Source organism: Papaver somniferum, chromosome 3 (assembly GCF_003573695.1).
Source record: "Papaver somniferum cultivar HN1 chromosome 3, ASM357369v1, whole genome shotgun sequence".
Taxonomy (NCBI): domain Eukaryota; kingdom Viridiplantae; phylum Streptophyta; class Magnoliopsida; order Ranunculales; family Papaveraceae; genus Papaver; species Papaver somniferum.
The window spans coordinates 83,913,929-83,986,017 of NC_039360.1; the positions used below are offsets into that span (position 1 = coordinate 83,913,929).

General features: G+C 37.0%; 2 protein-coding genes and 1 pseudogene across 3 annotated transcripts; 2 read left to right on the plus strand and 1 right to left on the minus strand.

Moving 5' to 3' along the window:
- The first annotated feature begins 6,964 nt into the window (after positions 1-6,964).
- Positions 6,965-8,464, plus strand: LOC113356696 (cysteine-rich and transmembrane domain-containing protein WIH2-like). Its single transcript, XM_026599906.1, has 3 exons — positions 6,965-7,126; positions 7,247-7,442; positions 8,093-8,464. Exons 1-3 carry the CDS (start codon positions 7,075-7,077, stop codon positions 8,136-8,138), a joined length of 294 nt encoding a protein of 97 aa, XP_026455691.1. The 5' UTR covers positions 6,965-7,074; the 3' UTR covers positions 8,139-8,464.
- Positions 8,465-8,590: 126 nt separating this feature from the next.
- LOC113356695 lies at positions 8,591-15,358 on the plus strand (annotated as a pseudogene).
- Positions 15,359-16,481: 1,123 nt separating this feature from the next.
- On the minus strand, positions 16,482-19,860 carry LOC113356697. 2 transcript variants are annotated; one of them, XM_026599908.1, is made up of 4 exons: positions 19,510-19,860; positions 18,723-19,093; positions 18,479-18,618; positions 16,482-16,888 (listed from the first exon to the last, which is right to left on the minus strand). In XM_026599908.1, exons 2-4 carry the CDS (start codon positions 18,997-18,999, stop codon positions 16,751-16,753), a joined length of 555 nt encoding a protein of 184 aa, XP_026455693.1. In that variant the 5' UTR covers positions 19,000-19,093; positions 19,510-19,860; the 3' UTR covers positions 16,482-16,750. The 2 variants fall into 2 exon arrangements, with proteins under 2 accessions (XP_026455693.1, XP_026455692.1); XM_026599907.1 differs by having other exon boundaries at positions 18,723-19,108; positions 19,510-19,859.
- Between the last annotated feature and the right edge of the window lie 52,229 nt (positions 19,861-72,089).

The window sequence follows — 72,089 nt, forward strand, 5'->3', positions numbered from 1 at the left end:
GACATGTTCAACCATAGTTTGTCATATAATATTATTTCGACTAAGTTACTAGTTTTTCTTCTTTTTGTAATAAAAATAAATAATTATTCTATATTGAGCAAAGCTCTGGAATATTACATATTCCATGAAAAGGTACAATAATAGTCACAACTCGTTAAAACCAATCAACCTTGTGCATGTTGGAGAATCGGGTGAACCGATCGAGTGAGTTTTTCGGAATTTTACCAGTTTGACCTCCCTGGTCGAGTTAGGTTAGAATATACTATCCCATAAAAGCCTCCTTATATAATTGTTCAACTCTCTGCAAGATGGGATTTTAGAGAAGACTATGCAAGATGGGATTCCAGAGAAGAGGATCAATTTTCATTGTTTAAGATAACAAATTGCTTTAACTATCTCCAATTTATGATCACTTACTACTGTTATTGTTTTTCATGTTGTTATAACTGTCTTAAATAGAAGGAAAGAAGAATCAACATACCAACGGTGAGTTCAAAATTAAACTTTCTTCTTTATTTAACTCAATCAGTTCTTGATATCACTTAGCATCTCTTCAAAAAAGATTTGATATTTTTTTATATGTTTTCCGTTATGAAGGGTTTATATTGTTCTATTGGTTTATTTCAAAATTAATAACATAGGGTTCCAATTTAATGTGGAGTTAAAATTATAGGGTTTCAGTGAAATGTGGAATCAATTGTTTCTATTAAGTTGTCTGAATAGTTTTAATTTCAGGAAGGTGTTTATTAAACATTTGCACTGTTCTTCATCAGGCCAGTGGTTTTTGTTTCTTTGGTTGCACATATTAATCTATTGTGGTGAAGGTAAAGCGTATTGTAACTTCAACAAAGTTCTTAAAATCTTAGGACTATGGTTGCACATATTAATCTATTGTCTTTTGCTATTCACTCTTCAGAAATGACGAGCACACTCTGCCTGAATCATTGGTCTATATATAATCCCAGGTAATAAAATCATCATGAATAATCCTTAATCAATTACCCTATCACCGAGCTCTAACATCGTTTTACAAATCCTTGTTTTTTTGAAGTACATGGAGTGGTGATGTTGATACCTCGAAAGTGGTTAAAGCCGATGAAGATGTGTTTTATTGTGGGAGCTTCAAGTTTAGCTTGAACGCCAGTAGCGTGCCTGCTGTGAAGCTCACTTTTTTTTTTTTGTTTCTTTTTGATCAGATGCGAAGATCGCTTCTCTATAAGCAAAAGTAGTACATATTGTCTTTTAGTCGGTGTATAAAATGTGTTGGGTACCTTACTAATACGGTCGTATAAATTAAAACGGGTACCTTACTTTTCATGATACCATAAATTATAATGGGTAACTGACTTTGATGGTCGTATAAAATAAAAAAAAAACTTGAAGCAGACAGTAAGGTTAAAAAAATGGGTAAACTATTGTTTTACATCCCTTGGATGAATTACATCCCTTGTATTTCAGGTACCCAATGTCGTAATTGCAATTTACCTTAGATATGTTTAGCTTCCTCGTGGTTGTATACTTGCATTGGTTCTTAATAAAAAACATTATTGATTAAGGACTATCAAATTGGTGGTTAGCTACACCATAACCAAAACAACTTCCCTTATATTGAGGTGCCATTGATTAATTGCATCTTCAAACCATTCGAAGTGGAAACATATAACATTAGATAAAGTGAAGAACTTCTTCCCAAATTTTTCACAACCTTTAACATGGTTTAATTCTGTCGTTCGATATGTGTCTTTTAAATTAAAATACGAGAAAATTCATCCAAAGTACAAGAAAATGGGACAAAGAATAAATATATAACGGTCTAAACCAGGTCATGTAACTTTTAAATATAATTGATAATCACCACTACATTTATGCGTTTGCTTACCTATAATATGTATTCAAAAACCGTAACCTAAAACTTATCTTTGCTTAGTCCATGAAATTTATTTTGTATCGAGGCTTCCATATTTATCTAAATTCAGACTCTGGTTATATGTACTTTGCATTAGTTAAATTGATATTTACTTATTTCCTAGATCTTATTTTGAGAGAGGCATATCTTAGAGACCATGTACTAGTCTCCATTAAAAAGGGATAAAAACTGATACTTTCACCTTATGCTTCTTAGATTTTTGCAACTAAAGAAAGTTATTGTCCTTTTTGTAAATAAAATATTCATAAGGGATCGGAAGTTTCAATTAGGCGAAATTAAATTCTTGAAATCTTGAAGATTTATATTTAGACGAAAACAGAACGCTTGGAGGGCTATGTAGTTTGAGGTCTTCGCGAATGACCAGGGAACAACGTCTAGGCACAAACAAACTAGCTATTTAAGGGCATGGACTGGAAATATGTTATAGACGGGTGGATATCACTGGTCGTGGTAATTGGATTAGGATCCAAAATTCCATAAAATTTACCGTTGGTTGGAAAGATTTCCTTATCAAAAAAATATTGTATTTTTGCTTTTGGTTTTCACATAACATTTTATTTTCTTTATCATCATATAAAAGTAAAGTTGATTCCTGGTATATTAACTAACATTTACCCGTTAGAATTCCAAAAAGTTGGGTACTTATGTCACGATAACCATTCTTTGCAATTAAAACTATGTATTTTTGCAGTACGTTCTTGATTAGCCATTTTTTGGCTTGGTTTTTGACGGGCTATTTGACGGAAAATTACTGTCGAACGACATCAATTGTGCCTTTAACAGACCTTACACTGCTGGATAACTTCAGTAACTAAGTGTGGAGCACTATATCTCTCGAAGATAGGTAATCATAAAGTCTTGTAGCATAATACTTGCATTTTCTATGCTCAATGCTTCTCATGAGTAAATCATCCAAGAGCCTTGTGATATCTAAGTGTACAAATGGGTTCCAAAATGTAAAATCTATTGATATTGAAAATTTGAAGAAATGGCGCACAATCTTTAGCTCACAAAACTTTAGGCCGATAGAGCTTTACAAAACTTTCTTATTTCTTATCCCTAAAACTAAAAATCCGAAAAACCCGGCAGAATTTAGGGTGATAGGGCTTTGCAACACCCCATATAAGGTCACTGCTAAATTGATGGCAAATAGATTTAAAAAACTGTTGGAAAAGATCATATCCCCTCTTCAATCTGCATTCCTCTCTTCTAGACAGATCTCTGACAATATCATAGTTGCCCATGAAGTAGTACATTCAATGGAAAAAATAAAAACAAAACTGGGAACATAGGCGTAAAAATTGACATGTCGAAAGCCTTTTCAGTTGGAATTTTTTAATCAAAACCTTAACAACTTTTGGTTTTTCTATGGAATGGTGTGAGTTAATCTTTCAATGTGTTTCCTCTTCTTCTATAGTCGTTCTTCTTAATGGTCACCTTGTAAGGAATTAAATCCTTCAAGAGGGATTAGGTAGGGAGATCCTCTATCCCCTTACCTTTTCATTCTTTGTGTGGAAGTCTTTTCACGTTTACTTTGTCACCTGGAAACTGTTAAAAAAGTTCAGGGCATTAAATTGACGCCTAAATCACCACCAATCTCACATCTGTTCTTCGCATATGATCTTCTTCTATTTACTGAGGCAGACCTAGGAAGCTGTAAGAACTTGATAGAAGCTATTAACCTCTTTAGAAAAGAATCAGGGCAAGTTATTAACTTCGCCAAATCAGGTTTATTTTTTAGTAAAAAGGTAGCATCAGGGTATTATCTCTAGGCTCGTGAAAATAAAAAAAAATAAACATAAAAGATATACATTTGAGGGCTCCTCTCTTCATAGATAATTCTAAATTAAAAGCTTTTGATAACATAATCGAAAAAATGGAACAGAGAATAAAAAACTGGCTAGGAAAAATCTTATCTCAACCAAGTAAAATGGTATTAAACAAATCAGTGCTTTCTAGCATGCCCATCTTTTGATCAAAAATAACTAAGCGTATCAACGATATCCAAAGAGATTTTTGGTGGGGAAAACACACAAACTCTAAGGGTATCTACATCAAAGCGTTTGATTTTCTTTGCAAATCTGTGGACCAGGGAGGATTGGGGTTCAAGGAAGCTAATAAAATGAACCAAGCAATGACTAGCAGAATCGCTTGGCGGTTAATTAGTCACCCTGACGATCTATGGGCACAAATTCTAAAAGGAAAATACTTAAAACAGGTGCCTTACATTCCAAGAAGAGATCGCTTTTGGGTATGGAAATGCATCTTGCAAGGTATCGAACACAACAAAAAATATACCATTTGGGAGGTGGATTATGGAACTTCAATAGATATCTGGCAAGATAAATTGCTACTGAATAGGAGAGAGATTTTAGCTCACTCTCTCCCAAATAATAACTCCAACATAACATTTGTATCACAGTTGATTGACTGTGAAACAAATAAATGGAATATTAACCTGTTAACTTCTATGTCTGATTCTTCTTTGGTCAGGGAAATCTTGAACACAAGGTTTTTCTTAACTAAAGAGGGATCACTGAAAAAAAGACAATATCATATGGCTTCTTACTACTAATGGAGAGTTCTGTGTGAAGTCTCTATATGCCAAACTTCAAAACATGAATGATTTAACCACAATTCAGATAAAAAAATTTTGGAAGAAATTATGGACCATAAACACTTCTCAGAGAATCAAGCTTTTCATCTGGAAATGTTTACAAGATTCTTTACCAACTAAAAAGAAACTTAGTTCAAGTTGAGATGGGGATAGGAATTATGTGTTTTGTCAACATACAGAAGAATCCACCTTTCATCTATTTATTGAATGTGCCCATGCAAAAGAAATTTGGACACTTCAGCCAATGCCTGCACAGGGAGTATCTTCTAACACTGTTTCTACACATAGTTCTTTCTTAGATATGTATAATGAATGGATAAGGGGAGATATGAACTCAATATCCATGACATTAGCTGCAACTAAGTGTTGGTTCATCTGGAAAGAACGACGCCTCAGAGTCTTTGAGGACAAAAGTAGAACACCAGCTCAATTGGCTAAATACATACAGAGACATTATGAATATTGGCACCCAATAACACAATTACCAGTTATAACACAAAACAACATCAGAACTCAAAATCTGATTTATTGGACTCTGCCAATAAGAAACTTTTATAAATTAAACTGTGATGCTTCTTGGATTTCTGCTACAACTAATCTTGGTTTTGGATTCATTTTGCTCAACTGGACAGGGACCTTGGAGAAGGGATGTGCAGTTGCAGAGCAGAATCACCAGAAAAAGATGAAGTTGTAGCCCTGTTGCAGACTACAACTTGGGCCATCACCAACAACTTGCAAAATCTGGCAATAGAAGGAGATAATCAAAACACTATCAAGTACCTACAAGGCAAACAAACCTCAATCAAATGGCAATGTGTAGCCATATTAGATGAAGTAAAGAAGATGGCAGCTGAACTAGTTTCTTTTGGGGGATTTCACTGTGTGGATAAAAGAGCAAACAAAGTGGCATATTTGTTGGCAAAAGAAGGAAGAACTTCAGCACAAATGATTACTAGCTTCTCTGTTACACCTTCCTTTTTAATTCCATCTATTACTTTTGATTCTGTTAAAGCCTATGAGCAATGTAATATGAACTCAAACTTTGTATCTATTTCGGAAGCAACTAATCACAAAGATTCAGTCATCGGACAGACAACTCTGCCAGAGTTGATTCCAAATAAGTGTGAATCTACAGATTAGTTTTCTTCCATGTTCTATACATCCGGTTGTTTATAAAAAAAATATCTTTAGCTCACAAAAACAACGGTCACGAAGGGACAATTACAACACAAAATTGGTTGAAAAGACCAAAATCAACAATTCCTGGGTGAAAAAGAGATGTAAAATTTGATACTGTTTAAATGAACAAAAATGTAAAAATAACCAGGATGTAAACAGTTTCATCCTACCCATTTTGAAATAATTTTTCTTATTTATAATTTACACCAGGATGCATCCAGTTTCATCCTCGCTCTTTTTTTTAACTTTAAACCAGGATGAATCCAGTTTCATTCTTGCTATTTTTTTGTGCATTTCACCCATACTAAATTTTACTCGTCCATTTGAACCATGTTTTAAAAATATTTGGACAAATGACCCATTTTTCGCGATTACAAATTATCTTCCACACCAGTGTTTCCAATTTGGAGTCCCTTAGAAATGGTCATCCCCTTTCGGAATGACTTAGACTTTGCCGTATAACATTCTCCAATAGATTTTTATTCTTTTTCTTTACATTGTCCATCTCCTAAACAATAGATTTGCATCGTGTATAAGATTTTGTAGACTAGTCACAATCTAGCGAAGACAAACGGATAGACAGGCTATATAGGTAAATCCACTCCACATGACCACTTGGCCTGTCATTTTCAAATCCAACGAATGAAAGGAAGAAAGTTGAAGCATGACCGTCGTTCTTGGAAAAACTAAGCATATTCTGTAATCTTTATGCTCGCAATATCAGCATTTCACCACAGTGTTTTAGTCATGCAAGAAATGGTGTGTCAATTTTTAAACCAGATAATCTTGTTCTTTTCTTTTGATTTGTTTTCATAAATCAAATTATCTCCATCGTTATACTCTTCAATGCACAATGATGCTTAATTAAGAAATTCCACTGATAGCCCTATTTGAACAACATTTTCTATCCAATTAAATAAGTTCAACAAAGTACCTGACTAGATAATAGATATATACACCTTCTTCACTAGATATTTTCATTAATTTTGGTCCCCTCGCATGTAGCCGGTTTCGGTCATTCCAAGAATTTAGCGAGTAAAAGACGGGATAAGCTTCCAAATTTTCAGTTGCAACTATACAATCAATATACCAAATCTTTGTGCATGTATCCATCCATCCATCCGTCCGTATCTGTAGAATGAACGCGTATACGACGCGGTTAAGGAATTAATAACCGCACCGAGATTCAGTGTAAACGCGGAGTAGCATATCAAAAACCAATTTCCTTCCAAAGTCATCCTTTTTCCACTCACTAAACTTCCCTCTCTCTATAAAAATCTCCCCACCATTGTTTTAGTCTCATTCGCTCTGATCACTTTCTTTCTCTATCGTTTTCAGCTGCAAAACAAACATGACTTATTACGGTAACCAAAACCCTCCCGTCGGCGTTCCTCCTCCTCAAGGTAAATTATCTTTCCGGTTTAGTGGTTTTATTTAATTTGGATCTGATTGAATTTTCGATTCTGTGAATTTTTGATTCTCTGATTTTGGTTCTGATTTTTGGGGATTTTGTTTTGTTTTAGGTTATCCACCAGAAGGTTATGCTAAAGACGGTGCTTATCCTCCTCCAGGATATCCACCACAAGGTTACCCTCCTCAACAAGGTTATCCTCCACAAGGTTATCCACCACAAGGTTATCCTCCACAGCAAGGTTACCCTCAACAAGGATATCCTCCTCAACAACCTCAAAAACAATCCGGTGGTTTCATGGAAGGATGGTGAGTTTTTTTTTTTAAATTCTTTTTCCTCTCTGTGTTTCACTGTCTTTCTCTAGAAATTGATCATTAACAAGATCGTTTAATTTGAATCTGTCTTGTTAATTTGTTTTTCGGTAAGATCTGTAAATGTGAATGATGTTATGAGATCGGAATGAGTTTCCGGCAAACTCGTCGTGAAAAGCTTGTCTTAGCTAACGTGCGCTTTATGTTTATGTTAGTTTTCTGGTCCGTCAGTAAATTTTTGTCGAGAAACGCGGTTATCGAAAAGATTAGGTCAAACTGTTTTGATTTTTGTAATTTTCAATTGATTTCCGCAGAATCTGCCGGCCAGTAAAGTCTATCTAGGCTATTTCTGGTTTTAACCCTGTTTTTTTGTGTACCGTTGATCTTTGATGTTGTGGTAGTCCTACTGAATTCATCCAATTTGTTCGGCCAACACTTCAAATCTATTAACTGTTGATTATTAGCCAATTTCAGAGTTCACCGACTGATTTTAGTGATGAAATTGTTCTCTAGATTTCAATGAAACAATCCTTCTGTAAATTATGGTCGTCCCCCTTCAATTGTGAGATTTGAAGTATCTTTGAAGCATTAATGGTTGTCTTGTAATTGGAATTAGATGCTAACAAATTGTTTTCTAATTTTCACAGTTTGGCTGCTCTCTGCTGTTGTTGTCTGTTGGATGCTTGCTTTTAAGTCACGATGATGATGATGAAGACAGAAGGAAGAGGATTACTTAACAGTATTGAAATTTGATTTGGATGGGAAATACATATACAATGAACCTAATAATTCTTCATTCAGTTTACTCTTTTTCATTATCCCTTGTGACAGAATTGAGTCTTTCATTTTACTGAAAGCTGCTAGAGAATTACTATTTCTTTGTCCCTTTATTATTATTAGATAGAAATTTTAAGATGAACATGCTTCCTCCCTTTGTGTTGTGGAGGATGGGATTCGGCATTGTGAAAAGTAGGTTTGTGTGAAGTTTTATATATGGTCTTCCATCTTCAGTTTGTTTACATGCTTTAATTCTGAAATCTTTTGCTCATGTCAAGAAATATCATTAGAGAAACACTTGTATGCTTGCCTCAAATAGACTGGCTGTGTGTGATTCTAACACGGTAGTGGTTAGAATAGTGGTTGGGGTAGGGTTTTCCACTTTTTGGTTAAATCGAAAATGGATTTATGAGCTAAACTTTAGCAGCTATAGTGGTTGGAGTGGGGTTTGGCACTTGCTGGTTTAAGAAAATTAGTTCTTTAGAAATGGTGGAGGCTGTATTGTCTTTCAGTGGACAAAAAGCTCACTGTGGGTCTGTCTTAGCTCCTTGAGACAAGGCATTTGTTGCATCTCGCTATTAGGATTTTCACCCACATGGGGAGAGGCAGTTTCTTAGTTCCTTGAAACATGGTATTTGTTATTGTATCTTGCAAGTAGGATTTTCATGCACATGGAGAGTTGGGATGTTTCAATGTCAACCTACTCAAACATTTTCTCATAGTTGAGAGAATGTACGTTAATGTGGATACAAAAGTCGAGTTCCGTACGATTGAATCGAGGTCTAACCATGCATCTCCTCGTCTTAGATACCTGGTCTAATTAGCAATAACATCAGCAGATTATCTGGTTTACTGGTTAGAACTCTTTCCATAGATGATTATTAACTGGCGATGCTACTGATTTGAACTGAAGTTGCTTTCCCTCCTTGCTCACTTCACAACCTTAACAACACTTATGTACATGGATTTGCTTCCCGTTATTGCCTCAATATACATGTCATTGTTAGTTGCATCATAAGAAGAAAACATGATGAAAACACACAATTGTATCTTGGATGTGGGCAGTTCCCCCTTGCTCTAAGCGAGCTTTCTAAGTTCCCTACTATGAACGTAAGATGACATTCAGCTATCCATATTTCCCGCAACAATACAATACTGTACTATTATAATTGATTAACTAGTTTGAGAGAAAGGGCGAGTCCAAGGATATGCATACATAATATCTCCAGATTACCCGACTATAGGAGTGCAACTGTTGTTAGAAGCCAAAAAAAATAAATAAAAAAATAAAAAAAAAATAGAGGAAATCTCGTCTTCGGACTGTTTCCTCCTACTCTACCTCTATCCTCAAAGCCCAAGGTTGAATTGAAGTCCGTCTCGCAAAAGCGAGATTCTATATATCTGAATCATTTCAAATTAGTATCGAAGCATAATCGCTATAATAACCCCCAATAGATCTTACTCCACCGCGACACTTTTACAGTTTATTTCATCATCACACCATCTTTCTTCGCAATCAAGAAACTGTTTCATTGTCTCTTTTGAAACCGAGATCCAAACTCAACCGGTACTGTATTCCAAACAATTTGTGATGGCAGGTAATAATCTTATGAGCTTATGAGCAATTGTCTCAATTACATCCCAAACAATTGAAATTGTGATTATTGGTTGGTGCTGATTTTGATTTATAAAATCAGGTCAAAAAATAGAGGAGAAGATAGGAAAAAGAGGTAGGGCAGCTGTTGTTGTTCTTGGTGATATTGGTCGTAGTCCTCGAATGCAATATCATGCACTTTCACTTGCTCGTCAGGTATTTTAATTTCATCTTTTGCCCCTCAAATTTCTGTTAACCGGATAGGATAATCGTTTAGTTTTACGGTGGTTCATTTACAATTTACATGGATGTCCGTTCAGTAAAATAGAATACGAGGTTCTGAAAATTTGCAGAATACCAGTGTAGTCATGCAATGATGGACCACTAGTTATACCCTGGGTCGGTATTGGTTTATCTTGTGCAATGCATCTATGCTTCGGGGAACAGTCCTAATTAGGGATTTCTTCCCCTGCTTGCACTATTGGGGAAACAGGGGAGGACAGGCATGCAGGTTTTGAAGCATGTGATAAATTACAACCTTTGCAGTCGTTGTATCTTGTTGTACTGTAGGAAAATCTCTCTTTAAGCATGAAAACGTCCAAGAATCAGCGTATATCTAAGTGTTTGTCTTCTATGTTCTAGTAAAGGCGCAGCTAAGTTATGTGCATATCAGCATATCTATAACCAGTTGTATTTTCCTTACCTGTGGTCTTGGTTATTATTCCCTTTTTCTTTTCTTTTTTTTTTCTTGTGTTGCGTGTGGATTCGAAGTAATGATGATTAAGTAACAAGTATTGATCTTGCAGGCTTCTTTAGAAGTGGACATTGTTGCATATGGAGGTATACATTTCTTTCTTTCTTTTTTTTTTTGGTAATGGATATGTATTAAAGAGAAATTAGAGCCTTACAAACCTGGGGAAGGCTCTCCCCGCAACATCATCTAGCAAAATAGGATACAAAAAAACAGGAGGGTTCTGTAACCATTTATCAGTATACATATCGTCAGCAGCTTCTTAGCCAAAAAATCTGCTGCGCAGTTACTTTCCCTATAGAAATTGCATATGGAGTGTACCAGTTACTTATTTCTTAAATTTCATTCTATTTTCATGGTAATAATTATATAAACATTTGTTGATCAAAAAATAAATAAATTATATAAACTCTGTGTTTCATCTACTTTTTGCGGTTATGCTTCTTGATATAAACTCTTCTTTGGTTTTCTTGATTAAAAATTTAAAATGTTAATGTCATTTTATTTACTGGAGTGACTCATTGAACTGGCCTCTGATAATCTTGTTAACTGCTTCTAAGAATATGTCATGGTCATGTTTGGCTACGCTAAGTATATCGACGTTAAACCCAACATTCACATTCAAGTACAGGTTGTTTCTGCGGATTCATCTTTCAAGTTTGATTGATTTAAGTATTTAACTGCTTATATGCAGACATGCATAGATCTATTTTGTGTTAACGTTAGCTGGGAAGGATCTCTCTTAAGCATTACAGCTTTACTACTCTAAGGACTAAAGAAAAGAGTTTTGCTTCAAATGTTAATAGAACTGTGCACATATTTATCATCTTGTATGCGTCTTTGATTTCCAGTTGTCAATGATTTTTGTAGTTGTACATGATTACACCTTAGTCAACTAAGTGAAGCATGTGTTTTGGTACCATTCCCTCGTTCCTATTGCATCAATTTTTTTTCTTCTCCCTGGTTGGTAATGCAAAGCTATTGAGATCAGAATGTAAAATCATACTTCAATTATTGCCTTTTACTGGTTATCGGGTGCTTGTTTAATATGGAAACACAAATGGGCAGGCTCTGATCCGCATGCTGCTATTCTGAGAATCGATCTATTCGTATTCATAAAATGGTACTGATCTAAGCTGCTCACTTTTCTTCCTGTATAGACCTTTTTCTTTTTCATGCATTCATGTGTTTCCCTCGCAGACACAACTTCAAGTCCCCCGTGGTTTGCCAAAGATGCTTTATCCAGTGATTCTTTTGTGCAAGGCATTGACTCAGTTTTTCTTGCTTCTATGGTTTCTTTGCTGTAAGATTCCTGCACCAGATGTATTCATAGTGCAGGTAGTACTCATCTTACGACGATCAAATGTCAGATAACTCAAGTTGCATGTTTAATAAAAAAATTGTCATTAATCTCATGCTTGTTGGGGTTTTGTAGAACCCACCTTCTGTTCCGACTTTGGTTGCCGTAAAATGGGCCAGTTGGCTGAGGCATTCTGCAATAATTGTGGATTGGCATAATTTTGGATATACTCTGCTGGGTTTGTCTATGGGAAGAAGTAGCCCATTTGTGAAAGTTTATCGTTGGTAATTACAGACTTCATGCTACTCATTCATACTTAATAGTAATTTCCTTTCTTGGTCTTGCATTCACTGTATATGTTTTCTGAAACTTTTCAGGATTGAGAAGCACTATGGTAAGATGGCAGATGGCTCTTTATGCGTTACGCAGGCAATGCAACATGAACTGGCTCAGAACTGGGATATCAAGTATGTTATTAAGCTTAAATGTTCTCTATTTTCTGTCAACGGATGCTAAAAAGTTTCTGCAAGGTTTTTGACAGTGAATATTTTGTTTCTTTGTGATTTTGAAATAACTAGAGCAACTGTGCTATATGATCAGCCACCAGATTTTTTTCATCCTGCTTCACTTGAGGAGAGGCACGAGGTGAACATGTTTTGTTGTCTTTAAATATTGATGATGTGCTTTCTCTAGAGAATTAACATATATCATCTGTATTATGTAGTTATTTTGTAGGTTAAGAAAAGATATAAGTCAGCATCATGGTTTTCGTGATTTTGTTAGTGCTGGTAATGCTGATAATCACCTATCTTCAAAAATTTATTAATATTCAAGAGACAAATAGCTAATACATTGCTGGAAAATCACACAACTCTTGCAGGGTACAAGGAAATGGGTGGCAATGTCGTAAATGAAAATATCTTCACCTACCAGGTTGACAGCGACATTCGCTTGAAGTCTGGAAGGCCAGTCATTGTTGTTAGCAGTACGAGCTGGTGAGTTATGTATGATAGGGTGTTAGCTTTTATTAACATGTTGGTGCTAAGCTCTGGTCTCAAAATCATGTAGTCGTATAATTATTACAAAAGGCATTCTCTTTGGTAGTCTTGGTACTGATGCTTCTTTTCAGGACTGCAGATGAAGATTTTGGAATGCTTCTGGAAGCGGCTGTAATGTATGATAGACGGATTTCTGCAATCTTGGATAAGGATGATTCAAAAGACGACGGGATGGTTTCTGAGGTCTCTCACAGGGAAAAAGATTGCATATACCCAAGGCTGTTATTCATCATTACTGGTAATGATTAATTCTTTTCTTTTTCTGCCTTGATCTCGTATAAAATCTGTTTGGATGGTTTGATCTTTCAGCTGATCTGTAATTGTTGTGGTTCTTGTGGCATTAAAGGTAAGGGACCTGAAAGAGAAAAATATGAAGAACAAATAAAGAGGTTGCATCTGAAACGTGTTGCTTTTCGCACGATGTGGCTAGCTGCTGAAGATTACCCATTGTTGCTCGGTAGGTCTTCTACTTAGCATATTCCTGTTTCTAATTACATTACTCTCAGGAAATATTGTTAATAGTTATCTTTTTTTATATTTATAGGATCAGCTGACTTAGGTGTTTGCTTGCATACTTCCTCATCTGGGTTGGATCTTCCAATGAAGGTAATTCTTTGAGTTAGTGCAAGAACCTGAGACATAAACCAAGTTAGAAATCCCAAGTAAATAAATAAGTGGATTTCGAAATGGAAATCATTTTCTATGATATGTCTTTTAACTCTCTGGATTCAGGTCGTGGATATGTTCGGCTGTGGGTTTCCAGTATGTGCGGTTTCGTTCACATGGTAAGCTTGTGTTGTTAATTAGTAATCCTACAACTACATGAGATCCGGTGATAAATGATCTTCTTGCTAGTTTCAGTGTTTAACTGGGTATTCACTTTCTTTATTGATGGTATTTCTGCTGGTTTAATTATTTGATAGCATCGAAGAGCTTGTAAAGGATGGGAAAAATGGTCTTCTATTTTCTTCATCTTCTGAGCTTGCTGACAAACTCCTGGTAAGTTTAATAGCTTGTAATCTTTAGTCTTTAATACACAGCAATTTTTGCAATTTTTTGGTTTATATTCTGACTCCACTGTTTTGATATTCATGATAGACCCATTCCAGAGGGGCCAATTAAAGTGGTTACAGTATGCTTTCTGGTGGTAGGCTTTTGTTTTGGTGTTTCCAACCCAAAGTCCCAATTCAAGTGCTACAAACTGTTTCTGGACACAATGTAATCTGGACTTGAATTCTTTGTGCTCAATTTTAATACACTCCCTAGAATCCCAGGTGCCTTACTAATAGTGCCTATAACGTGTTCTCATTCGTGACTATTGACAAGTCCCAAGTTACGACTTCAAACCAGTTTTCATTTTATCTGCTAGCCTGACTTGGATCAGTTAAAAGTTTTGGAATATATACCTAATTTGTCTGACTAGTGTACTTGGGTAGAAGGAATCTGCTGTGTCATTGCGTTTTCAGACAGTGGAACTAAAATTTTGCTTCCCCCCATATATTTTGGAGGAACAGTGATTATCAACTTGCGGTTAATTTTGTTTTCTCTTTTTCTTTTCTTTTTTGTATTGTAGTTGCGTCGAATTTACTATGCAATGTATGTGGCTTTAAAGAACTTGAGCTTCTTGAGCGCTTTTAGAAAACTAAATTTATGCTCATATTTCTGTCGGTTGCTAAATTTCATTCAGATGCTTCTCAAGGGATTCCCTGAACAATGTGATGCTCTTAAGTCACTGAAGAATGGTGTCTTGGAAAGAGGGTCTTCTGCCAGGTGGGCTAACGAATGGGAAGAGCACGCCAAGCCGCTTATATCTGAGGCAAGTTACTTACTGCCATTTCTCTCCCTCCCTCCTCCCCCCCCTCAATACACAGACACACACACAAATGTCCCACAGATCAAAAATGAACAGCTATTGGTCCTTCTGAATGCTCGATGATTGCTGAATCAGAAGAGCCAACCATATCACTGATAAAGGATATAGATTTGAACCCTTCAGGTCCCTTGCCTTTTAAACACTGGCCGCTGTTTGCTTTAGTTTGAACCCTACTGCCTACTGTATGGAGCCCCTTATGATGCATTTGAATTGTTTTCCAGGTTGTTACGAAGAGTTGCAAGTGAATATACCGTAACGAAAGGCCCCTTCTTGACCTAAAATTTGAGAACTCAACTTTTGGACTGTGGAAATGTAGTTGGAAACTCTCAGGAAGAATCCTTGGCGTCGGAATCAGTAATACGTTGCCTGGTGAGATGCACACAACAAACAGTATTTTGAATTGTAAACCATGTGATGTCTAGCTATATAATCATGATCCAAGGTTAGAAAAATAGTTAATCTTCTGGTTTATCTGTCAAAATTTTGGATAGTTAAATTATACTCCACATAAAGCACTATTACCTAATTCATTTCAGTGAAAAGATTTTGTCTTGAGCCAATCCCCAATTCATCCAAATTGTTTTACTTAGCTGTTGTCATGCTTTGCAATGGTTGTAAATTGGATAAAAAAGCCGTTGCTTTTGGACATCGATTCTGGGGAAGGGGTAAAATAATTTCTTCTTCACCTGGGTAAAGGTAGAGATCAATAATATGGTGTACACACAGAAGAAACATGTCCCCCTTGCACTTTAGTATGTGACCCGTCGTCTTAAACGCTTTCATAGATAGACACTTCTTCGAGATCTTTTCAAGGGGAACAGATCCTTTCATGTAGTTATAACCCGAGGACATACACCGTTTCATCAAGTTGAGCTCAGTTTTTGAAGGGCATTGAGAGATTTCACTACAGTAAGCTCCACTACCAACAATCTCTTGCAGGTTTCTTGCTTTTGTTTCTATGAACACCTTTTGTTTCATAATTTTTTGTTTTGATTGTGAACTTTATCAAAAGGTCACGAATATTAGAAATTCGGAGTTTCGCCTTTTGTTTCTTTGGCAGTGAATGATGGCAGCATAAATGTGGAAATCTTGAAAAGGCGCAATTTCTTGGTCATATAATTGTGATAAAAGCCTTGCATCCCAAATAATACATTAACTGCAAAGAGTTCATACTCCATTTTTCTTAGTATTGATGGCAGGTAATAATAGGACTAATGATAAATTTTTTTTTGAAGCATAAGAGCACTGATAATGACATAGTGATCAATATAGGTTGTGTTCTTTTTCTCCTTTCTTTAACTTCACCTTTTCGGCAAAAATACGAGAAGCAATTTTCATGCAGCTGCGAGACTCATTTTTTCTTTTCATGTATCATGCTTCTTGACTGGACTGCCTTGGGACACTACAACTTCTTTAGTATGCTACTAGACCATTAAATAAGAGAAAACCAGGTCTTAATCAACGAAGTTTCCTTGAATATATTACCTACTCTTAATCCATGATAGCACTATGTGCGATGAGAAAAGCTCACGCAATCCTTGTCTCCAAAATGCAGAACTTGGAGAGATTCAAAGGGTATTAGTTGTTCATTATGGCTTGAGCATCGATAAATCAAACTTCTTGGGATTTATACTTGCCTTTAGAAATGTATTGGGTCTACTAATTACCATTGGACATAGGAAGTGTACAAGTAATGATTCATAACATGTGAATGTCAAAGGTAGTACAAGTAGAGGTACAAAACCCATCATCCCACTAGAAATTACATCATTCCTAGCTATTTTAACTAAAAAGAAAAAAGAAATCAGTGGAATTTTTGGGGGTTGATAACTACTGAGTTGAAGAGACGAGAGAGTACTGATGACGATGATGATGATGGTGAAAGCAAGGGGAGTCGTGGTGGGTAATGGGGGTGGAGTCCTGTGGTGGGCATAATGCATGGTTTGTGGGGTTCAAGTTCCAATCTCTGAAATGCTCTCTAACGCGGGCCTCCACTGATGATGCAGTGGTCTGATTCCCCCCACTCCAACTCTGCTACTACTGCCATTGTTATTGCTGCTGTTACTTCCTCCATGCACAACCTCTTGTTCCTGCAACAAACCCAGAAAGAAAGGAACCCTCTCATCATTATCTATGTAGTGCAAATCCAGCTCAACTCCATACATCTCTATGCAATTTTAATCACAAAATTTAGACGTGGGTCAATAAGACAGTACCATGCTACTGGTGCCGTTATATCATCAATGCAAATCAGAAGTAGGTTAACAATTCAAAGTGCACTAACGTTTACACAATTATTGGAAGCAACCGTGCTACAAGTCTAGTACTTGTACAGTGTCTAAAACGTAAAAGCTGCAGCAGTTTTTCTTTTTCTTTCCCCATGGGCCTAGTTAGTAAGTTCGCGAATCATTCGCGAATTTTTCCGTATCACGAATTTTACCGTCTTATTCGCGTACGTTTGCAACTCCGAACCCAAATCGCGTATTATGTGGCATTCCCGGATTATTCGCGAATCGTTCACGAATTTTACGTATCCCGAATGATACGTCCGCTTAATTCGTCATAAATTCTTTAGCGTTTACTTTTCAAAGACTCCATTTTTTGGGCTTTACTGCCTCCCGAACATACACGACCGAATATTAGACGTGTTGTAATTTTTATGAAACAAAAACGACCGAAGAGATTTGAAGGTGAAGGTGAAGGTGAGAGAGATCTCAAACTCACTAACCAAGCATCTAAACCACCATACGACGTCCTCTTGGATAACTAATGTTGTATATATTATTAATATCATCATATTGAGTTTATTTTTTCCTTAAATACCTCACACATATGCATAAAAATTGGTCTATGACCTTATAAATACAAATTATTTGTTATATATAGATACCGAATTTTCAGAGCCGAACTCACATTTATAAATCGAATTATACACGTACGTATGCCGTTCCGAATTAATGACGAATCACGTCCCGTTGACCGAATTTTGGACCGAATCTGGATTTTACAAAACCTTATAATACTCGTACGTTTGTCGTTCCGTACGTTTGCCGAATCCCGAATTGCTAACTAGGCCCATGGGTCTTCTTATTTTCGTCCTATGCTAATTGACTAAAAAACATCGACTACAAATTACCCATTTTTCTAACTTTTATTCTTCTCCCTCCCATATCTATGAAAATTCTATGGATCATTTAAATAAGGATTTATTCTAATAATTTTCGTACCAACAACCAACAAGATATCTGATTATCTTTAACTAAATGGATTCTTATTCTTCCTAGCAGTGAATGAAATAAGAATATAATCTAATGTATTATTGACAAGTATCAATTTCATGATACTACATTAATCATTATTTATTACTTCTCTCCATGTTTATCTCATCAAAAAATCTTTTCATAACTTTTTAACAATTTGATTTATCTAGTCTAGTTACTTTCATCTCATCCTTTCAGGTGCCCTATCCCTATCCATTGGATATAATTTCCTTTTCACAAAGAATTAAACAACTTTCTTAGTGCTCCTCAAGATAAACTCATGGATATTTTGATTGCAAAGAGGAACATTAACAAAAGATAGAATTTGAATATACTACAACACAAAGAATAAATATCCAATTTCCATGGCACGATGACATAGATATTTAACAAAACAAATTAAAGGATAAAATTCCTTACCTGAACCGACTTAGAATTCACTTGTGATTTAGAAATCTTTTTCCTCTTCTCTCCATCAATAATATTCCCTGATACCTTCTCTTTCATTATCAATCTTCCCAGCTTCACACATTTCTTTGCCGCAAATTCCTTCAACACCTCTGAATTTTTACACAAGAAAATGTCTTAATTATCAGAAAAATGTAATTAAGGGTAAAATAGGAAAAAAAAACGTTAAGAAAAAACTGTATGCAAAATTGTGTACCTTCGAAACTGACAAGACGATAAACGTGACCTAAATGCAAAACATCATCAGGACGAAGAAGCTTTAATTGCTTTATCGGAGCTGAAGATTTCGTCTCGCCGGAATTTGCAGAAGGAACTAATATTATTAGAGCTATATAATGACCTGGATTTGAATTCATCACTTCTTTAGCACTCATTGATTGATAATATCTCTCTATTTTCCTCCCTTTCCCATTAACTCCTAAAGGATGCTGTATTACTACTGTAGCTGCTTCTGCTGCTTGACAGTTCCCCATCACTTTCTTCAACCTCTACAACCTCTCTGTACTAAACTCTGATTCCTTAAAGATCTAGCTAGATTTCGCTTGCTTTGGTTTATATTTCTCCTCTCTGGAAAATCAGTTTCTTGCAAGAAACAACAAAATAGTGTCAGATTAATTTCAGACAAGTACCATTAAAACTATGATAAGAATGAACGAACGTTTTAAGAAGAAATAAATCCGAAACTAAAACTCTGAAGAGTAAAGCTAATACTTAAAAACAGTTTCGTAGCAGGTTTCAATTAATTTAACGGATCTCAGTTACTTAGAATGGAAAGTTTCGTTTCTTAATTTAACAGAAACGAAAAAAAAAATCCAACAATAGAAACATCGTAGTACTATCTGTAGAAATCTTCAGAGATACTTCATAGTATTTTCTGAAGAGATTATGATGTAATAAAATCTTCCAAGGATTAATAAAATCTTGCTAAGATCAGGAAAAACAAAATTTCCTTACAAAAAAAAAGAAAAGGAAAATGAACTAACCAGATTAATGTTGAGATATACGATGACCGATGAGATTTGAGTCTGTAAGTTAGATGATGATGAGCTTGAAGATCCTGAAAGCCAATCTATCATAACAATGGAGAAACCAAGTTTTAAGGTTTTTCAGAACGGAGAACGACTTATATGAAAACCTTACTTTATCACCGGAGAGATCACCACCAAATGAATTTGCAAAGAGGAATTGAGAGAATAAAAGGGGGAAACTGTATTTAAAGAGGCAAAACAATAAAGAAAAGGTTTAAAAGATGAATTGTTTTATGGACCCGATGGGAGATGGACGATGAATGATTTGAGATCCTGATTTTTTGTCTTTCTGTTGTTTAATGCATGACTTGAACCTAAATGAGGTAATATATGATTCTTCACTTTAAGCTAAGGTTTGGTTAGAGATTTAACTTGAGTTACTTTTACGATTTAACTGTAGTTGGGGAATAGATTACTGGTCTGTGCTGTGCTGACATTGAAGCCAATATAGGAAGCGATGGCTACATTGAAGTGACTTGATGAGATGAATGAGATTGGTAAGCGTATGCTTGACCGATGATCCCTCTTTCTTTTAAATTATGTCGAGTTTATTAATACATCATTTCTGGCAATAATGGTCAACACTGTCTTTCAAGTTTCAATCCATAACATTTGACCGATACGTATTATATCCATGTTCTTAATTGAGTGCAAAGCTTGAATAACGGATTTGATCATGGCAGAGCAGTAGTGACCATTCTCCACATGGTTGGATAAAACTAATTAACGGCTATAATGATTGTGATAACATATAATCAAATGACGAAATAAACGATTAATTAGGCTTCCAATTGACGATAGAATGAATGCCCTGCAAAAATAAATTTTCCCCGAGTAAACCCTGCTTGACAGATTTTAGCTTTAGTTTTTTTATAGGTAAAACAATAGTCCCTCGATTCCATCCAAACTCTTTCAAAGCGGATTTTGGATTTTGAACCCCCTACCTTTAGGGTGGGAGGGAGCATGAGAATCATCTGAGAATGCATGAAGGTGTTTAAAATGTACGGATTTCCATTTTATTTTATTTTTGATGAAAAGCTATTATCACCGAGAAGAAAAAGAACTCTTACATAGGTAAGAGAAAGAAACAATTATATCAATTATAGTTTGTTTTGATATTTTATCAACTACACATACGGACTTTCCATTTAAAAATTTAATTATACAAAAACCAGAAACTTAAGACAAACATCCGAAAATGAACTTGCTTCCCAGCCTTTCCATCCATTATCAATTGTTTTTCAGTTTAACATGTTCACCCCCTCAAAACTTTCAGCAAAATCATGGCGATTATACAAACCTCCTCTTTTACGGCGATTTTGCTAAACCTAAGAACTCAGCCTCCTACTCGTTTTGATCTCTTAATTAAATCAGTGTAGAAGTGTGCTACTTGAACTTCTTCGTTGTCCAAGGATGGATCTTTGATCCTTCCCCTTGGGGCTGAGATTTATCGGTTAAGAGAGTTTCTTACAGTCACTTTTTTCGTTTTTCTTTTGTCATGAAGTCTTCAACAACAATTCTGTTACATTCGAAATCCTTTGAGATCTTATGGATTCAAAAAGGAAATCCAGAGAACTTGAGGCATTGAAGAGATTTAAAGGAGTGAGTTGGATTCTTTTACCAGAAGATTTTGTTCAATGGGTGTATCAGTCGACTATGAAGGCAATCAAATCTTTTAAAAAAGTTTCACCAAGATCAAGTGGTGATTCTCATTAAACTACTATGTAACTCCTATGGATTATTCTTAAGAATTTCGAGAACAAATCCTTCTAAACATTTGAAAGCAAGTTTGTTTGTATACCTAGCGGTAACAGTGGATCCATATGGAGTTCTTTTTGGTCATATGTTATCCATTCTTCAACATCCATGTTGATCAGGAAGTCCCCAATAAAAATTCTTTTTCTCCTCTCAAATCAAAACTGAAGGTTTCTGCCAAGTACCACGATAAACAACTGAGAGAGGTTATGGATATGTATCATGCGTAATCATTGGTCATTGCATATTGAGGTGGAGGTTCATACTTCTCATATTGGTTGGAATTCCATTGCAAATAGGATCTCAAAAGCTTTCAAATTATCTAATAATTTGGGTCTTAGGCGTATCAATGGGAGACAAGCTCTTTAAGGATGGGGTGAACATCAAGATGGGTATATCAAAAGTTACAATTCATCATTGGAAACCAGAGGATTCTTATATTTGTAAGGATCATTCTCTGGAGTTTTCATTCTGGTAAGTAACTAGGGGATTACCTTTTCATTTTTGGGATGCCAAGTCACTCAAGGAAATTTGATCACCATGGGGTACAATGGAAGAAATCCACCGTTCAACTATTAACTTTTCTAAGTTGAATTGTTGCAAAATTAGGGTTCTTGGATATTTTTACTCGGTTCCAATGACAACTGGCTAATCCTTGAATCTATTAAACATCAAGTGATTGAAGGCCCATGCACCAGGAATTTTTCCAAGACAGTTCAGGCACAAGATCAGGACCAGTCTTCTATCTTTTATTTTTCGACGAACCATAAAAATAATTCAATTAAAATTTGCCTGGTTTTCAACACTGAATGAATTAAAAAAGGTATTCTAAAAGGTGTTATACAACATGTTAATGAATAATCTTATTGAAAAAGCGGGGTCTAACAACCACACCCAATATTTCGCTTAGCAATCTGTATGGACTAACTCCAATATACTTTTAAGAGAATCAACTAGACAACTCAATCTTAATAAAAAGTTGTTTATGGGTAAAAACTGTTTCTGCTGGTTGATAGTATCCGGAGATACCTATTTATATAAACCGCAATCGCACGGTGTCTAACTAGTAGACAGAGGAAAGTACGGGTCGTTCCCATGAGGAGCGAAGGAAATATTATAACCAATATCTCTAATAAATTAACCGACAATGATGTTTTTGTATTTTTAGAATTAAGGATTTAAAAAGAACGAAACAAAAGAAACTAAGATTAAAACACAATGAGAAGGAGTCTGTAACTAGGGTCTATGAATTCCACTACTATTTATAATTATGCACCGAAAAGAACTCTAATTCCAAAAATGTGTTTATAGCTTTGTTCTATTGCAACACATATTATTGATATAATTTCCGATCATAAACTCGCATCTCCTAAGTATAGCCCATCAAATTTCTAAGCATGACCTATCAAATTATAATGACGAGAGAATTATCGAAAACATAATTTATAGATTCACAATTATTATTTGCTTCGTCTAAGCATAACCCATCAAAAGAATCAACCTAAGCATGGATTACCAAATACTAACACATAAAATTGTAACCTACATGAATTAATGAACTTAGGCTATTGTGTCGTACAAAGCCGGTGAGGCAACAACATGTATTCTTTGTAAAATCAATAAACCATAATTATTAGATTTTGAAATTCAATTTATATAGCCTAATACAAAATTATTCAAAATCGATTCAAATGATCTTAATGCTAGAAATAGTGTTCTCCATAAAACCCTAACTACAAAAGGATTAGAACATATCAAAGGGTTTCTTAAAACCCATCAAAAATGATAACAAAAGAGGAAGGATAAAACTCATATCGCCTTCATCGTCTCTTGTTCTTGTGTTCTAAGAACTCCTCCGCAGCCGCCCACCTTCTCTCTTTCTCCAAGTTGCGGCTCCTCTAGCCTTTGTCACCGGCCTCCCCTCCTGTTCTTCTATCTGTTAAGCTATATAGGTGTTGTTGTAGTCTGATATATATAAGACCTAGCCATAACTGCCAAGGCCCAGTCCAAATACTAACAGTACCCAACGTACCCAAAACACCGGTCATCAAGTTCTAACCGTGTATGCACCTTCCTGCGACTGCCTACCACCAATTCCGGTTATATTCCCTAACTATCCAAGCACCAGCGACTACCAGCCCTCCATCTCAGCTAACTAATATTCCATGACCATCTAAGCCTCTTCCATTCCTTCAGAACTTTCCTCCACCGATTGAATACACAGCCCCACATAGAAATCACCACTGCACCTCCATTTTTCATTGTTGTTGCAGTGAACATCATCATCATTCACTGCCTTTTTTCTTCCTGTTTCGACCAAGTCTTGGCATCCACCGGCCTTGAAGAAATGTTTACTGCCATCTCTATTCGCTCGATCTAAACTCTGCCCATACGACTATCATAACCAACACCAGTTAACTCGTTGCTGCAATTAGGCAAAACCCATTCAGCTAATAACCACGCCGAGCATCTCTGACCAGTTAACCTTTATCCTCTCGCACACGATCAACCCTGGCAGCAGCACTCAACTTCAGCCAACTACTGTTTCATGAACGTCTGAATCTCTGGTCATCTGAATTTCTTCATCACCGAACAAACCCATCGAGCAAACACTCATCTGTGCTTCCACTACGGCAGCCAACATCAGTTTCACGGAAATCCCACTGTGGCAATCGAGACGTCTCCACTGACTCTGTATGTTCTTAGCTTCCGACCCTTCAAATTCTTCTCAAACCCGTCGTTTACAGCCATCTAGTTCGTCTCGCACTAGGTTATAGCACCTAGTCCCCATCTCGCACCATCTCAGATATAACCGATTCGAGGTATAGAAAAGCATCACCATTACTGCAATCACCCATGTGACTGAATCATCAATTGTAGAAAGATGTGAACTCAAATTGGCTAGGAGAAGGAATTTCGGCAGCCATGAACATCATCCTTCATCCAGTCCATCTTTGTCTTCACTGGTCTCACGACCTTGATATACAACCCATATCCATCTCAAACTCGCACTACTAGCTCCGTGTTTGGCCTGTACTTGCAAGTCGAAACTCTGGCAGCAAACTTCTTTCTACCTCCGCGGACGTAGCACTGAGTACCCCCAAAACATATCCAAACAACACACAACTCCTTTTCTCTTGAGTAGAAATGAATATTCTTGCCTTTTGTTCTTATTAGGATATGGTGTAGATGGGCACGCGTCTGATGCTGCTTTCTTTATAAAATCTCTTGCCAACACAACAGTATATATATGTCCACTACTCACTAGTGGAGTTCAAGTGCAGGTGAACATTCATAAAACAAATCAATTTGTTTTGCATCTCGACCGGATCGAGGCAGCGGCCAACTCCAGCAAAACAGCAAAGCAGCCCACGTTGGTGCTATGAACTGCAACATTAGTAACATTTGTCGCAAAAGCTATTATTCTTCCAAGTTAATCATTTATTTTCCGGATAATTGAATTTGTTTATACTTTCTACAAAAGCACGAAAAGAGTGTCATTAGCCAAAATGTCGGGTCCTAACTAATATAAATATGGGTATAAAATATAGCACTTACGTGCTTATCACTGGTTTTGGTAAACTTGGGTGTGTGGATGAGAAACGAGTCTACACCTAAAACAAATACACTGCACGAGAGTACTTTTATATTCGAGAGATCAATCTGTACAATCTTGGCCTAAACCAAGAAATGGTCATTCCAATCTTGATTCGGTCACAAAGTGAAGGAGAAGGGTTGGTCTTAGGGAGGGAAGCGAAAAAGGTGTTGAGACCAGAATGGTTAATTCTGAAGGTGTGGCTATTTTATGACTTGTATAAGAATTTGGAACTGGCTTGCGGAATGAAAGCTATCAGTTCTTTGGTATTTTTCTGGATACTGTGTTGTTGTTCACACCAAAACTTGTTGTTTGATGGAAATAGGTAAAACCTATTTATACAAGTCATAATTGAATGCACCCTGGTCTCGTAGGAAGTGGGAGTGATTGAGTGATGAAAGAGTGGAGTAACGTGTAACTGCCAGAAATCACACCTCCACTATGAAGGAAGCGGGTTTGTTTACACCCACTACTTCTTGCCTCCACTAACTGCCCTGTTTTCCTGACACTTTCTTATGATGGACGTGTTGCACGCCGCACGCTGTAAACCGCCAGACCAATACCCTGATGAGCATCCCCCAGTTTGTGACATGTTTGATGTCTCGAATGTTTTCGTGAAAAACATGTAGCAGATTGCTACGTGTGGCAAGTCAAAGTCAAGAGACTTGCCATAGGAAAATAGCATGTGATGCTATTAGGCTTGCCTTGGCTGGCCGCCTAAAACTTGCCACGGGCCTGTCAATTCCATGGCGAATTTGGACGGCTAAGATTGTAGCTTATGAGAAAGGATGACCATTGATTATGGCCACATCTTGTTGTATAGCAAAGTGGCGTCATTGGCATAGTGGCGCCTGGCGTAGCCATGGCATAGCGGCATGCCAGTGGCGTAGCCGTGGCAGCTGTTTTGGCATATCGGTGTTAGACCCAAATATGGCTCCGGCAACATTGTCCATGTTGCCACATCAATCCCAATGCTCTGAGAAACGTTACTTGGCTTGGTTGGCGTAGCAACTTTGCCTAAATTAGGGTTTGGCGTATCGAAACACTAATTAGCACGTGCGCTGTGGCACGGTGGCGTGGCTGACATACTTAGCGCATGCCAGTGGCACGATGGTGCAAGTAGCGCCTGGCGTAGCCATGGCCGCTAGATTTTGGCACATTGGTGTTAGACCCAAATGTGGCTCCGACAACATTGACCCTGTTTCCACATCAATCCCAATGCTTTGGGAAACGTTACTTGGCTTGGTTGGCATAGCAATTTTTCCAAGCCAAAACCCTAATTAGTGCATGCGACATGTGGCATGTGGCCGTGGCACATCGACGTTTTGTGCAAATGTTTCCATAGCCACGCCAAAAGAACCATAGCCAGGCCATCATATAGAAACGGCCACAGGAGCAAGGATTGCCACGGGTGGCTATGATATGGTATCTTTATTAGGGCTTCCTGGGTACCGCACGGCTCGTGGCATGTTGTGGGGCCCGAAGTGGCATAACTTGTTCCATGACTGGAAATTAGGGTGTCGACCATGCAAGGTCGTTTTTATGGTTAGGATAACCACATTGAAGTCTATTATGGCGTTGGCCACGAACAGAAGACGGATTGACACGTAAGTGCATTATTTATGGTATGTTGCCACGTCCGGCATGCTTCTGTATCAAAGTGGCACGTCCGACACGTTGGGCATGCACGTATGGAATGCCAGTTAGCGCATTGGCGCAACTTTGGAAAGCCAATTTGGTATTGGCGCAATTTTGCCTCTCTTTTTTAATACTGCGGCAGGTTTAGAGTAACCTGATTGGTCGAAAAAAAAAGAGGGCCGGCCAAACGCGGGCGTGGCCACACTTCTGGTGTGAGTGTGGCAAGTTTAAAGCGACCTGATTGGTCGATGGAAAATATGACCGGCAAGTATGGGCCCAGCCACAACTTATGTGCGTGTGGCGGGTTTAAGGCGAACTGATTATCGAGGGAAATATGGCCGGTTTAGGCAACATGGGGCGTGGCCAATGGAAAATGGCACCGACTGGCCTAAGGCATGGCCACGCCTCCCTTTGCTGTTGTTCCTATTCTGCGGCTCCTTTATTTCTTGTTTTCTGATTCTGGGCAAGAATTTGCACCTGCTAATCCATGGCAGATTAATTACCTAGTTTGCATAGGCTTAATTTCGACAGGCAAGGTCGCGCAAAACCCTAATTTTTGTAAATTAGTCAGGGTAATATTTGAATCTTGTGAATTATTACAAAATTGATTGAGTTCTATGTGTTGACACAAAGTTCTTTAAGTTCATTGTCAGAGAGCAGTATGCTTTCTGATTGAATACTTTATGCAAAGACCTTATCTTTGATACTTGGAAATTCATGCTACTCTGCTGCGAGTGAACACAAATTGTCATGCCATATCAACATTAAGGGTTCAGCCGGGGAACATAGCATAGAAGGCATTCAAAGAAACTTATATTAACTGAATAATACAGACAAGGTGCCAAAATTTACAGAATATCAGGGATTGTTGCTACATGCACCATTCTGGACAAATTTCATGAGAAAATAGAGTTTCTCAATAAATGTGCCAGTGAAGAGGTTGAACACTCATCACTTTTACATGGCTCCATTTCCTTGCAGAGTGACGGCACATTAAATGTAGGGTTTTACAAATTTAGCCCTGAACTAAAAACCACCATCAACATTAAGTCCCCTGCTTAGATCGTAACAGTGGCATTGTTGCGGGGTAAGCATGAGATGGTGATAGAAACGGATGAAACCAAAAGGCACAACATGTGAAAACTGCCATGGAAAGTTCAACTGACCTTGGTAAGAGGCACGAGTGGTCCATGGTCCTTGCGTTGGCGGATTGGAACGTTAGCACGCTCCCGGCTTGGCTATGGTGCTGATGGTATGGAGCACAGTGTTGGATTGGTCGTGAGGTTTGGCGCAGAGCGTTTGGTGTGGAGACTTTGGTCACAGAACGATGCAGGTTGAGTGCCTGATGTGATGGCGCGCTGCTGGTTCGTCTACAAGACGTTGGTGCTGATTTGGGCGTGGTTGAATCCAAAGCGGATTACTTTTTTCACCCATACTCTTAAGGCGCCGTGCATATAAAAGGCATCGCACATCCTCTTATTCTTGCTTCATTAGCTTTTTTCTTGTGGTGACAAACTTCTTTTCCATCAGCAGCCAAGGTGAGTCAACTATCCCAGATAGATAAGTGTCTAATCAGCTGATATCCCGTATCTAAAGCCTTCATTTACGGCAGGCAAAGAGTTTTCCTTTCCCGGGTTTTATCTGTTTGCGTAATATAAGAGAGCACCTCGAGCTTCTCGTTTCACATCGATCACCACAGGATTGCGTTATCTCCTTTTAGGTATTGCTTCATATCCTTTTTGCAGTTTTCTTTTTGTCCTCGTTACTACGTAGGTTGTTGATGTAGACATAATGATTCTCTGGAGTTCATGATGGGAACTCCTGGTGATGATCATTCTTCCAATTCCTCGGGGAAAATCTTTGAAGTTAACAAACCCAGGGTCTCTGCGTCTGAGGAGATATTAAACAAAATTGATCCTTTGTTTTGTAAGGCTGGTCGGGCCATACAGGGTATGTCTCTCACTCATCTACCCATTGTTCGAGGGTGTGTTCAAGCTTTCATGGCTTCGATTGACATGGAGGAGAAGTGGAGACATGGCGAAGCGTCTCAACGCGTTGATTCTCGGTGTGGTGAAGCATTTCAGCATCCCAGTGCTAGGGCTGAAAGGTTCGCTGCTCGAATGAAGCGGCGAAGGATCGAGCCTAACGAACCTTCAGGGGAGAGTAAGTTTAATTATCATGTTCATAACGGTATCGTAATCCTCGACTCTGATGTTGACGAACCGGAGTATCCTCAAGAGGCTGTTGGAGCAGTTGCTAAGAAGGATGCCGGCGCGTCTTGAAGCAGCCACTGGAGAGGGCGCTGAGGCAAGCTTCGGGGATGGCGCTGGAACAAGCTTTGGCTTTGGAGATGGCGCTGGAACAGGCTTTGGAGATGGTGTCAAGGCTGCTGCTGAAACTGCTTCTAGAGAGGATGCTAAAGCTTCTGTTGAAACGTCTTCTGGAGGGGATGCCTGCTGTTGGAGAGGGTGTTGGAGCAGGTGCTTGGGAGAACTCTAGTGGAGGCGCCGCTAAACTTGGCGTTGTTAGTGACAACTAGCTTTCCATTTCATTATTCCCTTATGTAGAAGAACAATCTTTTCGTAGCTTGTAGATGTTTTGATACTTCAGTTTTTTTTTTTGTTCATGTGATTGAAGCCATGCTTCACCGAGTAATATTCTTTCATTTATGCTGCTTTGATAACTTCATATCTTTGATCGAATGAATAAAATCTCCCAAAGGAATCCTAAAACTCCTTTCTGCGAAAAAAAAGTTCTTCCATTCTCCCAGAGCGATTCAACGGATGGAAAGTCAAAGCGCATAAATAGCGCATCAATGATGCTAGCTGGCGCATCACGACTACTTCCACAATAAATCCTCCGTATGCCGTTGGCAACCGTAACTCAAAACAGGAGAAACAACAGCAATAGTTAAGGGTTTGACCAACCTTTTATCGGATTTTCCTTTGCAAATTACACATGATGTCTGTAACATGCCGCCTGAGTATGTAGAAGTGTGATCCGCCACAAGCCGGGAAACACATCGCAAGAAGTAGAGAAACCTCGTCAGGCGAAAGTTGAAGTCGGATGTTCTTATGCCGCCACTTGCTGATCTTCTTCCTTGCATATTCTCCTCTTTAGTACTTTTGAATGAGATATTTCTTGTATGGTTTGATTTTTTCTGGTTTCGAATTGATGGGTAATGGCTTTGTGAGGGTTTGAACTGACTTGGCGCTTTTCCCTTTGAGATTCAGGAAAACTTAGTTTTTGAAAGAAATATACTTTTAATTAAAATCGAAACCCTAATTATGAATGCAAGCTGTGGAATCATTTTGGAGGAATTACAAATATTGCATAAAAGGAAAAATTGTTGAAGGAAATACTAAGAAAAATTTTGAGGCAAGAGGTGGCGTGACTTTTTAGACTTTGAAGGGTTTGAGCCACCGGGCATGTATTACTACGCCTTATAACTTGTCCGTGTTGATGAGCTTGCAGTAGCCTCCCAAAATAAGTTATGATACTAGGTATGATTCATCTGTGGAGTCGGACGAAGGAGGCTGAGCGGAAACTTTCACTACCATGTCTCCAACTTGGAATGGGTTTTGATGTTGCGCCGCTATTTGATTCTTGGGTCCATTATTGTTGACTAAGACAACTTCCAAACTTTTGATGAAACACTTAAAGGGGTCGGCATCTCATTCACATCTTCCAATGACGCCCGAGTTGATAATTGGATCTAGTTCCCAGGCCTGGTCAGGAGGAGAAGTGACTGGTTGCAGAAAGGGTTGTTCGATGAGACTTACTTGTGTCCGAAATCTGCGTATGTACGTCGATGGGATCTCTCCAAGCAGCTGGATTACATTGGCAAGTTTTAGATAGGCAACATGTAGTCCTAAGGGTCGGACGGCTTGTTGGAAATTCTTTCAGGTACAGTCACCGGCAGAGGACATACTCCTAATTTTGCTTTGTTGTTATGCACCCACGAGCGCCTCAGAATCATGTCATAATTTGGGCATTCTTTGACAATGTCGAATTTGCCATGTGTTAAAGCATCTCCCACCTTGATTTCGAGATTGATGTAGCCGTAAGCATTCATTACTTCTCCTTCTGGGTTTTTGACCACAATTGGGGAGTGAGTAGCCTATTGCTTTGAAACCCCCGCAGATCTCAAAATCTTGACAGTAACAATGTTGAAGTCAGAGGCCGCATCGATTAGTGCACTATCAAACTCGACATCATTCAGGTGAGCAGTGGTCAGCAGTCCCCAGTTGTACTTTCCAATGGTGTTTCGCGAGAGAGGTTGGGATTCGGGAGCAGTTTCTTCGATACAAAAGAGTCCTCTGCCCGACACGATGCGGTTGAGGGCTGTAAATATATCTTGACGCTGCACTTTGGAGAAATAGAGGATTTCACACACACGCTGCATTATGGACTGCAGTGTCTTGTGGACAGAGTCCCTAGAAAGCATACAACTCCTGACTTGAAGGGGATATCTGTGAACTCCCTCATTACCTAGCCGAAGTTCTCCCGCCTCCACCTTCTCCTTGAAATTACGTTTCAATCTATTGCATTCATTGGTCGGGTGATGGACGAACCTGTGGTAGCGGCAATACTTGGGATTTGCCATTTCTTATTCAGTTGGCGGACGCCTGATAGGTGGTAGCTTGATGTTATCATCTTGAATCCATGCTTCCAGAAGTTCAATTACCTCCTCTATTGGGAAAGGGAAATCCAGGGCAGCTTCTCCGGCTTCCTGGTGTTGCATATGAGCTTTAGTCGCGGCTTTTCGAGGTGGAGCCGCCTGATGTGTTGGTGTTGCACGCTTGGGTGGCTGTTCTGCTGCTGGAGCTTTCCTTTTTCCTCCTTCACCCACCACGCTTACAGAAGGGCCAGTGTTATATTGCTTGTTGACGAGGCGTCTGTTTCCTCGAGTTTCACGTGCGTCTTCACTCTTGGCCGGCCTGGTTCTTTCTAATAATGCTGGTGTTGTTGTGGCCGACCGCTTAGCGGATTCATAAAGTTCAGAGAATGTCTGGAAGCGTAGATTCTCCAATAGGGAGCGGTAAATGGGAACCATGCCATTGATGAAGGACTCCACCAATTGTTGCTCAGTCACGTTTTGGTCGTGACAATCCAGTGTCTGAATTCTGAATCTTTTGACGTAATCATTTGGATGTTCATTGTTTCGTTAGAACATCCTTCCTAAGTCTGAAAAGGTGATTTGCTCAGACACAAAGAAATACTTCTTATAGAAAGCTGCAACCATCTCACACCAGTTGGATATGTTATTTGGTGCAATGTTGTTGTACCAGGTGTACGCTCTTCCAGTAAGTGACTTTGAAAATTATTTCAGACGGAGGACATGATTGTATTCGTGCTCGCCCAAGGATTCTAAAAATCGAGAGATATGTTCACGTGCATTACCAGTGCCGTCGTAAAGGGAGAATTGAGGAGAAGAATATCCCCTCGGAAGAGGAACTCTTTGCACATCAGGAGGATACGGAGGTTGATGCTGGTGCATGTCCACCGGGTTTTCTCTGTCTCGATTTCAGAGAAGTCGTTCCAAATCTTCACGTGTGACAAAATTGGATGGTTGATTCCTCTCCAATAGGCGGGCCTCTTCATCTACAAGGGTATGCCCTGCTGAGGTACTGGTGCCAGGGGTATTAAAAATGTTCCTCATTGGCTCTGGTCGGCGTGGTTCCTGCGGTAACCGCTCCGTTAGTGTCTTGAGGAAAGTAAGTGCCTCCTTCTGAGTTGAAGCCATGTCCGTCTGAGCCTTAGCAAGAACTTCCTGTCTTTCCATCAAATCAGCAATGGTGATAGGGGGTTGGCCTCCTCTGGTTCCTACAGTCTCTCGTCCCGATGGTGGAGTGGCGGCGGCTCTGGTAACAACTGGGGGCGTCACGCTTGAAGAAATATTGGGGGTAGCAGCAGCGGCAGCGGCTCTGGCCCTGGTGATCGGAGGTGTAACGCCTGAGGGAATGCTTCCCGTGCCGCTGGTGCTGATCATGCTGACAGGTGGTACATTGATGTCACTGGAAGGGACGTTGATACCAAGGATGTTCTCAGCGCTGGTGGCATCAGGGCTTGTTGCTGATCCGAATCTGAGCTCTACCATCTTGAAATTGGGATTGAAAAAATGAAATTGAAAATTGGAAACTTTGCAACCGAGAGATTAATCTCCCACTGTGGTCGCCAGTTGTTTATGGGTAAAAACTATTTCTGCTGGTTTTGGTAAATTTGGGTGTGTGGATAAGAAACGAGTTTAAACCTAAAACAAATGCACTACACTGAAGTACTTTTAGATTCGAGAGATCAATCTTGTACGATCCTGGCCTAAACCAAGAAGTGGTCGTTCCAGTCTTAATTCGGTCACAAAGTGAAGGAGAAGGGTTGGTCTTAGGGAGGGAAGCGAAGAAGGTGTTGAGACCAGAATGGTTAATTCCGAAGGTGTGGCTATTTTATGACTAGTATCAGAATTTGGAACTGGCTTGCGGAATGAAAGCTATCAGTTCTTTGGTATTTTTCTGGATACTGTGTTGTTGTTCTCACCAAAACTTGTTGTTTGATGGAAATAGGTAAAACCTATTTATACAAGTCATAATTGAATGCACCCTGGTCTCGTAGGAAGTGGGAGTGATTGAGTGATGAAAGAGTGGAGTAACGTGTAACTGCCAGAAACCACACCTCCACTATGAAGGAAGCGGGTTTGTTTACACCCACTACTTCTTTCCTCCACTAACTGCCCTGTTTTCCTGACACTTTCTTATGATGGACGTGTTGCACGCCGCACGCTGTAAACCGCCAGACCAATACCCTGATGAGCATCCCCCAGTTTGTGACATGTTTGATGTCTCGAATGTTTTCGTGAAAAACATGTAGCAGATTGCTACGTGTGGCAAGTCAAAGTCAAGAGACTTGCCATAGGAAAATAGCATGTGATGCTATTAGGCTTGCCTTGGCTGGCCGCCTAAAACTTGCCACGGGCCTGTCAATTCCATGGCCAATTTGGACGGCTGAGATTGTAGCTTATGAGAAAGGATGACCATTGATTATGACCACATCTTGTTGTATAGCAAAGTGGCGTGATTGGCATAGTGGCGCCTGGCGTAGACATGGCATAGCGGCATGCCAGTGGCGTAGCCGTGGCAGCTGTTTTGGCATATCGGTGTTAGACCCAAATATGGCTCCGGCAACATTGTCCATGTTGCCACATCAATCCCAATGCTCTGAGAAACGTTACTTGGCTTGGTTGGCGTAGCAACTTTGCCTAAATTAGGGTTTGGCGTATCGAAACCCTAATTAGCACGTGCGCTACGGCACGGTGGCGTGGCTGACATTGTTAGCGCATGCTAGTGGCACGATGGTGCAAGTAGCGCCTGGCGTAGGCATGGCCGCTAGATTTTGGCACATTGGTGTTGGACCCAAATGTGGCTCCGGAAACATTGGGCTTGTTTCCACATCAATCCCAATGCTTTGGGAAACGTTACTTGGCTTGGTTGGCATAACAATTTTGCCTAAATTAGGGTTTGGCGTGCCAAAACCCTAATTAGTGCATGCGACATGTGGCATGTGGCGGTGGCACATCGACGTTTTGTGAAAATGGTGCCATAGCCACGCCAAAGGAACCATAGCCAGGCCATCATATGGAAACGTCCACAGGAGCAAGTATTGCCACGGGTGGCTATTATATGGCGTTAGGGCTGGCAATGGATAAATATCCGCCGGATATTGGCTATACCGATAAGGTTAAGGTTAAGTGTTATCGGATATCCGATATCCGATAACATCCGACGGATATCAAAAATCCAATTCGATAAGGTTAAGGTTAACCTATCGGATATCGGATTTTTATCCGTTAATATCCGGTACTGTTGGACAGAAGCAAAAGCTGAAATTTAACTGACTTTTCAAGTGTTTAGTGTAACTGAAAGACAGAAAAACCCACACAAACAATACTCCAGTGTCTCAGTCACATCACACATGAAAAAAAACTACAAAGACCCAACCAAACAGTCTGCAAACTAAAGTACACAACAACAAAAAAGAAAAAACCATGTCTTCTTGTACACAGACTTAACAATAATGTCAAACAACTTGCAAGTGATGATCTTCCTTGGCTGCCTGGTCACATGTTGCATCATTGCATCAACTTCAATCGATGACATCCATATCTGCATTCACAAACAATCAATTAGAAAAAAAAAAACAAATAGTAACAATTAATGAGGAGTAACTTCACCTTAGTTTCACATCCATTTTACAAAGGAAAAAAAGACACATTCTTAATTCTTTGCTAATTCAATCTCAGCAGGTAATTGCATTCTCAATTTTCAGTCTTTTAACTTTCAGTTCAATTTCTCTATATCTGATGTTGTCTGGTGTTTATTTATCATAGTTGCCATCGTTTGATTCATAAGATTGTTGTACAAATTGCAGAAATCTGAATTGAAAACCCAATGGGTTACTGAAACTATTGTGCAAGAGACTAATAACAATGTAAAGGAGATCATAGGGTTATCAACAGGAGCTGCTGCAGGAGAAAGCTTGAAACCTCATGGTACAAGGACTAGGTCTGCAAGAAGGTCAAGAGATTTCGATCTCAACTCAGTTTGTGAGCCTGAGTCCCTGACACTTTTCTTAATCCTACATCTTATGCTTCATTTATCTTAGAAGACATCCAGAATTTTCATCAGAAAAACACTACCACCACTACAGCTGCCGCCCCAGGAACAACTTTTACTCTTCCTATTTGTGTCACTATGGATTGTTCTATTGTAGATGTTGCTGCTGATCTCAATTCATGTGCTAGTTCTAATATTTCCCATGATGATACAAACTGTTTTGAAGTATCTGACAATGGATCTAACAACAACAAGAACTTTCTCAAGAAGTACTACTAATAGAAGGTTAAGACTTGAGAGAAATTTAATAACATGACATAACCCTGTTCTTTTGTATTCTTAGCTTAAACAATAAAAGTTAATTTTCCTTTGGTCTCAGTAAGTGTTCGGATTTTCCTTTTGGGTCCCTATCATGGTTTGCAATGTCATTGTTTGACTGATACCAATACACTATTGCGGATCCATGCTGATTTTCCAACAGAAAAGTAGCATAATCTATGTTAGTTGTACCTGGGCCTCTTACATCCATGCGAGAGACAGGGTTTCCTCTTACTTAGCACACCACACTATAAACAAGGAAGAACATGGGAAGAAGGTTAGCAAATAACTGAAATTTGGTACTACAAGTGCATTATTATATATAAAAGTCTGAATGATAAAGTTATGTACTAAGTTCACAATTTACAAACGAAATTGCAAGATAATAAGCGACAAAAACCAACAACATAACCAAAATAAGTACTGTAGTTCAGATTTCAGATAGAGGATGTATACTTATTTGATAATTGATTATGAAAAAGTACTTGGATAAACTCAGTAGCCTGGCACAACTGTGAACCAAATAGATTATATTCTACAACTGTGAAACAAATAGATTATATGCACAGCTGTGGATGCTAACATTCAATAAATAGTGACCTGCAGTGCACTAGATAAGATATTCAAACTAAACATTAAAAACACCAGGAGGTAATAATATTACACAACCCACCAAACCCTCATTCATACACTCAAAACTGTAAACAACACAGTCAGGGGAAGGGATAATACTACTAGCACACAAGAAAAACATAGAAACAATTGCTGAGTATATATGAAAAAGATACTCAACCAAAATCAAATTGAAGAAAACCCTTACTATTCAACTCAAAAGAATAGAAAAGCCCCAAAAATCGAAACCCTAGTTTTCTCTCGAAAAAAATTGATTCTCAAAATTAAACATAGAATTATAGAAAGTACAAACATTCATGACTTACTTAGGATTTCGATTAGATTAGAATCATTTGAAGAACATCAAAATCATACATCAAAATATGCAATCAATTTGGGGAAAAAAAGAAACCTAACTTTGAAACATTAGAATCATTAGATAGATTCATGACTTACTTGGTTACTTCTCTGAGAGTCTCTGATAATTACTCAGTTTCTCTGTGACTCTCCCAATCTTCTCAAACTTCTTGATCTCTTCTGTGTAGACTACGGTTGATTAGGGCTAGACGGGAAGAACATTAGTCAGTAGTGAAATAGGTTCTTCTGGTTCTCATGACATTCGATACTCGATACTCGATAAATAATACCTTAGGGGTAGGAAATTACAAGTACACCCCTAGGCTATCGGATGTCGGATATTAACCTAATGGAAGGACCCCAATCCGATTCCGATAAGAGGTATTATCCGATAGGTTATCGGATTCCGATATCCGATATCCGATATGTCGGATTAAATCCTATAGTTCGGATTAAATCCTATAGGATGTCGGATTTTCGGAAACGGATCTCGGATTTCGGCTATCCATTGTCATCCCTATATGGCGTCTTTATTAGGGCTTCGAGGGTCCCGCACGGCTCGTGGCATGTTGTGGGGCCCGAAGTGACATAATTTGTACCACGACTGGAAATTAGGGTTTCGACCATGCAAGGTCATGTTTCTGGTTAGGATAATCACATTGAAGTCTGTTATGGCGTTGGCCACGAACAGAAGGTTGGCACGTAAGTGCATTATTTATGGTATATTGCCACGTTCGGCATGCTTCTGTGGCAAAGTGGCACGTCCGGCACGTTGGGCATGCACGTTTGGCATGCCAGTTAGCGCATTGGCGCAACTTTGGAAAGCCAATTTGGTATTGGCACAATTTTTCCTCTCATTTTAATACTGCGGCAGGTTTAGAGCAACCTGATTGGTCGAAAAATAGAGGGTCGGCCAAACGCGGGCGTGGCCACACTTCTGGTGTGGGTGTGGCAAGTTTAAAGCGACCTGATTGGTCGATGGGAAATAGGGTCGGCAAGTATGAGCCCAGCCACAACTTATGTGCGTGTGGCGGGTTTAAGGCGACCTGATTGGTCGAGGGACATAGGGCCGGTTTAGGCAACATGGGGCGTGGCCAATGGCAAATGGCGCCGGCTGGCCTAAGGATGGCCACACATCCCTTTGTTGTTGCTCCTATTCTACGACTCCTTTATTTCTTGTTTTCTGATTTTGGGCAAGATTTTGCACATGCTAATCCATGACGGATTAATTACCTAGTTTTCCTAGGCTTAATTTCAACAGGCGAGGTCTTATATACTGCGCAAGGGGCAAAAACCTAATTTTTTCAAATTAGTCAGGGTAATATCTGAATCTTGTGAATTATCACAAAATTGATTGAATTCTGTGTCATTGATTGAATTCTATATGTTGACACAGAGTTCTTTAAGTTCATTGCCAGAGAGTAGTATGCTTTCTGATTAAATACTTTATGCAAAGACCTTATCCTTGATACTTGGAATTTCGTGCTACTCTGCTGCGAGTGAACACAAATTGTCATGTCATATCAACATTAAGGGTTCAGCCGGGGAACATAGCACAGAAGGCATTCAAAGAAACTTATATTAATAATACAGACAAGGTGCCAAAATTTACAGAATATCAGGGATTGTTGCTACATGCACCATTATGGACAAATTTCATGAGAAAATATTGAGTTACTCAATAAATAAGCCAGTGAAGAGGTTGAACACTCATCACTTTTACATGGCTCTGTTTCCTTGCAGAGTGACGACACATTAAATGCAGGGTTTTACAAATTTAGACCTGAACTAAAAACCACCATCAAAAAAAGTATATCAAAGAGTTATATCTCAATTTCTCGATTCAATACTTTACTCAAGCAAATAGAAATCTTCGAGTCTAATTGAATATAAGAGAAATTAACTTGAACGGTACCAAAGACCAATGTTCAAGGATCAATCAATTTCAATCAACAACCAAAGGTCGGATTTCCCAATTGATTGATTCAACACACAACCTGTGATATTTCAATTATATAACAAAATATAATGCGGAAAAGAAATAACACAAACACCAGAAGTTTTGTTAACGAGGAAACCGCAAATGCAGAAAAACCCCGGGACCTAGTCCAGATTGAACACACACTGTATTAAGCCGCCACTGACACTAGCATACTAAAAACTAACCTCGGTCTGGACTGTAGTTGAACCCCAATCAATATCACACTAATACAAGGTATAGTTGCGCTCCTTACGTCTCTGATCCCAGCAGGATACTACGCACTTGATTCCCTTAGCTGATCTCACCCACAACTAAGAGTTGCTACGACCCAAAGTCGAAGACTTTAATAAAAAAATCTGTATCACACAGAAAAGTATGTATGAATAGATAAATCTGTCTCCCACAGAAATACCTACGAGTTTTGTTCCGTCTTTTGATAAATCAAGGTGAACAGGAACCAATCGATAACCCGAACTTACATCCCCGAAGAATAGCCTAGAATTATCAATCACCTCACAATAATACAAATCGTATGATGGTGAAACTAGATATTGTGGAATCACAAACGATGAGACGAAGATGTTTGTGACTACTTTTCTATCTTTCCTATCAGAGAAATCAATATCGAGCCAATCTTACAATTGTACTCAATACGATAGATACAGCAAGATCAATCACGCAACTACAGAGAAGATAGTTGGTTCTGGCTTCACAATCCAAATGAAGTCTTCAAGTCGTTAACCTACAGGGTCTCGATAGAAACCTAAGGTTAAAAGAGAATCGTATCTAGCTTATACAACTAGTATCACACAGGAGGTGTGGGGATTAGGTTTCCCAGTTGCTAGAGTTCTCCCTTATATAGTCCTCAAATCAGGGTTTGCAATGCTACCTTGGTAACAAAGTTTTCAATATTCACCGTCAGATGAACACTTGATTATATTCAAGCTAATATATTTCAACCGTTAGATCGAACTTAGCTTGTTATACACAAATTAAGTGCACGTTCATTTAGGTTTATGTAACCGTACCTAAACGTGTACACCTAGTTGGTTCAACAGTAGTTGACCAAATGGTTAGCCATATGAGCACTTTCATATCAACCATATTCATCTTCACCATAACTAGTTCAAATGACTCAAAGAACTAGTTAGAGAGTTTTTCAATTGCTTATATCTCATAGAAGTATACAAGACACAACCAAAGCAAAAACGATTTTGATTCACTCGAATCGATTCATGAACTTTATAGCCACGTTTGCAAATATGCATTCCTTAGTTAATATAAGTTTAAGTTCACGAATAAACCGTTTTTAGAAAATAACCCACTCAAGTATGCATACCGGTACACATACTTAAGTACCCGGATTAAGTTTGTTTTCAGTTCACAAACTCCAGCAGAATTTCACGGGACGTGAACTTCCGATAGTACGCGTACGGGTACGCGGACTTTAGTTCCGGTTATCCTGAGCAGCAAAGTACGCATACTTTAGTTCCGGTTATATCTATTCAAGGTTATACATTCTAAACTCTTATTTCATTCATTGAAACATTCTTAGAGGATGTTATATATAACGGTTATTCATACACTATTTTTCATCAAAGCGATTTTCAAGATATTGAAATGATCAACATGACTTTCGTCACTTGTAAAGATGAACTTGACCAAAGCGAAAGCTTACCAACACATATTTCGAGAAATAGATAAGTGAGATAAACTCGGCTCGAAATAGCAAATATGTATAATCAAAGTCTATATGGCAATACGACTTTTGTCTCAAGATAGGAGATAGAGTAGATAGACTTTTGAGTGATAGATAAGTTCAAGTCTCCACAGACCTTTTAGTCGATGAAGTTATACCAGTTCCTTTAGTAGTTCTTCGTCTTTGTATGATGAACGCCATGAAGTCTAGAGCTCAACTACACTTTCTATCCTAGTACGAGAGTCAGCTATAAGTAGACTAGAAATCAAGATTTTGGCAACTAAACTTGACAAACAAGCTTGAGATAGCAACTCTTGCGAGTTCGACCGAGCAGTGCTCTAACACTTATGGATAAGGAAGATACTTCTTCTCACTCTTCTGAGTTCACACCTATTGATTGCAATGATAATCTCAACCCATGGATCACGATGCGAAAAAATAATGTGGAAAAGAGCCTTGGTGAAAGCTAGGTAATGAGATCTGCACAGTCAAAATCGAACCCATGCTTGGTAAATAGACCAGGGCCTGACCAAGACTCATTCCTCGTGGACTTTGAGGAGTCAAGATATGGGCTAAGTGGGGGAAGATGTTAGATTCAGATGCGGTTTTTGATAATCTTCTGGTCTTGTTCCCATTCATGACTCTTCAACCAATTTGGAGAGGTTAAATTATTCCTAGAATTCTGGATTGATAGATAAGTCTATTAATTCTAAACCGTTAGATATTTCTTCTTCTCTACAGGTTCTAAATCGAAAGAGACCGTTTTTTTCTTCATCCCCTTTCCCTCTCTTTTATTACCCATTCAACATCGAATATGGAGGTGAAAAACGAAGAAATAGAATCAAAAATTGATTCTCATATTGAGTTTAATACAGCTATTGGAGTCTCGAATAATCTACCCTACATGAGAGAGTTGTGTCGGGATTTGATTATGAAAAAATCTTATTCTGATTCTATTGTGGGAGCTCATGAACCAAGTGGTGATGGTCTTGGAGCTTATATATGACACCGATGATGAAGGTATTTCGGAAGGACAAAGATGGGCGTACTGAGGATGTCATATCACCCATGCAGGACATTTCAATTGAGGTAATTGATTTCAACCCAATTACTGGTTCTAGGTTTCTGGTTCAAATGGATCATAAAATTATGTTCTGGAACATTAGGCGTTTCTACTAGACAATATTTTAGAAGTTTTTTTAACAGAAATGAGCTGAAATATTTGCGAACGTCTGGGGGAAAATTTACTTAGACAAACTCACAACAACCTCCCTAATTGATTAAGACTGGATAGGTTTTTGGTTACTGAAGATTGCCAGGCCCATTGTCCCTTTATTTGCAAATGAGATTGGAAAGACCTATCTCAGATCATATAATCATCCTTTTATACTGCAATTCTTGTATGAAATACAGATCTCCATTCACACTAGATAACTATTTACTTCTGCATCATTCTTTTATCCTTAATTTAACGATTTGGTCGTAAAATTTTGAATATTTTGGTACGCCAAGTTACGTTTTTTCTAAAAAGCTACAGTCTTTAAAAGAATTCATTAAAGCTGGGAGAAAATCTAGGGAAGACATATAATTTCAGGTTGATCAATTTGACTTTTTGGTGAAGACCCCAGCTTTCAGATGTTGACACTATTACTACAGAAGAGGCCAAAGCCCCGGGCCGGATGGCTTCACCAATGAATTTTGTCAAAATTTCATGGGAGGTCATTAAGTGTCATTTAATGTTAGTAATCAAACAATTTGAGACTAGAAGATCTATTGACTGGAGACTTAACTGCACAAATTTAAATTTAATTCCAAAATGTAATGATGCGGCTTCTTTGCACAAATTTTAGGCCTATTAGCTTGATTGGATGAGTCTATAAGATCGTGTTTAAGTTTTTGCCGAGAGGATGAAATTAGTATTTCCTTAAATTATAGATAACTTCTAGGGGCTTTTTTCATGAAAAATAGATAAACAATGATATTTTGATTATGTTTGAACTAACTGATTCAAGAACGAAAGCTAATTTGTCTAGCGTTGGTTGGAAAGTTGATTTTTTAAAAAATGTTTCAATAACATAAAATGAAACTGTGTTGATATTGTTATGGAAATATTTGGGTTTGGAGCTGTTTGGAGAGAGTGGATCAAGTGGTGTATCTTTAATGTAAGGTTTGCTGTTCTGATCAATAGAGATGCTAGACAAATGTCCAGGAGTCATAAAGGTATTATACATGGGGATCCAATATCCCCATTCTTACTCATTATGATGGCAGAAATACTTTCTAAAATGATTAAAAAATTGCTTCTATTGGTATTGTTTTTGGTTTTCAAATGTTTGATAATGGCACTGTTATCAATCATCTGCAAATTACTGATGATTTAATAGTTTTTCTCGATGATTCAGAAGAACATGTTGTTTGCTTTTTAATTGGTGACTGATGTAAAGGTAAACTTTCGGAAAAGAGCTATTGTTGGTATTGTGACCATGATGGTCGAATTGTGCAAATACTTTCTGAAAAGGCGAGGGTACCCAAATATACCTCAAGCTAAAACTTTTCCTACCTATAAGTTCTTTCTCTGAAAGTGATTGTCTATGGACAGAGTCGAGACAATACAACTAGTCGGTTCACACTTCATGTGATCGTTTATGGATACGAGATCGAGACAATACAACAACGAAGTATGTTACTTGATAAAAAGGTTCAGACTTAACCAAACACAATAGGATTCACTTATCAAGTAAATAGGAATTAACGTTTGTGTAATTTACTTTAATTATAATAAAACAATTATAATGCGGAAATATAAAGTAAATGACACAACAAAATTTTGTTAACGAGGAAACCGCAAATGCAGAAAAACCCCGGGACCTTGTCCAGAATTGAATACTCTCAGGATTAAGTCGCTACACAAAATTACACCTAACTTCGTATAGTTGAGACCAAGCAACTAAACCTATAGTTCACCTAGTTCCATCTGTATTCCCATGCCTCCAACTTATAAATAAGTCACGTACTTGGAACAATTCCTTTGGTTTGTATTCCAAAAAGTAAAGGAACAACAAATCTGTTTGGTATCAACTCTATTCAACCAAGTGACATGAGTCGGACAAAGGCTCTTCCGTTTATCTTAACATAAACTCCTTCGTCGGGTCCTTAGGTCTATCCTATGTTAAATTTTCGAAGTAATCATTTAAGATTAAGCCAAAAACATTCTTAATCCAAATAATTGTGTTGATGCCGATCTACTCAATTAATCAATCCAATCTACACAAGGATAAACAGATTATTAATTGGATCCTGTTTTACCGAAACAAGTATTGTGCGTACCAAAGATTATAAACCCAAGTCAGATCTTCAATATCTTCTTTGTATTCAAATCTTCTTAAATCTTCAATAAAAACCTGCACACAATCACTTGAATCTCTTGTGATCAATCACGCACAGAACGGAGTCTGATAACAATGGACTATCACAAGATCGTCTTTAGAACTAACAACAGCCTAAAGATCCCTGTCGAAACTCTGAACTAGTTTGAGTGAATCTTATATCAGAAGAGAAGATTCTCAAGCATAAACAAACTAGGTGCAATCATATTTCAACCACCGTTAGTCAATCAAATCAATCGAAAACAAAAGATAAACCGCAATTATCTAGTTTCCCACCAACGGTACACGCTAGAGCTTCTCAATCCCAAAGAAGACTTTAAACTGAGCGGCCGTAAGAGATTTCGCCTAATTAGGTTACTCTCCTCTCTGAATAGGCGGCTACACCAGTAACATCAACAAAATAGGAAGTATGTTGTTACGAAGGATTAGTTTGCTAGAAAGGCAAACTTCAAGTATTTATAGACAAGGAAGTTTGGACACCAAGGAATTTCCAAAACCGAAAATATTCTCAAGATATTCATTAAAGCACAAATTCGGTTTCCATAATCCCTTATCTATTAAGGAATAACTTTGAACAATTAAAGAAATAAACATTCATAGCACGTGTTCAAAGTATGTCGACATCCTTACTTTGTAAGTTCTCTTCCACACTTACAACCTTGAAACCGATTTTCCACACTTCCAAACAAGTTTAGAATTGGTTCATATGACTATCAAGAAATATGCGATTGATCAAACAAGCATTCAATCACAATCATGGGTTTAACGGTTCTACCAAAACAAGTTTCGGTTCTACCTTCCATGTGAAAACTGTGCATAGTCACACTAGCTTTCCAAAATTCGGTTGACTAGGTACTAGGATCGGTTCCCCGCATATATATGGTATCTAACTTATATGTGTTTCACATGTACATAGGATCGGTTCCCCTTTGCCTAAAAACGTGTTGCACATGTCCATAGGACCGGTTCCCCTTTCTGCTAAAAACCTTGCTGCACCCCATACAAGGATCGGTTCCCCTTTGTGATGTACTACACCTCTATCTAGGATCGGTTCCCCTTTCCCATTTTTGGTCAGACATAAAATCATAAACCCGATCATACCGTCTCAGGTGATTACTTAAGATCGGTTCACTAATAAAAGTCATACCAATACATAAGTCAGGCCTTTGTGAATAGTTCTACCAAGAACACAAACAAGTTGTGAGTGGTTATACTCAATCACACATATTGCTTGTTCATAAGATATGCAATGAATAACAAAACCAATAACACCTGGCAATTTTCTTTTCGGCTCACAAACAAGTTTATGAACTTACTTCCTTAGAACTCATGTAGAACATTGTTCCCTAGGATGAAATTCTCACCTCATACCCATGCATAATCACAATAACATTCAAATGATTATGGCGATGTCTTATCTACAAAGTTTAATGGTTAAGCAATAAACCTCATATTGTATTCCTTAATACTATGTCTATCTAGAGTTCAAATATGCTTCGCAGTTTTGTTTACAATATGCACGACTTGAAAGATACGTAAGGGAATGAAACAGTTCAAGTCAAATATCACTAACCTCAAGTGGAAGGATGATTGTTGTCGTTGTAGCTCCTTGCTTCTTCACATCTTCAAGACTTCGCAATACTTGTAATGTCTCATATCCTAATACTTTCAAGCTAACCTATACGAAGTTGACTCTAGTACATAATCAAGCGACTCTTAACATGAGTTTAAATTCACTAAAATATGACAATCAAACTTGACATACCAACGCTTGGCGGGTTAAACCGATCCATGCTCTAAAAATCTCCCCCTTTTTCAATTGTAGTGACAAAACTCTTACATCATATGGATAAACAAATTACAAGAATTCATTACACATACGCTTGATTCCCGAATTCAACAGCACAATAAACTACTTACATTCAATCCTTGAAAATGTCATTGTTGACATTATAATAACAAAGGAAATTCCCCCCCTAAGGAAGATAGGTAGATATTCAATCCGCACATCTTTGTTATACCAATTTATATGACATGCTATTCCCCTTCAGTCCGTGCTTTCACTCTTTCGTTAGATAAACGTTCAAGCGCCAATGTTCTTTTCCTTAGCGATACCAATCAATATAAAATCAATGCCAGTATCACTTGTTTACTCCATATATTTCTCCCCCTTTTTGTCATAAAATGACAAATAAACGAAAAAATAAAGGACAACACAAAAAGAATCTTACAAATCTCAAAATAGACTTGTGATGGGATGTCGTAGGCTCAACAAATTAATAAAGATATTTCCCACTAATTAACTGGTAATATAGCGGTAGTAAGAGATTGTTCCCACAGAGAACTGTGTAATTGATAGATTATTTGATCAACAAGATAAAGTAAATAAAAAAAGGGGGGGTTTTGGTTGTAAGATAAATAGAAAGACAATAAAGAAGAAAGGAGATGATTAAGGAATCCTTCGCCGTTACCAAGCGTTAACAGGATTAGAATACTTATCTATCTTCCGTTAGAACCATTCATCACCAACGGTAGAATAGCATGTACGCTTAGCAATCCCCAAAACTCCTTGTATCACCAGATTCTATTCAACTGAGCCGCCTTGAGGTACGCTTACGAGGTGTAACTCAATCGAACGCTTTAGGTTTTGTGAATTTAGGTTCGATTCCAGTAGTTAAACTCAGTACGCTCAGTTCACTTACTGGTGTTATTTCCACACACGATTGCTTTACAAAATCCCTTTTCAAGGTCTCATGTTTTCTATTTGTGTAGGAGATGCACGACAATTATGGATCGTTCAACTCACTACTAGCAATAAAATGATCAATAGACTAATCTGGTTGTGCACCCAAATATCAATCTAAGAATCAATCATAAACCCTAGATATAATGAAAACAAACGATGATGATTAAAACCTCAAATAGACTTGTATTATTAATAAAGCTTCACTCTTGGAACATTGAATTCATCCTTAATCAACAAAGGATTTAGCTACTCATATTACAAAGAAGATGAATAATCGTGGTTTCCCCTAAAGGGGTAAACCCTAGGTTTCGATGTAGAACTTGTGATATGAGATTCGATGATATGTAAAAGGCCTAATACCTATTTTTATAGGTTTACGTTGCTTGGCCATCAAGTATTTAGTTCGGTTCAAGAACCCGACCCGAAAATACGACAGAAAGACTCCCAAACGTGACCTTAGGTTTTCCAAGGTATTAATACACGTTTTACACTTGCTAATTTAACAAACCCAGTCCACGAACTTCAAATTCCAGCAGATATTTTCGGAATTAAAGTATGAAACCCGTCCGCGAACTTTACTGTCTTCGGTATTCAATAAAAGCTTGTTTTGGCCACAACTTCTTCATCCGAACTCGGAATGACCTCAATATTTTTGCATTCTTTTTATCTTTCAATTATCTTCAAGATGATGATGAGAAATCCTTAATTTGAATGAGTTAAGATCGATATTTGGCCCTTATCTTGATTTTGAGCGTTTTTCTCCTTTTCGTCGCACTTCCTCCACTTCTCTTGGACTTGGGCGCTTGGATACTTGGGATACTTCCCTTCTTAGCTCTTTTCAGCACTTTGTAGCTCCTTCTTGGATGATTCACCTAATATATACAAATAAGAGAAAACAAGAGTAATAATACGAATACATGCAAGAATAATAGCTAAAACAAGTATGGAATGGATACTAAAATCATATGAATTATGCACTTATCAACTTGCGACCTGTAGAGTTAGGCACGAGGGTTCCACATATTATGTTCTGATAACCAATATCAAAACCGAAACTACAAGTAGTTTTATTTTGATATGTTACCAAGGAAACAGTTGTCCGAAACAATTTTTCCAATTTACTTTAGCAAAACAAAAACAACTAAGCACCTTAGTCCCTTTGCTAAATCGAATGTTCAAAAACAACCGTTTAATTCGATAAGACCAAAATAAAGATAACTCTATTTTTCTCATCAGGTTCTAATTATCCATAAACTTAGACCTTTCAATTTTAAACAAGACAAGTACTAGGTTAGTTAACTAGCATTTCTTGTTAAGGCATTCGATTAGACTTGAATAACCGAAACCTCACTTCGATAAGTATAACTAAGATCAGAATTAACTTAGTTTGTCTTATCCGGAATCGAATTGGACTAAACAACTCATCTCGTACTCCTTTTATTTCGTTAAGCCATAAATAATTCATATAAATCAACATAAACCAACTTGCATAATTATTCACCTCAACCGGAAGCAATTGAAACAACATAGACATTAAAAGCACCGCAATTGCATCGAATTTTTTTAAGCCTAAACGATTGATACCACACAATAAAGCAAGATAATAATAGTTTTTCTTAACCGGAACCAATTGAATCACACACATCCACACACATATCATGGAATAAACATCAATTGAACCGAAATTTTGTTAAGAAAAAGCAATAAATATATATAATATAAACTCAGGCTTTTCTTAAACAGGAAAACAATTAACTAACAAGATTGTTACCTCAAATTTCGCATCCACTTCTCCAATATGTTTGCATCTTCGTCCAGAGATAATTGATATCGAAATATCATCATGTTGTCATCCTTATGCAAACACAAAAGAATAACAACAACCAACCTTTACCATAGAAAGGTTGAAAATCGGTTTTAACAATTGCAAGCAAAAGTTGAAAACCGTCGAAACACATATGCTTTTATGCTAAACCAAAACCGATTCAACATATTGTGACTTTTTCACATATTGTTTCTACCAGAACCCCACATGATTCTTTGATAAAGCCTACCAACATGGGCTAGAACTTAATCATGCTGAATCAAAAAGTCATCCAAACCACAAGGGTTCACAACATATGAGATCGAATATTAAGGTAGTAAAACCAAAATCAAACATCCTATAAACATACATAGCAGTAAGATAAAAGCATTCAAGCACAGGCTATGTAAACCGAAAACTATCACAAGAAAAATTATAAATTAAATAATTTTATTCATAATAGTTTTATTCATAATAGACTAATACAATCAATGAAAGAAATCAAAAATTGATGTTTATTTCTTTTTTCTTGAAGTCAAGTCAGACTTCATTTGGTTGCACCTCTGAATCCTCAGAGTCTTCTTCTTGTTCTCCTATAAGGAGCTCATTATTAATTGTTACGATTCCTTCAAGAGTTTCTGGATCATGTCTGTAAGCAAACATCAACTATTTCTGAATACATTCCAATTGTCTCCCAAGATGTAAAATGTGAAACATGAGATCTCCATTACTATAGGTTTGATCATATGAGATGCTTGATCCCTTTTGAGTTCCACTCATCCGATTAATAATTCCCTGAGAGACAGTTTTGGTATCTTTCTTATCTCCAAGGCAGTTCCTTATTGCTTTTTTACACAACTTGGTAATAACAAATGGATATCCAAGGTTTCTATGGAATCCTGTCACATTGAGGGATTCAATGATTTTAATCATTTGATTGATAATTATTCCACAAATATCAATATGTTTCTTACCTTCAAGAAGATAATATACCACTTCAGCAAATTCTCTATTCCATAGAGAGGAATCTCTTGAGCAAGTAAAGAGTGTAGGTACGGCGAGTTTACCGAAAATCCTCAAGTGTAAGGGTACTTCTTTGGTTATCATCCTTCCCTTTTTCCATTCAACAGTTTTTCCAGTGATAAGTTTTGAAATGTTATCGTGGTCAATTTCAAAACCAGTAATCATATGACCCTTCTTATTGAAGTTGATGATTTATGATATCATCTTTCTGTTGACATGAAGAAAACCAAGGTGCTAAACGTAAGTTTTTCATGATTAATATTGTGAATATTACCATAAAAAGTTCTTACTATGCAAGGTGAATAGTTTTCAAATCCGAACATATTTCCCCAGATTCGGTTTTAAATAAACTTCACATAATTGGTTTCTGAAACATCTGGATCGAATATCTTCTCTTCAGTGAAGCTTACTTCCTTCAAAGTTTAATATCTTTCATAACATGTGTTATCCACGAAGTTTGTAAGGGCATGCTTCCCTTTGATCAAGTGAGGATACTTGATTTTCTCAACTTCCCCGGGAGGGATGAAAGGATTCAAAAAAACTTGTCTAACCCAGAGATTTATTCTCTTGTTTTCCTCTTTCCCATATTTGCGAAAATATGAAAAACCCTAGTTACGGTTTAGAGCAATCTTCCCCAATATGTTTGAACACATAGCAAGAGATTATCTTTTATAGGAAGATTGATATCAAAAACCGGAAATAACTAGTTTTAGGAAAACCACTCAAAATCGGAAACCGTGGATTGTGGGGAAACAATTTCGATTTTGTGTCTAGGTCTTTCTTTTGGAAGACCAGTTTTCTATGGACTGGATCTTTATTTCGGGTCGATTCCAAGTTTTTGTCCAATAATATATGTACTCTTTTATTACCAGAATGTGATAATATTACTTGAAATTTATTCAAGAAATTACTAGAGTATACAGAGATAAAATTGAATAAAATATGATATTTGTTAAAAATATCATCAGAATCATAAACCATGTAATATTTCAAAAGATCACTTGCTTCATTAAAACAATTATGAGATGCATGAAGCAATCCATTGTTAGTAGAATATTAACTGAAAACTTATTCCTTGTAGGAATGCATATTTTCCAAAATCGCATCCTAGATGGCGAAACATTGACAGAATTGCATCTGAAAATGTACATGTATATACTTTGGAAGGTCATCCAAAATATATCTAAGGTTCCAGATTTATCAAGAACACAATAACCATGGTTCATACAAATCATAAGAGGAATCTTATGCATTTTCAAGATATAACCTGTTACATAGGCCTTAGTATCATTGTTACTCAACATAATGAAATACAATCCTATGTCCACCAAAGGATTATGTAAGTCACTCGAGACATACTGATGAGCACGCAAGTGTGACACATTTTCACTCATAAATACATTAGTTGGGACTCATTTTATCACTAATAAACTTGTTTATATGTGTTTTTGGGCAATAAATATTTTTAGAAAATCAGCTCGAAAAGTTGTTAAAGGCACCTCCGGAGGGCATTTGTTGTTCGGACTCTCATTGTTGGTTAAGGGGCACATCAATTATTAAGGGGCACATTCTTTACTAATCAACACCTGTTTCTATTCACACTCCAACACTCATGATAAGGGGAGACCTTCTTATTCGTTTGAATATTCAATTTTGGCGGGAAAAATGGTGGTAGAATTAGGGTTTGGCTTTTGGAGGTGTTCGAGTGAGATTTAATGGCTGAAATTGGATGGGTATCTTCCTTTTTCTTAAAAAGGCTTGGTAAGGTCTTTGAATTGGATCGAATTTGGCTATAGTGATCGATCCGAAGCAAAACATAAAAAATGCTTTTGGCGGGAAAGTGGTGCAGTGAACTGGCAGAATTAGATTCAATAACTGGACGTGATTTCATGAGATTCAATGGATGAATTTGATTGGGTTTATTCCTCTGGGATTGAAAGGGATGATGTATGTGTTGGTTTCGATCCAGTTGGGCTGGATACTCAGATTCGAAGAAAACAGGGAAGCCATAAAAACCCGAAAGTTTCTGTGAAGGATTGTGGGGAGTTCGAGAGAGACTAAATCTCGGATTTGGATTGGATCCAGTATGTTTCTACGAAACAGGGTTGGTGTAGTTGCTTGTTTCGACTGGACTTGGCTGAATCATCAAACAGGGAAGATTTCTTTCGATTGTCGTTAAATAGAGTTGAAATATTCTCGGGATTTTCCGAGTAATTTCGTGTGACTTGTGTGTGCTGTAATCAATATGTTACATGTTTGGATGATGACTCAGCGTGTTGAATGGAGTTAGGAAGCTGCAGACGCATGAGAAGATAAAACAGGATGGAAAATATTCCCGAGTTAATGGTTTGACATTGAGAAGATATGGGAGTTTATTACGAAGATTTCTGGGTGTTGTGACTATATAAAGGCGTGTTATGACTCACAGGGGGGATATCGAGAGTCGGGAGAGGCTACAGAGCTGAAGAGGAGAAGTTGCAGAAACTTCTCTGTTGCTGCAGAGAGGTAGAAGACGAAGAACACAGACGACGGAGACGGTCTGTCGTTTTAGAACTGTCACAGTTCAAGGATTAGTAACAATTATTCTATGACAGTTCCCTGATATAGTTTCTGTAACAGCTGCTTGCAAATTGTAACGGTGGGTTTGTAACGCCGTTAAGCGTTGCAAATTCCCAGTTTATGTTATTTTTCTCCTCTTCTTCATTGTAAACACCATTTGAGCTATATAAAAAATATTTTGAGAGTGTCTACATCATGAGTAGCTAGACCCCAACGCTGGGTCGACGGAGGAAGCCGAACTTCACACATGGGTGAATTTGTATTATTTTCTATATGACTTTTGTACTTATTTTGAATTGATTTATGATTCGAATTAATTAGTTATTATTTTATTATATGGGTCATGCTTGCTTAAATGTTTGATGTCCCATGCTTACGATTTATAACTAATGTTTTGAGGATCTACTTTGGCAAAACAAGAGTCGATGTTTTATTTATTTATTGAACGATAATTATTGAGAATAAATAATTGAGCCCTATGATATGAATGCGGTGGAATCCTAGTCCCAGTAACTCTCTCTTTTATTATTTTCATTAAACCTTTAAATTTAGTCTTCACAAGTCTTAGAGTTCGAATCATATTTACAACAACGACAATTAAAAATTAGATCAATTTTTGGCGCCGCCGACGCGGATTTGTTTTTAGATTAATTTTTAGGTTTATTTTATTTATTATTTTATTTTTTAATTTTGTACATTATTTTCATTTTTTTTTAGATTTTATTTTTTCCTTTTTATGCGTTTCTTTTTGTATTTCTTTTCAGGGACATTTTGAGGATGATGACTTCTTATGAGGAGACGTCACCTACGATGACGCTGGCGGAAAATAAGCGTAGGCAATGGTATGGAATTTCTGCTCCACATGAGGTAAGTGAAGAATCTCCTCTAGAGATATATGAGAAGTATTATAAACACACACCACCTAGTTTGGAACAAAGACTGAGAATATTGGAATGTCAAAAATTATTTAATGATGATGATGATCAGCCTTGTAGCGACTCTCCGTTCCAGACAGAAGTTGTAGATGACCCTGTGGATGATTGTGTAGATGATTTTCCTAATTCCATAGATGAATCTATCTCACAAGATAATTCACCAAACTTAGAGGTTGTTTCTAGACCCCTGGACTTCCAAAAATTACCTAATTTATGGTTAGAATTGTGTGCTTCTAAAATTTTATTGGAGTAATTTGCATCTAAATACCCAGAGGACTTTCCTATTCCTGATACAGTGCATAAGCCTATTGATAATTCCTCAGCCTCAATAGAATCCCCATATTTTGTTCTTTAAGTGCTTCCTTGTGCAGTAAAAACTTGGTTTTTGATAGTTTCAGCATCTCCGCATTTTGATGACATAAGTGTGAAGTTGTCGTTTGTAAATATTGTATTTTGGGTCGATCCCCAAGTTTTCAAGTTATTGGTTTATGGGGATCCTTTTTGTACATCAGTAGGTGTATTTTTATTTTTATATTTTCGTTTATTTTTTTTTGTATCTTATGGATTTCTCATCTTAAGTTTTGCATTGGATGACTCAATTACATTGAGGATAAATAAATGTTTAAGTGTGTGGGAGTGGTTAACGTTTGATGTTTCTTTTTCAGGAATTTCTTGCATATTATGACCAGCGGGTCTACAATTTTTTTTTGTATTATAGTTGTTAGGTTTATGACCAGCTGTGTAGCAGTTCTATTTTCATGTATTTTCTTATTATGACCAGCTGTGTAGCGGGTCTACAAAAAAAATAAAAAAATGAATGATCAGCTATGTAGCGGGTCTATAAAAAAATATATTATGATTGTTACGGTTATGACCAGTTGTGTAACGGGTCAGAAAAAAAAAAAATTTATATGACCAGCTGTGTAGCGGGTCTCTCTCTCATATTATATGACCAGCTGTGTAGCGGGTCTTCTTCTGTTTTGCTCGAGGACTAGCAAAATGTAAGTGTGGGGGAATTTGATGAGCACGCAAGTGTGACGCATTTTCACTCATAAATACATTAGCTGGGACTCATTTTATCACTAATAAACTTGTTTGTAGGTGTTTTTGGGCAATAAATATTTTTAGAAAAATCAGCTCGAAAAGTTGTTAAAGGCACCTCGGAGGGCATTTGTTATTCGGAGTCTCATTGTTGGTTAAAGGGCACCTCAATTATTAAGGGACACCTTATTTGATAAGGGGCACCACCTTCTTTACTAATCAACACCTGTTGCTATTCACACTCCAGCACTCATGATAAGGGAGACCTTCTTCTTCGTTTGAATATTAAAATTTTGGCGGGAAAAATGGTGGCAGAATTAGGGTTTGGCTTTTGGAGGTGTTCGAGTGAGATTTAATGGCTGAAATTGAATGGGTATCTTCCTTTTTCTTAAACAGGCTTGGTAAGGTCTTTGAATTGGATAGAATTTGGCTATAGTGATCGATCCGAAGCAAAACATAAAAAATGCTTTTGGCGGGAAAATGGTGCAGTGAACTGGCAGAATTAGATTCAATAATTGGACGTGATTTCATGAGATTCAATGGATGAATTTGATTGGGTTTATTCCTCTGGGCTTGAAAGGGATGATGTATGTGTTGGTTTCGATCCAGTTGGGTTGGATACTCAGATTCGAAGAAAACAGGGAAGCCATAAAAACCCGAAAGTTTTTGTGAAGGATTGTGGGGAGTTCGAGAGAGACTAAATCTCGGATTTGGATTGGATCCAGTATGTTTCTACGAAACAGGGTTGGTGTAGTTGCTTGTTTCGACTGGACTTGGTTGAATCATCAAACAGGGAAGATTTCTTTCGATTGTCGTTAAACAGAGTTGAAATATTCTCGGGTTTTTCCGAGTAATTTCTTGTTACCTGTGTGTGCTGTAATCAATCTGTTACATGTTTGGATGATGACTCAACGTGTTGAATGGAGTTAGGAAGCTGCAGACGCGTGAGAAGATAAAACAGGAAGGAAAATATTCCCGAGTTAATGGTTTGACAGTGAGAAGATATGGGAGTTTATTACGAATATTTATGGGTGTTGTGACTATATAAAGGCGTGTTATGACTCACAGGGGGATATCGAGAGTCGGGAGAGGCTACAGAGCTGAAGAGGAGAAGTTGCAGAAAATTCTCTGCTGCTGCAGAGAGGTAGAAGACGAGGAACACAGACGACGGCAAGGGTATGTCGTTTTAGAACTGTCACAGCTCAAGGCTTAGTGACAATTATTCTACGACAGTTCCCTAATATAGTTTATGTAACAGCTGCTTGCAAATTGTAACGGTGGGTTTGTAACGCCGTTAAGCATTGCAAATTCCCAGTTTATGTTATTTTTCTCCTCTTCTTCATTGTAAACACCATTTGAACTATATAAAAAATATTTTGAGAGTGTCTACATCATGAGTAGCTAGACCCCAACGCTGGGTCGACGGAGGAAGCCGAACTTCACACATGGGTGAATTTGTATTATTTTCTATATGACTTTTGCACTTATTTTGAATTGATTTACGATTCGAATTAATTAGTTATTATTTTATTAGATGGGTCATGCTTGCTTAAATGGTTGATGTCCCATGCTTACGATTTATAGCTAATGTTTTGAGGATCTACTTTGGCAAAACAAGAGTCGATGTTTTATTTATTTATTGAGCGATAATTGTTGAGAATAAATAATTGAGCCCTATGATATGAATACGGTGGAATCCTAGTCCCAGTAACTCTCTCTTTTATTATTTTCATTAAACCTTTAAATTTAGTCTTCACAAGTGTTAGAGTTCGAATCCTATTTACAACAACGACAATTAAAAATTAGATCACTTACATAAGCATAATTCCTAACATGTTTAGGAATAAGAGTATTACATACTTCATACGTGATTTCCACCACGATCTTATAAAGTAATCAAATCTTGCAACTAGTTAACTGAATCGACCATTAGATTCACTTCTTATAGGTTGGATCGCACCAAACACAAATTGTTAGATCTTTTCGTGTTTGCCTGCTCTGATACCAATTGAAAAGGCGAGGGTACCCAAATATACCTCAAGCTAAAAAATTTCCTACCTATAAGTCCTTTCTCCGAAAGTGATTGTCTATGGACAGAGTCAAGACAATACAACTAATCGGTTCACACTTCGTGTGATCGTCTATGGATACTAAATCGATACAATAAAACAACGAAGTATGTTACTTGATAAAAAGGTTCGAACTTACCAAACACAATAGGATTCACTTATCAAGTAAATATGAATTAACGTTTGTGTAATTTACTTTAATTATAATAAAACAATTATAATGCGGAAATATAAAGTAAATGACACAGCAAGATTTTGTTAACGAGGAAACCTCAAATGCAGAAAAACCCCGGGACCTTGTCCAGAATTGAATACTCTCAGGATTAAGTCGCTACACAAAATTACACCTAACTTCGTATAGTTGAGACCAAGCAACTAAACCTATAGTTCACCTAGTTCCGTTTGTATTCCCACGCCTCCAACTTATAAATAAGTCACGTACTTGGAACAATTCCTTTGGTTCGTATTCCAAACAGTAAAGGAACAACAAATTTGTTTGGTATCAACTCTATTCAACCAAGTGATATGAGTCGGACAAAGGCTCTTCTGTTTATCTTAACATAAACTCCTTCGTCAGGTCCTTAGATTTATCTTATGTTCAATTACCGAAGTAATCATTTAAGATTAAGCCAACAACACTCTTAATCCAAAGAATTTTGTTGATGCCGATCTACTCAATTAATCAATCCAATCTACCACAAGGATAAACCGATTATTAATTGGATCCTCTTTTGCCGAAACAAGTATTGTGCACACCAAAGATTATAAACCCAAGTCAGATCTTCAATATCTTCTTTGTCTTCAAATCTTCTTAAATCTTCAATAAAAACCTGCACACAGTCACTTGAATCTCTTGTGATCAATCACGCACAGAACGGAGTCTGTTAACAATGGATTATCACAAGATCGTATTTATAACTAACAACAGTCTAAAGATCCTTGTCGAAACTCTGAACTAGTTTGAGTGAATCTTATATCAGAAGAGAAGATTCTCAAGCATAAACAAACTAGGTGCAATCAGATTTAAACCACCGTTAGTCAATCAAATCAATCGAAAACAAAAGATAAAATGCAATTATCTAGTTTCCCACCAACGGTACACGCTAGAGCTTCTCAATCCCAAAGAAGACTTTAAACTGAGCAGCCGTAAGAAATTTCGCCTAATTAGGTTACTCTCCTCTCCGAATAGGCGGCTACACCAGTAACAACAACAAAAGAGGAAGTCTGTTGTTACGAAGGATTAGTTTGCTAGAAAGGCAAACTTCAAGTATTTATAGACAAGGAAGTTTGGACACCAAGAAATTTCCAAAAACCGAAAATATTCTCAATATATTCATTAAAGCACAAATTCTGTTTCCATAATTCCTGGAAATGCTCTGTCCAAAAATAATGATCGAAATCTCTCGGAAAATCTAATTAGTAAATGCACATTATTAATTCTTATATTTCCCTATAAAATGAAATTAATAACCTTAATTAAAAAATTCTTAACTTATTTATGTTTCGATCTTGGGATTCTCTTCCCTTAGCTATTAAGGAATAACTTAAAACAATTAAAGAAATAAACATTCATAACACGTGTTCAAAGTATTTCGACATCCTTACTTTGTAAGTTCTCTTTCACACTTACAACCTTGAAACCGATTTGCCACACCTCCAAACAAGTTTAGAATTGGTTCATCTGACTTTGAAGGACTATGTGATTGATCAAACAAAAATTCAATCACAATCATGGGTTTAATGGTTCTACCAAAACAAGTTTCGGTTCTACCTTCCACGTGAGTACTGTGCATAGTCACACTAGCTTTCCAAAATTCGGTTGACTAGGTACTAGGATCGGTTCCCCACATATATATGGTATCTAACTTATATGTGTTGCACATTTCCATAGGATCGGTTCCCCTTTGCCTAAAAACGTGTTGCACATGTCCATAGGATCGGTTCCCCTTTCTGCTACAAACCTTGATGCACCCCATACATGGATCGGTTCCCCTTTCCCATATTTGGTCAGACATAAAATCATAAACCCGATCATACCATCTTAGGTGATTACTTAAGATCGGTTCACTAATAAAAGTCATACCAATACATAAGTCATGCCTTTGTGAATAGTTCTACCAAGAACACAAACAAGTTGTGAGCGGTTATACTCAATTACACATATTGGTTGTTCATAAGATATGCAATGAATAACAAAACCAATAACACCTGGCAATTTTCTTTTCGATTCACAAACAAGTTTATGAACTTACTTCCTTAGAACACATGTAGAACATTGTTCCCTAGGGTGAAATCCTCACCTCATACCCATACATAATCACAATAGCATTCAAATGATTATGGCGATGTCTTATCTACAAAGTTTAATGGTTAAGCAATAAACCTCGTATTGTATTCCTTAATACTATGTCTATCTAGAGTTCAAATATGCTTCGCAGTTTTGTTTTCAATATGCACGACTTGAACGATACGTTAGGGAATGAAACAGTTCAAGTCAAATATCACTAACCTCAAGTGGAAGGATGACTGTTGTCGTTGTAGCTCCTTGCTTCTTCACATCTTCAAGACTTCGCAATACTTTTAATGTCTCATATCCTAATACTTTCAAGCTAACCTATACGAAGTTAACTCTAGTACATAATCAAGCGACTCTTAACATGAGTTTTGATTCACTAAAATATGATAACCAAACTTGACATATCAACGCATGGTGGGTTCAACAGAGCCATGCTCTAACACTTTTGGTTGTCGACTGGTAAGTTTTCCAATCAACTATATTGGCGCCACTTGGAAGTAAAACTAAGAACGTGGCAATCTGGGAAGTGATTATTCATAAGTATCATCAGAAATTGAGAACTTGGAGGATACACGTTATCTAAAATACAAGGGTTAATTATGATTAACAACGTTATCCCAAGCTTAACCATCTACTACGTCCCTATAGTTCAGATTCCAGTTTCCCTGGTGAAGGAGATTGAGATAATCATGAGGAATTTTTTATGGGGATCCTCTATTAAGAATAAGAGGTGGGTGGCTTGGTCAAATGCGGTACTTCCAAAATCTCATGAGGGCATTGGGATGAAGAACTTAAAGCTGGTAAATAAATTTTTATATTGCAAATGAATTTTGAGGGATGGTAGAGAGAAAGAAGCATTATGAAGGAAAATCATTCTTGAGAAGTTTGGAGGTAACCCTGAAACTTTTTTTTCCCTAATGTTTATTCTAAAGCAGTTGGTCATAGTCTATGAGCTGAAATCCTAAAGACTAGAACTTATGTTAAGGACAATACTACTTTATTAATGAATAGTAGTTTTGACATCCTTTTCTGGTATGACAATTAGGTTAGTGAGGTTAGTCTGAAAGATAGATTTCCAAGACTATAAACTATTTTTGTCAAGGAATGATTTCAGACTAAGGAGCTTGAGACTTTAATTTTAAGAGAAATCTAAATGAGCAGAAGATGGGTGAAGTTGTATTTTTTCTTCAGTTGTTAGCAGGTTTAGATATTTCAGTCCATAACAATGTATTTGGTGATGCTAGAAAATGGAATTTTGTTACTGATATTTCACTAGAAAACTTGTATGCTTCCCCGGATGTGGATGAATTCTTGATTTTTCCATATAATCAAGTCTAGAATCCGAAAATCCTTTTGAAAGTTTTCTTTCTTATTTGATGTATTTGTCATAAAGGTGCGCCAACTATAGATTTTATACAGAGAGCATGTAAGGTTAATTTTAGTACTTGCCTGTTGTGTAATGATGAGCCGAAAACATAAAATCACCTATTTTTTCAGTCTTGAAACTACAAAGATTTGGCATTATTTTTTTAGATAGTTTTGGTGTTAAATTGGTTTTCTCTGAAAGAATGAAATATAATATTTGGGAGTGGTGCAACAAGAAGAGCAACATAATGATAAAAAAGATACGGGGTATCTTGCCTTTCACAATCTGGTGGATTATTTAGAGTGATCTTAATCGTAGGCTTTATACTAATAAGCTAAGAAACTTTAATCAGTTAATAATGTCTGATAAACGTATGTTTTTTAGCTGGTCTTGGAATTCTAGATTTTTTTAGGGTCATTATTTGGGTAACTTAATTTGTAACTGGGAAGCTGTCGCCGGAAACGACTAATCTTTCTTGTACTTTATGATTCTCGTTATTTCTATGAAAATTAATTTTTAATATATTTTCCCTTTTTCTTAAAAAAACATGTGAAAAATGAATTGGTTCCTAAAACTCATAGATAGTCAACTTCAATACTTTTTTCTGTCAAGGCTGAAATGTGCATAACTTTGGATGAAGCTTCCTCAGGGCTATTTATATGGGGTGAGTAAATCTTAGATTTTCCCATTTTGTGACCACTATGGAATAGACAAACATGAAAGACGTATGGGCAAACCAACAAATTTGTGGGTTTTCTTATTTCGGCTCAATATAGCTGTGCGATTGACGTTTAACCAACTTGCGTCTGAAGATCAGTTGTGTGTCCAAAGTTCCGCCGCCTAACGACTCCATCCAACGACTCTCTTAGAATTCTCTATAAATAGTAATTTCTGATACCGTATCAAATTACACCTCCTTCAAACTTCAAATAACACAAAAAATATCTTCCAATTTCAATAAAATTTGTTGAAAGATGTCTAGACCCGTGATAGTTCGTCGAGATTAATATACTTGAGAAGAAGATTTATCTATTTGTAAAAAATTATATGTTACAAACTCATTGCAGGAGCAGAAGCACCGAGTGTTGATTTTTGGTGGAATATTTACAAAAATTTCTGCAGTGACAACTGTAACCCGAGTCGTCGTGCTATATATGACTTACAATCTTGTTTTGTGGCAATTAAAAGAGAACTAAGTGAATGTGTAGCTTTGACCATGGATTAAATCGATTAAGAATGAGGGGTGAAACTGATGCTGAGTTGATAAGACAACCTTTAGAGGAATAACAAAGATGGAAAAGGGTAGTATTCCGTTTCGTAAGGTTGTTTCGAAATCCTTAAGGTGTTGGAAAAATTCAATCCCCTTTTGTTGGATGTTGTTAATCAAGTACATCTCAATAAAGATGTGTATTGACTACAATGATTATTTTAATTGAATGGTTATTTATAATTAGAAGTAAATGCTTATGAAGTATGTGAATTATATGTAATCTGATTTCAACAAAAAATAATATTTTTCATTAATTAAAATTAAAATTATATTAGTAGCAGAAATAAATTTGCAAGTCTTTTTAAATCCGGTCATCAATGTCTTCTTCACCTTGATTCCATTCTCCAAGACCCAAAACGTTCCTACTTGCCAAGAAATTTGAAATCACATATATCTCCGTATTGTTGAAAAGAAGAAGTTGATTGGTTAAAAACCATGACTGGTTTGTATAAACGTAAAAATGGTTGGTTGAAGTAGGATAATAATATGCTGGAGAAAGGCATATCAAATCTAGATGAATAACATTATATTGTGTCATAGGATTCATATCTGGTGTAGCTTCTCGTCTCTCGGGCCAAGATGAAGTGTGACTAGCAGTGCTGGCAGACCTTGTACGACCATTAAAATTTACTCTTGGACTCAATCCAAACATGATTTCGTACGCCTAATATTTTCGAACCTCAGCCACGTGCAAAGATTCCATTTGTTGAGTTAACCACCAATAATAGTTACATTATGGCATTGTGCCCTCAACTGTTCTTTGGTGCATCTACATTGCAATAAGGATAAGTAAGTTCCATAGATATCAAAACTATTGTAATCGTGGCTGTCCCCTTATGAAGTTAAACTTGGCGACCCCCAATTTAATTGGGGAAAATTTGATGAAGATGATGAAGAACTTTTATCTTTGGGGTAGATCATAGAGCATGGTTCTTCTGGAGGCAGATGGATAGGAGTGATGAATTTATTACGACTATAACGAGATAACTTCGACATATCAAACCCATAAATATGCATATTGTGAACATCAATTACCTGCTTGGCAATTTTATAGTATCATTTGAGATACACTGCTTCGGTAATATTAATTTCAACGATTTTTTCATAACTTTCGCATGACCTCTGTCGCAACCTATCAAGATACGATCCATAGACTTACATATGAGTATAAGTGATATTTTGTAGTAGGCGTAAGTTTTTTTTTTTTTTTTACTTTTTTGGTTTCTTTTTCCCGTTATAGAGTTTATGTCAGCCTTCATGCTCATTAATTTTTTCCAAAGATCGTCAAAAATAAATAGAATATTTTGTTTAGAAAAGTTAATAAGAAAATAACGGAGTGACGTGAGTGAAAATGGTTGAAAATGTGAGAATTTATAGTGTTGGAAAATTATAACCGTTAAAAATAGAGTTGTTAACAATTTACTCGTTGCCAATTCTTCTCTAACTGCCAGAGCTCTCCTTCTCTAATCGTCAACGGCTAGACTAAGGGAAATTCCTATGGTAATGTTCAAATGAAAAGTTTTGTTGAGCCAGGTGGATGGCAAAACAGGTTTCTCCACTATGGGAATAGCACTGCGCGGTTGATCATCAAGCGCCCGTGCTAAGGACAAATGCTGGAGTGTATAGGATAAACACGGCGCTGGACGAAAAAACGCTGGCGCTGGTCATATATCAACGCGGGGGTGAGAAACTAAAACACCAACGGTCGATTTTCCAACGTCCATATTCTCAACGTTAAAGTTTTCAAACTATACACTCCTTTAACTGAATTCATTTTCAGTCACACCACTACTATTTCCTTCTTCTAAAACTCCTCTAAATAAAAAAAAAATCGATACAATATGAGCAACATTTTAAGAAAAGCGGTCAATAGTGTAAAGAAGAGAAGAGACCGAAGAAATGAACCGGCACCGCGGCCTGCCATAGGTGTAGATTTTTCTCAAAATCGGGAAACAGAGTTTGCTTTGCCGAGTGTCGTTGCTGCTCCGTCATTAGTCCAAGGTCATATGCCGGGACATCAAGATCGGTCTGAGGATTATTTTATAATGAGAGGTGGATTTTCAGAATTAAAGGTTGTTTATGAAGTTTTACCCCCTCAAGTCCGAGAAAGGGTTGACAGCTATCCCTGGCGTGCGCTTTATAGTGTGAATCCTAGAAGACACAACAACAGAATTACGAAAACAATGGTAGAAAGGTGGTGGCCGACGACGCACACATTCCATTTTATGGATTTTGAAATTGGTAAGCTTGTTTAACTTAACTTAAATTATATTTTTTAAATAATTATTAAATAATCGAAAGAATTAATCATAGTTTATATTATACTTGTAATAGGAATTACGCCCCTCGATTTGTATTTCATTTGTGGGATCCCAAGTGGAATGAGAGAGTAGGCACCATTCAACCAAGACGAATAGATATCAATTAGTAAATGAGAGGCGCTTTTTCCCTCGTTTATGGAATCAGAAATAAATACGTGAAGATTTTAAAGAATTGAAAGGAGGTGGGATTAAATGTTTAGCGTTGAAGTCTTTCCTTATCCAAAGCAGAAACCCAGAAGATGTAGATGACTATCCTGAACTCGAAAGGGTGTTTATCTTATGGTTACTGGGTCAAACATTCTTTCCAAACTCAACTTCTGTTGCTCGTGTTGGTTGGCTTCAAGTGTTAAAAGATCTTGACAAAGCACCATATTATGACTGGGGATCTGCAATTTTAGCAGAAATGTAATGTGGCTGGATCAAGCGTCCATGGCGGAGAAAACTTCACTGGTTTCTGGGGCATCATAAAGGTAAATATCAACATTATTATTTTTAAATTTAAATAATTTTCATGAACGAATGTAGATTAAGTCAAAATACTAAAATTATGGAGTAATTTGCAGTATTGGTGGTATACCTACTTCCATGTTAGTAAACCAATCCTTAAAGACGATACCCATAGATTTCCAATCTTGGACATTTACGTCTCGGCCAACTAGACGAGGACACTGGCAGCGACGTCTCGAGTTCCAGTTTTGTTCAGAGGTTTCATCAGATGACTCGGAGCCACAACGACGTAGTTGTTCACCCTTACATTGAATGTCCTAAATGTGTTGTTAATGACGGACAATGTATTCTTGATTATTCTTTGCGTAGAGTTGTTTTTACACTCCAGAATCATAAAGAGGGGTTTTGTACCTGGGACAAAGACTGCAGTACCAAATACAAAGTATATATGCAATTGCAATTAACCTGCCACAACAGATGCAAACCTCTGGATCAGATTTTGATAGGCTGAGAAGAACCAATTGGGAGAGGTATGAACTAAATACAATGAGGGATATTGGTGAAGTGCAGTATGTCACCTGGTACAAGTCGATTGCGAAGCCTGTAATTGGGACACACAACATGCACGTCTATGAGTTTGATTTCCCAGGGTTATCACGCCTGGATCGTGATGCAAATATCGTTCCTAGCCATCCACCTCCAAAAGAGCCATGCTTTATGACTTACCCCACCATGAGTGCAAGTTCTTCATCATCTTCGTCAAATATGCCCGAAATTCGTTGGGAGATGCCAAGTATTACTTCACAAGCCAACCACGATCCCCATTGTTTCCCAAGCTATGGAACATGATTATCCTTCACTACACCAAATCAGGGTTTTCGTCACATGACATATCTGTTACTGATTCAATTTGAAACACACATACGTCGTTGGAGAAACGCTGTGATAATAATTGTTGTAATTTATTGCAACGCTTTTTTCTGTTACAATAATTAATTGAAGTCACAATTATAAACCGTTACAATAATAAATAGTAACAATTGAATTAATTTTTGGGTTGCGACACGTGTCTTATTTGCCACAATTATTTTAACGGTTTTAATTGTCACTTCATAGTTACAACAATTGAGTGAACGACGCGTGTCATTTTTTAACGAACACCGTAACACTTATAAGTGTTACCTATTATTTTGCAACTATTCCTTCGAGGACACGTATTAGTCTTTATATGAGGACACGTGTTTTTTTGTTACATCTGTTGTTACAATTAAATCTGTGACAATTATTTAAATTACAATTAAAAAATGGGTAGTCCAGATCATTTTCATGGACCTGGGCTTCAAGTTTATAGGCCTGCAATACATGTCATTATCGTGGACCTACCCTTCCAGGTTACAGGCCAGAAATACATATAAACCTAAAACACAATTGCAATTTCTTCTTTTTCGATCTGCGAGTTATCCACATTCTACCTTTCATACATTCATTATTAAACGATCTCAATCTGCAAACTATCTAGATTCATTATGAAAGCTACTCAAAAAAACAATTCAATCTTATTCAAGTACTCTCTCAGACAATAAAGAAAAATCCTCTCCAGCTGCTTGGTACAACAAGACTGCTTAGTTGGTACAAGATTATGACAAAGTCGGTCAGTAGAAATACCTGAAGTGCACAACCAAGATCAAGAACAGAAGCACCTAGGTTTCTCTTTAGCTGCACCAGTTTCAACAATTGGCATCTAATACTCCTGATCTGTCCAACAATAAGAATTGAGTAGATATCAGAGAATGACACAATCGACAGACAAGTGCATCTTAGATGCTATTTAACTACTACTAGATGTGAAGTAACATGACCATTAGTAGATGTGAAGCTCATATCAGCTACTTCTAAAAAGGGATTATCAGGAACAATAATATGTTATAGCACCACCAAGAATAAATAGTAGGGGGATGTAGGTGTCACAGAGATCAAATAAAACATCAAATCTAACAATCCAAAAGTGACGACAAAATCAGATGCATTATTAGCCAGACAGAAAACTATTCGAAGTGAGCAAGTATACCTTGACAGAAGCTCAACAAGAATAAAAGCTCCATACTACTGAGATTTCATTTTTATCTTCATGATTCCTACAAAAAAACAATTGGAGAGATTTAGTTCACATACCAATATTGACAGCACCTACAAGATATACATGAAAATTAAAGTAAAAAATAAAAATCAAACCATAATTCTAAGATCTTCCATCAGTCTCCAGATTAACCATCTGTTTGTCGCAAAGACACCTTCTTTCAGTTGACACTTGGCCTCATAGAAGGCGCAACTCCATGACCAAAAGCATCTTGAACCTGTGATATTGCAGACCAAACTCAAAGATTAGCAAAGCTATACTGAATAGAAAAGGCCAAAGGGGAAACTTTATACATAACAATTAAAAAATTCTTGTCAGAAGCAAGAAGAAAAAAAACTGCTCAAAAAAATGAAGTCGCTGAATTCAAATTGGCTTCTGAATGTCATTCAAAACGAGTATTATAATTCTTGCTAACTTTTTCAACTTCAACAAATCGAAAAAGCAACTCAAAAATTAGCCACCCGAGACCCTCGGTTTTCACGGTGACCAACCATCGTCATCTTAGGAGGGGCTTTCACCCATGAGGATATGGATTAACAACTAGTTTACAGTTTGTTGAAAATGACCATATTACCCTTATCGAAAATAAATAAAATAAATAGTACAAATAGTGAAAATGACCATATTACTCCTACTAGAAATTAGTGCAATAAATATCATGGAGATAGTGAAAATGACCATAATACCCTTATCACAAATAAGTGGAATAAATATTACAGATTGTCAAAACGACCATATTACCCTTACTAGAAATAAGTGCAATAAATATCACACATACAGTGAAAATGACCATATTACCCTTACTAGGAATTAGTAATAAATATCATGGAGACAATTAAAATAACCATACCACCCTTATCGGAAATAAGTAAAGCAAATATTACAGATTTTGAAAATGACCATATTACCTTTACTAGAAATAAGTCAATAAATATCATTGAGAGAGTGAAAATGACCAAACTACCCTTATCAAAAATAAGTAAAGTAAATATTACACACTGTGAAAATGACTATTTTACCCTTACTGGAAAAAAATGCAATAAATATTATGGAGACTGTCAAAATGACCAAACTACTCTTATTGGAAATAAGTGTAATAAATATCACACAGACGGTGAAAATGACCGTACTACCTTTACTGGAAATTAGTGAAATAAATATTATGGAGACTGTGAAAAGGACCAGACTGCCCTTATCAAAAATAAGTAAAGTAAATATTATAGACTGTGAAAATGATTATTTTACCCTTACTGGAAAAAAGTGCAATAAATATTATGGAGACTGTCAAAATGACCAGACTATCCTTATCGGAAATAAGTAAAGTGAATATTATAGACAGTGAAAATGACCATACTACTCCTACTGGAAATAAGTGCAATAAATATTATGGAGACTGTGAAAATGACCAGACCACCCTTTTCGGGTATGAGTAAAGTAAATATTATAGTTTGTGAAAATGACCATTTTACCTTAGGGGAAATAAGTGCAATAAATGTTATGGAGACTGTAAAAATGACCAGACTACACTTATCGAAAATAAGTAAAGTAAATATCACTGACAGTGAAAATGACCAAATTACCCTTACTAGAAATTAGTGCAATAAATATCATGGTGACAAAGAAAATGACCAGACTACCCTTCTCGGAAATAAGTTAAGTAAATATTATAGACTGTGAAAATGACCAATTTACCCTTACCGGAAAATGACCATTTTACCCTTACGACCGTAACGGTAAAATGGTCATTTTCACAGTCTCCATAATATTTACTGCACTTATTTCCAGTAAGGGCAATATGGTCATTTTCACAATCTGTAATATTTACTTTACTTATTTACGATAAGGAAAGTCTAGTCATTTTCACAGTCTCCGTAATATTTATTGCACTAATTTCCATTAAGGGTAATATGGTCATTTTCACAGTTTGTAATATTTACTTTACTTATTTCCGATAAGGATAGCCTGGTCATTTTCACAGTCTCCATAACATTTATTGCACTTATTTCCAATAAGGTAAAATAGTCATTTTCACAGACTATAATATTTACTTTACTTATTTTTTATAAGGGCAGTTCAGTCATTTTTTATAGTCTCCATGATATTTGTTGCAATAATTTCCAGTAAGGGTAATATGGTCATTTTCACAGTCTGAAATATTAACTTTACTTATTTTTAATAAGGGTAGTCTGGTCATTTTCAAAGTATTGCACTAATTTCCATTAAGGGTAATATGGTCATTTTCACAGTTTGTAATATTTACTTTACTTATTTCCGATAAGGATAGTCTGGTCATTTTCACAGTCTCCATAATATTTATTGTACTAATTTTCATTAAGGGTAATATGGTCATTTTCACAGTCTCCATAACATTTATTAACCTTATTTCCAGTGAGGGTAAAATGGTCATTTTCAATGACTATAATATTTACTTGCCTTATTTTTGATAAGGGCAGTTTGATCATTTTATAGTCTCCATGAGGTTTATTGCATTAATTTCTGGTAAAGGTAATATGGTCATTCACAGTCTGAAATATTAACTTTAATTATTTTTAATAAGGGTAGTCTGGTCATTTTCACAGTCTCCATAATATTTATTGCATATGTTTCCAATAAGGGTAAACTGGTCATTTTCATAGTCTGTAATATTTACTTTACTTATTTCTGATAAGGGTAGTTTGGTCATTTTCTCAGTCTCCATGATATTTATTGCACTTATTTCTAGTAAGGGTAATATAGTCATTTTCATAGTCTCCATGATATTTATTGCACTTATTTCTAGTAAGGGTAATATGGTCATTTTCATAGTAAGGGTAATATGGTCGTTTTCAACATGTGTAGTATTTTCTTTACTTATTTCCAATAAGGGTAGTCTGGTCATTTTCACAGTCTCCATAATAATTATTGCACTTATTTCCAGTAAGGGTAAAATAGTCATTTTCACAGTCTGTAATATTTTCTTTACTTATTTCTTATATGGGTTGTATGGTTATTTTCACAGTTTGTAATATTTACTTTACTTATTTCCGATAAGGGTAGTCTGGTCATTTTCACAGTTTCCATAATATATATTGCACTAATTTCCATTAAGGGTAATATGGTCATTTTCACAGTCTGTAATATTTACTTCACTTATTTCTGATAAGGGTAGTCTGGTAATTCTCACAGTCTGCATAATATTTTGTTGCACTTTTCTCCATTAAGGGTAATATGGTCATTTTAATAGTCTGTAATATTTACTTTACTTATTTCCGATAAGGGCAGTCTGGTCATTTTCACAATCTTCGGAATTTTTATTGCACTTATTCCGATAAGGGTAGTCTGGTAATTTTCACTGTCTTCGGAAGAAGCAGATATGTCAAAGTCAAATTTCTATAAAGTCATGACTTGTTGACTTGGTTTTGATCATGTTTTCTAATATTAAGAAAATTAGAAAGAAAAAGAAAAATGTATTTTGATTTATAGAAATGAAATATAATTGTTAGTTTGTACAAATGTGGGAAAATTAGTGACAAGTAAAATACAAAGTGTTATAATTTTGGGGTTGTTTTAGATGTGGTGAAATATTTGGGTGGCATCATCGCTTTGAATTATAATTGTGATTGTCTGTAAAATTGTCAACAAATATTATTGTGACTAATAAAAGAATTTAATATTCCTAATTATTATCATGAATACAAAATTTAATAACAGTTATAACTGTTGCAGGACTTATCACAGGTGTATCTGTGACTGAAAAATAAAGCGTGACAGGTTTTACTGTGACAAATACCTGGTTTTGGTGTAGTGCTTACTACAATGTGACTGCCAGTAACGAAGAGTTGCGGAGTCAAATGAACGATTTGTATTGGGTGAATCGGCAAATGGAGGCTATACGCTTAGATGTGTGTCGGAAATGGCACGAGGACACAATATTTGGATTGAATCCAACTGTAAATGATGATGGATGTTCACCGTCTACCGATTCCACCAGGAGCAACAGATCATTGCACGATAGTGATAATACAGTGGTGGGAGAAACACAAGTACGACAGAGTTCTTCACCACATGTACGACACAGTACTTCACCACAAACTGTGCCTGTATCTCAACCTCAAGTATTTCGGGTAGATCATTGCTACAATGTTACACCACCACCACCACAACAACAACAAACATCTTATATGCTTGGAGGACCGAGTGCACCGAGTGCTTTCCAACAACCGAATTCTTTCCAATCGCCTAGTGCTTTCCAATCGCCTAATGTTGTTCAACCATATTTATCCCCTTATGGAAATTTATTTAATATGTTGGCAAATGGGGATATCCCAGGTCTATCCCCGGGTCTTGGAGAATTCTTGACTCCTGAAGATAACAATGGGAAAGCTAGCGATGGGCGACGTTAGAGAGATTGTAATTTTTAATTCTGCTACATTTGTAATTTTAGTTTTAAAAATACGACGGTCTGAATTAAATGAAATTACATATGTTTAAAATTAAGCGTTTTACATTATCTTCACTGAATTACGGCGGATTATATTAGCTTAACTGATGAGAAGTGCTAGGTGGAACAACAACTACAAAGAAGGGGTTGAAACTGTTCAACACCTTAAGGATTTCGAAACATTTTTCGAAAGGAAAAGCCACATGTTTCCATCTTCTCCATTCAGCCAAAGATCTTGTTACCATCTTAGCATCAGTTTCACCTCTCAGTCTATATCGATTGGCTTGTATGGTTAAAGCTACAAACTCACCTACTTTTTTCTTAGTTGTATGAAAACGATATTCTATATCGCATATAACACGACGACTCAGATTACGGGTGTCACTGCAGAACCCGTCGTGAATAACCGCACAGAAATTCACCCATGGATAGTTTGCTGAAACAAGCTGAGTAAATAAAAAAACATAGTTTCTGCAAATAGATTCATCTTCTTTTTTATTATACAGAGCTCGCCGAATTAACAAGGGTCGAGACAATTTCAAGAATTGAAAAATTTGTTGAAGTTGAAGAATTTCTTTAAGCTCAGAGAAGAAAAGTAAAAAAGATAGATGTGTGAATTTGGAGTTGAAATAGAGAGTATTTATAGAACTTAAAATTCTAACCCTTGGATGACAAGGATTTACAGCCCTCCAGATGTAGCCGTTCGCGCTTTTGTGTCAAATGCTGGAGATTTTAATAGAGACGCTGGCGTTATGGAACAACGGGCGGTTTTGGCTCATGGGCCAGCGTTGGTGCCAAGCTCGCCCGGTCTTACATCGCGCGCACGCTACATGTTCCATCTCACTCAACAAACCAACAATTTTTTTGGCTTGTACATCCATTTTTCATGTTTGTTGAGTCCATAGTGGGAGCAAAATCAACAAACTTCAAATTTGTTGAGTCCATGAAGTTTGTTGAGTCCCTAAAAACTGCTTTAACCATGCGCGTGAAAACTTTAGTCACGTGCTTATCCTCTTGCAACAGAGTGCATTTTCCCATAGTATAAAATCACCTTTACCAATCCACGTGACTGACCTAAATACTCAACATGCAAATTTTCATAGGAATTGCCCTTAGCCAATTGTCTAAACTTGACAGGAGAGAAACAGCTTAAGCCACCAATAAAATTGTTCTTGAGAATTAATTTGTCTTTGGAAATTATACGCTCGCATGATGGTAAACATTTGATTCTACGATATTAGTAAGTCTAGTTTAGTAAACTAGAAAACACCAGACATTAGAGGCCAATTCGGGTTAGTATGACTGTCTAAGAAGATATGACCGTGGGGAAGCAGCCACGATTGATAGTGAGTCAAATGGCTCATTCATGGGTTATATTTCTTCTTGCTTTTGTGCGCCTTGCCACAACGGTGGAAGCCAAGACTTTATCCTCTTGGTATTAGTTTGGCTACTAGATTGAAGGTGATGCTCCAACCATCCCTGCTGCTATCAGTGGCCCAGGAAGAAGACATCTCTTAGAAACACTCGGTCATTTTACAAATTCGAGACTCGAGAATTTATTTTACAAACATTTTATCTGTTTCGGTCCCCAGAGATATAAACATGCTCTGTTGCTTACTCACTATACCAATATTCTCTTAGATTAGACTTAACTGATCGGTGGTCACATTTGAGCCCACCTTAATGTTTCTCTTCTATCCTCAAGGTAAACGAGGATAAATGGATAATCAATAAATTCAGCAAAGAAGTTTTATCCTTTTAAAAAATAAAAATATTGATACCCAAAGCCAGTAGCAAGCGTAAAACCTTCAAATGTGCATCAGTAGCAAGCGTAAAACCTTCATGCCATGGTCAGTAGAGAACTTGTTATCCTTTCATTACTTGGCCTAAAAAGTTCGTTGTTCCATGCTTTACTTACTTAAAGATCAAACCTACGACCAGTAAGCTAAAGAGAAAGCGGATTCTTACCGAATTTGTTAGAAGTAAAATTGGAAACATTTGTTAGTTGGAAATCCACTTTCTCAAAAAGCCAGACTGCCCAAAATTGGGATTTAGTGGGGTTCCAACTTACTAATAGTAACCTACTAATCTTTTTTCTATCTCATTTGCCAACTCTACCTGTCAATTGGGTAAACCAAAAGAATTTAACTAAGA

Excerpts from the sequence above, each read along its gene's own strand:
- LOC113356697 (XM_026599908.1), bottom strand. The coding sequence starts at position 18,999 with ATGGGGAACTGTCAAGCAGCAGAAGCAGCTACAGTAGTAATACAGCAT. Across the intron at positions 18,619-18,722 it reads TCGTCTTGTCAGTTTCGAAG|AGGTGTTGAAGGAATTTGCG; the intron begins GTACACAATTTT and ends GTAAAAATTCAG. Across the intron at positions 16,889-18,478 it reads TGAATTCTAAGTCGGTTCAG|GAACAAGAGGTTGTGCATGG; the intron begins GTAAGGAATTTT and ends GGTTTGTTGCAG.
- LOC113356696 (XM_026599906.1), top strand. The coding sequence starts at position 7,075 with ATGACTTATTACGGTAACCAAAACCCTCCCGTCGGCGTTCCTCCTCCT. Across the intron at positions 7,127-7,246 it reads CGGCGTTCCTCCTCCTCAAG|GTTATCCACCAGAAGGTTAT; the intron begins GTAAATTATCTT and ends GTTTTGTTTTAG. Across the intron at positions 7,443-8,092 it reads GGTGGTTTCATGGAAGGATG|TTTGGCTGCTCTCTGCTGTT; the intron begins GTGAGTTTTTTT and ends TAATTTTCACAG.